General features: G+C 34.7%; 2 protein-coding genes across 2 annotated transcripts; both read right to left on the reverse strand.

Moving 5' to 3' along the window:
* Positions 1-7,391: 7,391 nt before the first annotated feature.
* On the reverse strand, positions 7,392-30,378 carry LOC148945965 (uncharacterized). The gene is made up of 3 exons (XM_089097720.1): positions 30,232-30,378; positions 11,531-11,754; positions 7,392-8,513 (listed from the first exon to the last, which is right to left on the reverse strand). The coding sequence occupies exons 1-3, from the start codon at positions 30,357-30,359 to the stop codon at positions 7,549-7,551; spliced, it is 1,317 nt and encodes a 438-aa protein (XP_088953846.1). The 5' UTR covers positions 30,360-30,378; the 3' UTR covers positions 7,392-7,548.
* A 7,194-nt stretch (positions 30,379-37,572) lies between these two features.
* Positions 37,573-52,269, reverse strand: LOC148945966 (uncharacterized). Its single transcript, XM_089097911.1, has 3 exons — positions 52,112-52,269; positions 42,696-42,949; positions 37,573-39,267 (listed from the first exon to the last, which is right to left on the reverse strand). Exons 1-3 carry the CDS (start codon positions 52,237-52,239, stop codon positions 37,688-37,690), a joined length of 1,962 nt encoding a protein of 653 aa, XP_088954037.1. The 5' UTR covers positions 52,240-52,269; the 3' UTR covers positions 37,573-37,687.
* Between the last annotated feature and the right edge of the window lie 19,820 nt (positions 52,270-72,089).

Genomic DNA, 72,089 nt, shown 5'->3' on the forward strand with positions numbered 1-72,089 from the left:
ATATATTTATCTTGATTGACTGCAAAGTCAGGGTCACATTTTCTACAGTACAATGTAACTTCACTCTTGTCATATCTCTTTGTATAGTTAATGATACTATTTGCATTCATATTATGAAATTCAAGAGTTTCAATCTGTCTATTTGAAGCAATATCATATGCAATGTTTTCAACTGGTGAATCATATTCGGGAACTGCCAAATAAAAATCACTTGGTTTATAATCATAATAGGCAGTTTAGTCACAACAATGACGTAGAAACCAGATTGTCTTGTTACCCCAACAGTTGAATCGTAGACCAGATTCCTCTTCCCAGAATAATTTAAATCCACGACGATACCAATCTCGTAGAAATAAACTAAAATCACGTTTGGGATTCTTTCCAATCATAGCGGGGTAAGTATTCTCCCACTGATCACATTTATCATAATGACAATTGGAACACAGGTGCCCTCTAGGGTGAGAGTCACACACCTCTTCAAGACATGAATTACATCCTTTAATTTGTACTGCATAGCCTCTATGTAATTTACAAGGATTACATAATTTACACTTTTCACTATACTCATCTATAATTGTACAATTCTCACATTGAGTCCAACTGCCTAAAGTGTACATGCACAATGGACATATATAGAACATTTTTGGTTTCCGATGTCAACTCACTCACAGCTAAAACGAAACTGATCGTCCTCGCTCCATAAATTCAGTGCAGGGAATGGGGAGAGGAGTAACTCTGTAACGTTACTTCTTTCGAAGGAGGAGCCATTTATATTGAATCCATTGGCAATGTTTTCAAAAGTATATCCACGTTATGATTCTGCTTTGTTCCAATTAATATATCAATAAATTGAGTATAAGCACTTGAGTCAAATTTTAAAATTTTCATACAATATTCCAATGGGAGAGAATCATTCCTCATTGTATCTTCAAGTAGTCCCTGGTGAGAAAATATCCTGCGTTGAAGAAATAACTCTAGAAAATCGTAATCAAAAATGGACTGCTTCCACATAAGCACTAGATTAGATCTAATTCTCTCTGTCTCAAATTTATTCAATTTTGGGTACATTAACTTTGACTTCTGACTCTAGACTGGTCCCGGTTTGTCAGCCCCTAATCAAACCTAACCAGAAAAGAAGGAGAACATTTTCGATTTCGAAACAATTTTATTGAATAATTACAACAACATTAATAATACAGAGCATGTACAATTAACGATACTGTTTATTGTCTTCAATATGTTTCACCAATGCACTTAAAGCATATTGAAGTCTATTCACATGTGCTATATCAACTTTTGCGGCAAAACATAATTGATCTTCCATTTTAAATTTGCTCAAGGATATCACATATTTTGCATATACTGCATCCCATTCCAGACAAAGACGTGATCCTTTCCCGATTTCCACCGCAATGTTTGATGCTCTTGTACTATTATCGTCAACTCCACTATCAACTTCTAATAGGGTAAACATTCCACTCATCGCCATCACCACAAATATATATCCAAATGAGTAAAGTCAAACTGCTCTTATTCTCACTCCTTTGAATTCTATTCACAGACTGATAAAACTATAGCAAAAAACCCTTTCCTTATATTCCCTCCACCGCTAATATATAACCAGCCCTCTGATTGGCTGAGAAGGGGGATGTAACCGACTCGCTGATTGGCTGAGAAGGAAACACGTGATCTAACTGTTTCCTGGAAACTCATAACATTCGTGTCGAGCATGTACATTCTCACTGACAAAAAACATAAAACAGACTTGAATTGCTGTTGACATCCATAACTGTGAGAAAGTTCCTGTTTTTTCATTCTCACTGACAAAAACCATAAAACAGACATAAATTGCTGTTGACATCCATAAATGTGAGAAAGTTCCTGTTTTTTCATTCTCACTGACAAAAACAATAAAACAGACATAAATTGCTGTTGACATACATAAATGTGATAAAGTTACTGTTTTTTCATTCTCACTTACAAAATCCATACAACAGACATAAACTGCTGTTGAAATCCATAAATGTGATAAAGTTCCTGTTTTTTCATTCTCAATGTCAAAAACCATAAAACAGACATGAATTGCTGTTGACATCCATGAAAAACATCTAATAAATTGACCAACACACATAACCATCCAAGAAAACAACCATAAAAGTGAGAAAATTCATGTTTTTTTAAGTGAGAAAATTCCTGTTTTTTCATTCTCACTGAGAAAACCATAAACCACGTGGTCCTCGTGGGAGTATAAGATAGCCTTCTACTGACGTTGACCGTCTTACCGCACCAACAAATTGTTGGTGCGGTAGGCTTTACCCCTAACTGAAGAATTGGTAAAACTTTATTTTTGGGACCTTGTAGGCTGTAATTAGCTATCCTAAGAAGATGAGTTAGAATTTTCTGTCAAAGGTTTCAAGTTACCTAGAAGTAATCTACTGGGTTTGAAGTTTTCTTTCAAGTTTAATGCTGTGAAATGTGCTTTGTTTGATAGTCAGAGCAGCAAAGGATAAATCCTGGAATATTCATGCTACTGGAAACACACATCTTATGAGTAAAGGCTGAAGGATTTTATGCTTAGTTTTGGCAAGGGTGGTGGTAACTGAACTAATTGGGTCAGAAACCAGTGCTAGACAATGCCCAACAAATTTAGGCTTTCTGGGCAGGGCTCCTAACCAACCTTTGAGTAGTCAAGAGTGTCAATAGCAGCACTACCAGTTCTGTAGGCTCAGTTTTAAGCCTTGTGCAACAAACCAGGATCGGATTTGGCGGTTTGACGAATCTAAATACGAGGAAGCTCTGTTATAAAAGAAGCAAATGTCTCTAATTTTCGTTTCATCATCTACTTGATGTTGTTCAGGCCCAGTATAAAGTGGTAGGGGAGTGTAAAATAAAAAGATTGGCATATGTTCAACAACCCAGGAACTGGGGGGGGGGGTCAGAAAATTATCCAGTGGGAGAGTTAAAAGACAAAGGAAGGAATTTTGTAGATCCTAGTTTTGTAAATCCTCCTTTGCAGATTCTGCCCCTTTCCCTCTGTCAAAGGCGAATCCAGGATTTTTTTCAGGGGGGGGGGCTGCAAACTAGGTTGATCCGATAAACTTGCCTTGGGAGCAACTTCAATTAACGCAAACGTACGTTACACTACTTTAGAGTCCTTTAGGGGGAGAGAGCCTCCCACGTCCCTCCCTTGGATTCACCACTGCCCTCTGTAATCAAACATGAGTGTCAACCCTTTATCCAATAGTATCCACATAAAGCTTTTCTTGTCACCCCTCCCCCCCTAAACACCTAAAAGTGTTATGAACCTTTTAGAAACCAACTCTACATTTTAAATATTGACTATGAAATCACTTAATTGATTTATAACCAAGTATGTTTGTGAGGCAGTTCCATAAAATAAGAAATAGCACCCAAATTGCAAAAAAGTGTTTGGTTGTGTGATGTTATGTAGACATTGACGAACTCCAAATCAAAGTATCCTTCAGCATATTCTCCATGCTGAAATACATAATAAAGTACACAACATACACATAATATAAAACAAAAATGAGAAGATATATATATATATATATATATATATATATATATATATATATATATATATATATATATATATATATATATATATATATATATATTCCTTCTTTTTTGATTTTATAAAGTTGAAATGGCTTTGCTTATGACCATTCATCTAACCTCCTTCTTCTTTTTTTTTATATCTTCCTTCTTTCTTTTTTTTGTTTTATTAAGTTGAAATGGCTTGCCTTGTGACTATTTCATCTAAGCTCATATTCACGTGGCTCACCTTTGTTTTTACAAGTTTCATACTCTACTTGTTAATGTCTGTCAAATTGTTCGCACGTTTGAAAACCAGTTTTTTCTGACTTTGATTAAGCTGTTCACTGTTCAGTTGTCAAATTGGCTTGCTACTAGTGGCTAAGTAGTCAAAAGCAAGCAACTGAGATAAGTGACAAAGGAGATGTGTTGCAAATTTGTGGCATAATAGTGAAAAGAATATGTTCTGGAGTTTTTCTGTTGCGTTTGTTTTTGTATTTGAGTCTTTAAAAAATATTTAAACATACATTCAGGCTAGGCAATAAAAACATAAAATAACATCATTTTGGGAATTTCTTGAGGGAAATAGGCTACAAACTAAGATAGGTTAATTGAAGAGAATTGGTTTTCGATGTATTGACATCGCCCTTACAGGAATCATCGAAAATTACTCGTGCCATGTGTAGCATAGTGGTACTGAGTAAAATAAAAAAATGACGCCTATGGTTTTTGATTAGACAGTGGTAGATGGCCTTCTATGCTCTGGCGATGAAACTAAGTTTAAACCCCAACAGTAGCAATATTCATTGGTAAAAAAAATTAAAGCCCCCCCCCCAAAAATAAAATGAGCTAGTCGAATTGTTAGCAGACTGTTTAATAAATCATTCAAGGGTTTTTCCCATTTTAACATCATTCGCTATTTGAAAAGCTGTCAAATTTAATTAAAAAAAACAATTATATTTAATTCTTGCCCTTGATTATTATGTAGTATTTTAACACAGTGTTAGCCAGAATTCTATCCCCAAGAGGATATGTCCATAAACCTTCTTCTGAGGAAATTTCTTTCCTTGTGCCTGTGTTGATCGACAAACAAGCTGGTATACAGCATTCTCTGAATATCTGAAGGAGGAAACATCTAGTAACAAATAATTGAAAGCAACTTTTTCCACCCCTACGCACCTATTTGGAACTGTCTCCCTAAAGGGATATTTCGTCAGCATCCTTTGTTGATTTCTACAAGCAAAGGCTCAACGGAAATGTAAAGCCTTATGACTAAACTCAGCACAGTTTTAGTGACAGGCCAGGCGTTCTCGAATCACCCAGTGTCACTTACTATATTATTAAGAAATGGAAAATGGAGGGGGGGGGGGTACTGTCTAAGGTACTGCATGGCTTATATTGGACTAGTCAATAATATATACAAATTTATTTCTAAAAAAAAAATTGCTCTTTTTTATGAACAGGTTAGTAATTAAAATTTTGAATAAATAGAAAAATAACTTAGATTGATTTTCATCATGTAAAGGCTTTACTATTCAGAATTTTCTAAAATTTAGCTCTAAAAGTATAGGCATTACCCTCAGGAGCATACGCAGGAATTTATTTTGGAGGAGGGGATAAAATTCTAAAAAGAAGTAAATTATGTGAAACAGATAGGATACTATGGGAAAATGCTTAAGATCTTAATATTTCGGTTGAGAGGGGGATCTTGTTCTGCGCGGTGCATTCATCATACGTGTTTGGTGACCACTGTTAATTTATTAGGAGGTGTAGATTTAAATCATATTTCAATGAATTTGAAAAGGATCTATAATACCGAAGTAGTACAAATTTGCTGTTATGCAAAAGAACTTAAACACGTGGTTCTAATTGAACTATTTTTTTTTTACTGAACTTTAAAATTCAGTAAAAAGTTAAAAGTTTTCAATAGATATGGGTTTTTGCATGGAGACTTTTACTTCCTTTTGCAAAGTTTTGACTTCAAAAACCTATCTTTTGTTTTATTTATAAAACTTTTTGAAGGCAAATTTTATTCTGAATTTAAATTTTATTTTGTTCTTTTCCAGTGCCGACATTGTTTCTGCAATCATTCTGTAAACTTTATTTGTTAATAGAATTCATGGTTAAATATTTCCTGCGTAAAAAGGCCGACAATTCCATGCAAAAAATTGTAGGTGCTGCGAAACATTTGATAGCATTCGTTAATGTAGAGTAAAAAATTGAAAACGTTGGTAAACATTAAAATTTTCTTTTTTGACTGTCTGAAATTCCTGAATTTTGCAAAAAAAAGTAAAATAATAATAGCACTAATAATAGACGCCGCTGGAAGATTTACTGTTTTATTTTGTTGTTCAGCGTAAACATGTCTATTATGCTCACATGTTCTAGTTCTTGAGCCAAAAAATGTATATGAATATGACTAATGGGTGGTTATGAAAATAACCACCCATTCGTATTTGGGGTATCTCTCAAAATGAGGAAATGCTCCCCTGGCAATAAATTCTATGGCAAATAGAAGTTCCTGGGGTACTTGTATGATATATGCCCTATCGCTCAAATTGTTCATCCATCGACGCATTAAAGAACCTTTTTTTTTTCGTTAGTTCCTTTTAGGTTAGTGCGAGACAAGACAAAGAAAAGTGACACAATAGATGGAAAATATATAATCTCGGCTATATATTTGCACATTAGGGGGGGGGGGGGGTAAAGTATTTGGAAATTGTTAAGTGATAAAAAAATTCTTACTACATAATATTCATAATGATTGTACCAAACACATTAGGCATGCAGACCCCCTATACTTTACCCCCACCTCCCCTAATATGCAAATATACAGCCCAGTTTTGTTTCTAAAGTATTATATTTTTATCTTACTTTGGTATATTTCATAAGGTTTGAGCGTCAGAGAAACATATTAGAAGAACATTAGGTAGGGTGTATATCATACAAGTACTTTTTCTGGATCTTTATGAGATGACTTTAAAGCAACAAGGACAGTGAAAACGAAAACTGATTGTTTAAATTGGTTAAGAGAAATCTTACAAAACTACATATCTTAATAAATGATGGAAAACCGGTAAAAGACCTCCATATACAGTTATGTAGGTTTTCGCAGTAGCAGGTGCCAAATTAACGTGGGTAAATAAATATCAAAATATAAGCTAAAATATATGAGACCAAACAGGTTAAGAAGGTGTAGCCATTCCTTTTAAGGTGTAGTTGTACTGGGGAGCCAACAGGTTGTTAGCGCTTGATATTTACGGACAAAGAGCGGTGTCAAATTTAAGTAACTATTTTTTCTTATTTATTCTCACCATTCAACATGACAGCATTCACGACAATAGAGTACTGCCATTAAAAACTTCAAAAAAATAAATCAAAGAAAATCGCGTGAGATTAGAACAAAGTTGGGTCCGAAGGGGGGGGGGGATATATTTTTTTTATTTTGATGCCCTTGATACTTTAAGCATCTAAAACATTTTTGTCTATCTTTGTGATGTTATACTTATGTCGGAAATCACAACGAAAACCAATCGTTATCGTAGCCATCACGTGCAAATCCTGTATATGCCATTGTAAGCAAAACTTGAGTAACAGGTCTCTAATATTTTGATTCTTGCGGGACACATCCTATGTGTGACCATTTTGAGGAACTTAGTCAAAGAGATGTCACTATATAATGTTTAAAGCTACGATTAATGAAACAGCCCTCTCCCCTCCCCCCCCCCCGTCTAAAAAATCCAGGGTTTAGTTTAAAGTGTTTTAAGCCAAAATACCAACAAACATTGCACTTTCTGTTGCATATTAACTATTAATAATAAATTGTTTTTGTTATAAACTTTTGTTTATAGTTATTTAGAAAGATTTGCCTGTTTCGGACGTATCATTCAATTTTATGGCGAGCATAAAAAGTGATTAGATCTGCAAACTTTTGTTATCAAAAAGCTGACATTTTTTGGCTTTCGAGGTGTGCACGCAACAACCGCGTCATGTTCATTTTGAAAATCTTGCTACTTTCCTACAAGTTCCTGTCTGGGCGCTTCGACGTGTATTTGGCGGACAAACTAATAATGGTATTGACCGTTCATAGTGGCGAGTGTCAATAGTATATTCGACACATTGAAGTTCAAATGCTATAGGATCTATGTCCAAGCTGTATGAAGGTTTACATATGCTTTCTGAATTAAGCTTTCCACATATTGGAGCACTGCTATTAAATCTTCTTGGTATTGATTCCTCGTATTTATTGTTAGGCGTTACCTCTTCGAACACTATCTCGTCTTGTGCTGTTTGATTCACAGGCTTTGCATTTTTTATTTTTGCTGCTTCATCTGGAAGTATGGGAAATCCAACATAACAGCTATTGCTGGCACATTCTGCTTCAAATAAATAATCATCCACTACTTCACTCCGTCTGCGTTTAGGTTTAGCTATTTCAGTTCGAATCCTGTTTACTAGTTTATCATATTGAGGGAAATTCTTGGTGCTGAAACTGTCCATATTCTCTGTCAATTCACTGGATTCTTTCATTGCTCTAGTCCATCTAGCTTTTCCGAATATTATAGGACTTGCAGCACTCCGTACATCAATCTCCTCGCTTGATTCCTCATCACTGTATTCGTCACTCTCTATTCTGACTTCAATGAAGTTTTCTTCTTCTAATTCGTAGCCATTTACTTTTGGCCAAACTTTAAGAAATTTACCGCTGCCACAAGGACCTTGTGTATATGGTTTATAGCAATTTCCATCTTCCCATAGAATGTAACCTATTCGGCAAGTGCAAACCACTTCTCCAGATTTGGTGAAAGAATAACTTTGACCTTTGCTGCATTTGATTTCTTTCTTATATTTTTCTTTTATTTTTGTTTGCTCTTCCAGTACTGCCTTTGCACATTTTCGATGTTTACTGGACCTGTAGCCTTTGCATGCTTCGGGATGTTTCTTGCACTCAACTTCTCCTAGAATGTATAGAGTTAATTAAATGGCATTGTTACTGATGAAGTAGAATACTTAAGATTTTGGGTTTATCATTACAAAATTAAAAAATCCATACTTTTAAAATACTGTCAGGGACAAATAAAGTTACAATGTGAGTGATTTGGTAATGTTTATACGAGGGTCATTCAGTCAAGATCAGTTGTTTCTGATGTAAAGGGGAGTTAAGTTTAAACTTTCCCCGCACCCCCCCCCCCTAGTGTGCAAAAATATACCCTGAATTGGTATATATAGGGGTTGGGGTAAAATTCATTTCCGACAAAAATGGTTATTATATTTGGAAAGAGCATAAAAAAAGGCATCGAGTGGTAACGAAAAATTTACCAAATTCATTTGTGGCAAAAATGATTATTATATTTAGAAAGAGCATAAAAAAGGCATCGAGTGGTATGTTCACTTTATTCTTAAGTCAATAATATGAACTGCGAAAAATTTACCGTCAAAGCACCTGAGTAAGGATGTGTGTTATCGTGGATGACGTGGCTGGTCAGCAATGATGCCTTTTGTTTTTGGCCATGCATTGAATTTATGTAACGCCTGACAGCATACCTCTGCATTTATGGTCTTACCTCGTGGTATTTTGTCAACGACCGAAATACCCTTACGATCCCATAACGCAGTAGCCATAACCTCTCTGGCTTATGTTTGGCCTTTTAGCTTGGCAAAATTTGTTTGGCTTTTTCTCGTTTTTGGGAGGAATGTGAATGGTGCCATTAGATTGAATGAAACTTTGCTTCTTGATTAATGTGTGAAATCCAAGTATTATCGCCGGTAACGGCTGAGAAAAGTCCGGCTGAATGTGGTTCACTACTAAAGAATCTACTATAAAGTTCACTACTAAGAATCTTGTGTAAGATAGTTCTTGAGATCCCAAGAAATAATGAGCTCAGCTTGTTACTTTTGAATCACGCATCCTCTTGAATTCTTATTTTGAGTTCACCAGTCACAACGGAAGGCCAGCCTGAGCGTTTCTCATCGTGTAAATTGGTCTGTTTGCTATCAAACATGCTGCATTACTCTCGAACTGATGCTTCCATGTCTCATCTCCATACACCTAAGTGATTTGGCTGTAAAATTCTACCAGTCACAGTTTTCTGGAACTCAAAATCTCGTGACGCTACGAACCTCACAGGTGGCAATATCTTCAGTTGTATTGCTGATTTTAAGGTTGCACAACTGGGCAATCGACTATAACGGATCGTGCCAAGAGCTAGAATGAAGCGTACTATCTCTCGCACAAAACGTTCTCTGGCTCCTGAATAAGGATATATGAACGATATAAAACGCTAGAAAACAAACAAAGCAACCTTGATGAACACAACAACATTTCAGTGGGGGAATAGTGAGGCTAGAGAGATTCGTCAGAGCTGTATAAGAAAAGAGACTCTGTTTGTGTTAATGACGGACATCGCAGATTGATGTTCTCTTTGTTGTTTGTAGTGCTGATAAAAAAGGAAGACAAAGAAGAATAAAAATTATCGTCGTAAATAAAGAAAGAAAACAAAACTTCAGGCAAAAAAGGAGACGAAACCTTAAAAAAAAAAAAAAAATCGAATTTTTACAAGTCAAAAATATACAATTCCATAAAGGCAGTCAAAATACACTTGTTCTTAAAACCAACTTTGTTCTCTATTTCGTAATGCCCAATCCATATTATTAGTTTTAAGATGCACCTTATACAAATAAATGCTGTATTATTTTGCCCCCCAAAATATAAAAATCTAGCTCAATTAATGTTGTTATTTCTAAAACCATGGGATGAGTAAGCTAAGGCTACAGTGGCCTATTGTGGCTCCAAACATAACACCCATCATCTGTTTATGATATATTTGATGGGAAAAATACATTGTCTACAATGTCTTAAGTCTCCTCTTCAATAGGTACCTGAAAAAAAAAAAAAAAAACTTCAAGTGAATATTGACAATTTAGTACGGAATGTAGGTGTGTTTAGAAGTGTATCATGCATCTGAACATCCATTCTCTTTTGTCTCCTTACCTCAAGAAACTTGTCCAATAAGTTTCAAGCAGATTAGAGGAAGGACATATGCCCTTGAAAACTACTAATTTGATGTCAGAATGACCCCGGGTGCTTTCACCATAAATTTAAAGTCAATCAATGACACATTAGATCTGCCTTGCTTTCCACTGAAAATTTGGTGAAAGGAGGTTGTCACGGAGGGTGAGAGAATTTTTGCCTTTATTCTTTTAGATCGAAAATGATCGCACGATTCCACCTGAAACGAGGTGTAACATGCCTAATATTCTGCTAGAATCCTGGCAATAAGAGGAAGAGGGGTGTTCGAGGGGCCATAGACCCACTTTGGGTCTTTGCTAATATTGATTAAAAATCCTTGAATGATTGCGATTGAACCGAGGAGTAACAAATATACTTATCTGCATAAACAAATTTATGTTATTTGAAAGGAAATCTGCCTCCAAGGAAGGAGTGGACAGTGGCCACATTTACCCCAAGATTGGCCACCGACTCGTATTAATTTTGATGTCATCTTTGCAGTTTTCTTCTTTTTTTCAAGCATCTAGGCAAAATTCTTTGTGAAGAATTCAGACCTCTCACGATTCAAGCTTCTAATGCGTCTCTCTATGTATTTCTTTTTTGTACCTATGATTACTTGCAGACTATTGGCTTTGAAGGTTTAGCCTTTTTCAGTTTGAAGGTTTAGCCTTTTTCATTTAGCCTTTGAAGGTTTAAATTCTTTGGTTTCACTCTTCCTCGTGCTATTTCATCTGATTCTTGGTTCAAGTACCCTCTTTGGCCCTGCTTACGCCCCTGGTAGAAAACAGTTATTATCATAATAGGAAAAGGATACTTTACAAAAAAAAGGGCAAAATGGTTAAGTTTTTAAATGATACACACATAGCTGTTTTTTGTTAATATGACATCAACCCTATTATTTTTATGATTCAGTTGGGGAATTACTTTTGTATGTAGGATACCTCACATTTTCTATTATAAATTCACCTGTTTCATTGTTGATAGTAATCCACTCTCCCGCGTTACATGGGCCTCGAGTTAATATGCCCACACATCGGTCCTTTATGAAGACATCAGTTTCATCACATATTGGAATTTCTGGTTTAATATGTACAAAAGGTTCTTTCTGTGATTTTGTCTGAATAACTTCTTCTTCAAACACGATGCCCTTGGGATGTCTTGTTATTTTCGTGTCCCTATGTTCCAATTTCCTACAAGTAGATAAAAAGTATCAACTAAAATTATAAAAATATCAATTAAAATTATACCAACTTATATTTATTTCGGTAAATTTTTTGTTGTTCATATTATTGACTTATGAATAAAGAAACATACCACTCGATGCCTTTTTTTATGTTTTTTTGCAAATATAACAATCATTTTTATCGGAAATGAATTTAACCCCACCCCTATACATACCAATTCAGGGTGTATATTTGCAAATTAAGGGGTGGGGGAAAGTTTGGTAAATTTTCCGCATTATTGACTTACGAATAAAGTAAACATACTACTCGATGCCTTTTTGTATGCTCTTTCCAAATATAATAATCATTTTTGTCGGAAATGAATTTTACCCCCACCCCTATATATACCAATTCAGGGTATATATTTGCACATTAGGGGGTGGTGGTGTAAAGTTTAACTTACCTCTCATTTACATTAGAAATAGGATTTACCTCCACCCCACCCCCTAATGTGCAATTATATACCTTGAATTAGGTAAATTTTTCGCAGTTCATATTATTGACTTACGAATAAAGTAAAAATACTACCCGATGCCTTTTTTTATGCTCTTTCTAAAAATAATAATAATTTTTGTCGGAAATGAATTTTACCCTCACCCCTATATTTCCCAATTCAGGGTATATATTTGCACATTAGGGGAGAGTAGGGGTAAAGTTTAAACTTACCTCTCATTTATATCAGAAATAAAATTTACCCCCACCCCCCTAATGTCCAAATATATACCCTGAATTGGTATAATATGTAGGGGTGGGGGTGAAATTCATTTCCGACAAAAATGATTATTATATTTGGAAAGAGCATAAAAAAGGCATCGAGTAGTATGTTTATTTTATTCGTAAGTCAATAATATGAACTACGAAAAATTTACCCCATATTAAGTAGCAAATTTTTGTTTTTGACTGTTACAGGAAAGGTAAGAGTCAAAGGTAATTCACAACCTTTCCAAGATAATGAATACATGGAAAGTCCAGGCTTAGGCTAAAATCGTTTGATTTTTTCTTCCCTGAAGAAGGGAAGCGGTTGCCCTCCCGAAAAATTAATATTGTTTTGTCCAGTATTTTCTTTGGCCCTATTAAACCCCGTTCTTAGTTTTCTTTTCTTCGATTTTCATTCTTCTTTTTATTCCTCAATTCACGGTGTCAAGTACATTTAAATATCTGTTTTAGCGCTTGTCATGTGTATCGCTCCGTCAAGAGGTAAAAGTTTGCACCAAAGACCTATTTTCAACAACATATCCGCAAATCGAGGGGAGGCTAGGTGGAATCTGAGTAAGCTGTCTTGGAGTGCCCTCCCCTGGGATAGAACAGGCTAATGTTTGGACTTTTGGCTTTAACTCTCCCTTTTTTAGGATTTCACTATCTCGTGTGTTTTGGTTTTTTTTTTTTTTTTAAGTTCTTTCCTCTTGCTATTTTTTAGATTTTAACTATATTCTAAAATTGACAAAAGCTTCTGTATAAATTTATATTATCTCCAAATTAGAAAAATAAATACTTGGTATTTACTTTTCCAAATAATTCATTTAGATTTATAGCTTTTTTGTGTGTGGTGTGTGCCAAAGTAATTGTGCCACATTTCAGACACATATTAGAGCCTCGTCAGGCGTGGCATAGGTATGCACCTATGACAAAGATATTAATTGCTTCGTATTTATTTTACAGGCTCTATAGTCAAAATGTATCTTCTCTGCAGAAGAGTTTATTTGATTTTTCCTATATTCTATAATCATGGTTCATACACTGCTGATGGCCTTGCAAAAAGTAACCATCCAGTCATGTTAAGAGGAGGGGGGATATTTAAATATTATATTTTTATTATAGTATTCCTTTACCATGATCCAGCTTATGATAAGTTGCTAAAATGTCATCATTATTGAGCCTACTACTGCTAACAACTCACAGCAGCACCAAGTCACCTGAGGCCAACACAGCTACGCACGCTCCTCCTCCATCCCAAGCTGTTCAAAGCCTCCCTTTTTACACCCTCCCAGGAAGTTCCCATGTCCTTCAAATTTATCTTTATGACATCCTCCCGCCCCAGACGAGGACGACCTGCTTTCTGTTTAGCTTTAGACAGTTGGCCGAAAAGGACAATCTTTTGCAATCTGTCATCCTTCATCCGCACAACATGCCTTAGCCACCTCGACCTTTCTTTCATTGTAGCCCTAGAAATCGGTATTGAACCACATTTTTCTTACAGCCTACTGTTAGAAATACCATCAGTCAGCCGGGTACCCAGAACAATCCGTAAGCAATTTCTCTAGAAAACGTCAAACAAATCTTCACCTGCTTTTTAAAGTGCTCCTGTTTGACAGTCATATTTGGCATATGTCATCATCGTATCTTCCAATATTATACTCCTCTTTTTCTGACTTAACTTCCAGTTCTTCCAAACTTTTTTAACTTTGAAAAAATACCCTGAACCTTGGCTATTCTACTTTTAACATTGCGCCTGGAGCTTACCAATAGATTATTTGAAAAAAACTACGTTTTCTAAAGAGTTAAAGAGGCTGAGTTACCCGGTTTAACATTAAAACGTACAGGTATTCGGAGCTAAAGGTGGGGGGGGCTACCCCCCCCCAAACCCCAGTATTTAGAAGAAGGTAAATAATAATAAAAGTTTTTTAAAGTGAAATTAAGGAGCGAAATTAAAACTTAAAACGAACAGAAATTATTCCGTATATGAAAGGGGCTGTGCCCTCCTCAACGCCTCGCTCTTTACGCTAAAGTTTGACTTTCTCACAACTCTTTTTTTTAAACAATAAAAACTTTAGCGTAAAGAGCGAGGCGTTGAGGAGGGCACAGCCTCTTTCATATACGGAATAATTTCTGTTCGTTTTAAGATTTAATGTCGCTCCTTACTTTCAGTTTAAAAAACTTTTTTTTTATTTAAAGGCTGCGAAAGCGGGGTTTGGGGCAGCAGCCCCCAACTGTGCCTCCTAATCCCTGTACGTTTTAAGGTTCGACCTTGTAACTCAGCCTCTTTAACTCTTTAGAAAACGTAGTTTTTTTCAAATAATTTCTGCACGTTTTTGTACAGTTTATTACTTATTATTGCTTGACTAACTGTTAGATGATTGTGTATTATTTTTTTCTTTCTCGACAGGGTGTTTTAAGGGTCGACCTTGTAACTCAGCCTCTTTAACTCTTTAGAAAACATAATTTTTTTCAAATAATTTAAAAAAGAGACTGAGTTTTTATAAAAAAATTTAAATTCAGTATATAAGAAATTTGATCTAACGGTGAATCGAACTCGGGTTTTCCGCCCTGACAGCCAGGATTCACACCGCTGCACTAAAGAGACATAATTGAAATTGATTTTTAGTAAGGTGATGAATCTTTTTGACGCAAGCAAAACTTGATATTTGGTTTTTGGAAAACAAAGAAGAAGTGTTCAGATTGAACTGAAATTTCGAGGATAAGCTTCCAGGCCCCAGGAAAGCTTATCCTCTAAATTTCAGCCCGATGAGACAACGTTAAAGGGGGGTTGTGGTGGGAAAAATTAACATGGGCTAATATAGGAAAACGAGGTTTTTCGTAAATGTAAATTCGGGGGATATTATTTTCGGTCTGAAAATATCAAAAGGCCCTAACAGGTCGAATTCTGCTTCGAATGAGTCTTCATTCAACCGAATCCGTTGCCAACTGTGGCCTGTAGGCGTGGATAAGAAAAAAAAAGAAATGATGAACTTTAAGTGGCTATATTTGGTTTTTTGGCAAGAGGGAAGGAGTGAACGGATTTCGCTTAAATTTCTATGATAAGCTCCAGGTTCCTAGTAAAGCTTAACCTATAAATTTCAGCCCAATCATACACCTTTAAAGGGGGGCTGTGGTGGGAGGGTCCAAACTTCCGGCCCAGTTTACCCCATGAAGATAAAGTCGGAGGAGGATGAAATTTTGCACGTTTCTTAGTTTGAGTTTGGGCTACAAAATGCGATCACCGCCGTCTCTCTGCGACCTCTAGGACCTGAAATCGCTTAACATTGTGGTGGGTCGCCTCTTTATAGAGGCACAAGTGTGCCTCCTTGACAAGTGTGCCTCCTTGACAATTCTGATAAATACAAGAGGGAGGGATCCCTTGACTGTAATATGAGGCCGTCATGAAAAGCTTCTCGTTGGAATTAGTATGTTAAAAAAACTCGCGTGACGTTTTCTTTAGCAGGCTTATTTGTGCCTGCAAAGGTAATTTTATTTAAGTAATTGCTTGTTTTTTATTTTAAAATACAACGCCATCTATGCAAAGTTTTATATAAAGTGTTTGTTTTTATATCACAAAATACTTTGCGCAAATGACGAAACGCAGTAGGTAGAGTAGCAATACGATTAGAAACCTATGGCTATGGCCCAGATCCAAGGCTCTCAACTGAGGTGAGGGGAGCTCCAACCCCTGGGGCTATAAGAAAAACTTTTAGAGCAATAGAGAAGAATCCCTGAGTTGATTTTGAAATGACTATAGGCAATTAATTATTATTGTGCATATAAAAACTAGGATTTCAGCGAAATTGTATGGTCAATTCTAAAATAGTAAAAAGTGTTGCGTGGCCATTTATGGGATTCAAAGGAGCACGCACATGTCAAAAGATTGTTAACCCTTGGCCTAGTTACATCTGTTTTGAAAATAAAATTAACATTGAATTCCCAAATTGCAAGCGCTGTATTTCGCTTTATTTGTTCGTTAGTATGATCACTAAGGTTAAGATATGTTCACTTAAGTATGATCACATGAATAGAAAAAAACTGCATAAAAACATCGTTGTAGTAAAAGTACGTATAATTTCTGAAATCGTTATAATCGGGAGTTTTAAAGCTAAAATCTTAAAAGACAAGTAGAATATAATAAATTTGGCGTCTTAACTTATAAATCATAGGCAGTGCAGTAGCGTTGTCTCAGTAGAGAGCTAATGGCCTTCCATTTATCATCATTTGTTTTCCCGATCATTTTGTACGGAATGCATGGTCGTAAAAATTTTCAGGATGACCTCATAGTGCCCTTTTCCTAGACCTAGTGGTCTTTTCAAGGAAAAAAAATGATTGTAGGGTAACCAGGACTGCTCCCGTTTTTTACCCTTGGGCACTCCTGTCACCTCTCATGACACGGAGTAAATCTTTTGAGATAGTCCTTTTTGTTCAGACTAGTCTGAAGGTGTAATAAATATGCCTCTACAGTCGACATGACCCCCACAGCCCTAAGGGCAATGGTCTTAAATTATGTATCACCTATTGTTCACAGATTGTGTTTAGCAGAAAATGTGCGCATATTGGGGCTTTTCGGTCTGAGCAGCTTGGAACTCTTTGGGATCGTTCGCTTTGCTAAGATTTCCCTGAGTTTCTCAAGAGTACATTCCCCGGCATTACGGTGGTATCTTAGTGCTTTTAAAGAAAAATTCTTTTTTGTCTTTTAATAAGCTGAAAAGTGAATCAGAAAACCTTGTTTGGATTAGATTGGGATGTCACTCAGGTCTGAAATTGTTGGTTTATGCAGCTTATATCCCACCGCAATCTAGCTCATATACTGCAGAGGATACATGGTCTATATTAGGGAAAGAGGCTACAGTTTTTCGTAGTAAATTTATGTCCCATAAAATATTGCTGGTAGGAGACTTTATTGCTTATACAGCTGATTTGGTTGAGCTGCCTGTTGTTGATATACCGGCCGCTTTGTTGTTCCTCGTATGTATAGGATTCCAAGAAAGAGCAACGATGATAAAAGAAAAGTTAATGTTTGGGGTAGTAAGCGCCTGGCACTTTGTTCGGAGGTTGGAGTTGGGATTGGAAATGGGAGGTCTGGGGTGGATATGTGAAGGGGTGATTATACTTTCATTTCGGGTCTGAGGCATAGTATTATTGATTATGTTTTGGTTGACCTTTGTTTGGATGTGGAATCACTGAATATTGAAGTTTTGAATATTCAGTTGTCTTACCACCTATCGATTAAGTTAAGCTTAGGCCTTGAGTGTAGAGTTAATGAATATAGTTCTTTGCAGTTTAGGTATACTTCATCAAGTTGACAGCTAAAGAGAGAGTGGAGTGAGAGCGAACAGAATGTATTAAGCGCTATATTTAGTAAAGAGCAGGTTTGTCGGAGACTAGAGCAGCTGAGGTTAAGTAGTGATTCTAGTGATGAAGTAGAAGCTAATTTTAATACGTTATTACTGGGCTATCAGCGCCAGTATTGAGTTCATTAAAACCAGTTAGTGAAAGTTTTTATCACCTTGATTGTTTAAGTAGTAAAAATTTGTTAGCAGAGGCCCTAAATCGGGTAAAGCAAGCTAGAAATGACGTTGAGAAAGCAACACTATTGGTTAGGTTTCGCGAGGTTAGGAGATGCCATAAGAGATTAATAAAAGTAAAGAAAAGAGATTTTAATACACGTCAAATCGAGCAAATGATCCGTTTTTATTTGGAGAGTAATATGAAGGAATTTTGGAGAAGGGTAAACCAAAGACAAGGAAAAGCGCCAGAGGGAATCCCGGATCCAAATGGCTGGCCAGAACATTTCGCAAGTAAAGAAGAAGGAGATCTTAGTAAGTGGTGTGATAAGAATTTGGGAATATTTGGGAGGAATATAATTACCCTATGAGGGAGGAAGATTATTCGTTAACAGAGGAGGTAGATATTGAGGAGGTTGCAAATGTGTGTTAAGGAAATTGGATGGAGGAACAGCTCCTGGAATTGATGGAATTCCAACTCGTTTATATAAAAGGTTTTCAAGTTTATTTATGCCAATTTTTACACTGCTGTTTAATAGTGTGCTTTCATCAGGAATTTGGGTTTCAGGATGAAAGACATCTTTAACATTACCGTTATTTAAAAAAGGGAATCCGAGGTTACATTGCAATTCTAGGCTATAGCTCTGGTACCATGTTTAAGTAAGATTCTAGAAAAATTGATTGATAATAGGCTAGCTAATTGGTTAAAGAAGAATCGAATAATTCGTGAGGAACAAGGTGGATTGAGGGAAGGATATAGCGCAGTTGACAGGGTATTTGTACTTAAGGCGTTGATAGAAAAGTATAGTAGAGGTAAGAGTAACTATTGGTAGCTTTCGTAGATTTTGAGAGAGCGTTCGATAGTGTTAATATGATTTTTTTATGCGTAAAATTGTTGAGGATAGGACTGCCCCGTATTTTTGTTCGACTAGTGTGTAATATGGGCATGCTGGAAAGAGGGTTGATTAAGGTAGCAGGGGAAGAATATTTGCATTTGTTTTACTGTGATGTATGGGTTGAACAGGGTAGCAACTTGTCCCCGAGGCTGATTTTTATATATATCAATGATATTGCTGAGTTTTTTAAGGTAAAAATGGGCGCCAACAGTGAGTTTAGGAAATTTGGCTTTGTCTCTGTTGTTATTTGCGGATGAAGCGGCGCTGATAGCTAGAAGCGCCGAAGATTTCCAAATATTGTTTAATATATTAGATGTGTATTTGGAATAACAGAAAATGAGATTAAATATCCAAAAGACTGAAATTGTAGTTTTTGGGACAAATAAAAATAATGATCAATTTTTATTTAAGGGTATTGAGTTGAAAAAAAGTACAAATTTCGAGTATTTAGAGTTTGCATTAAATAATAAAGGAAATTGGAAGGATCATGTGAAAGAAATGGTGGGTAGAGGTAAAGCGGTTTCTTCAGCAGTTTTAAGGAATTCAGCTTTAAATGAAATTAAAATATTAAAATGCATAAGTATTTATTTCAATCGAAAATTCGCCCTACTATTCATTATGGTGCGGAGCTTTGGGGATATGAGGTGACCCCGCAATTAGAAATGGTTCAACTACAATATTATAAAAGATTGGTTAGGATACATGCTACAACTCATACACAGGGTCTTAAGGAAGGTCTAGGTTTGTTTTCGCTGCATAAAGAAAGGATACTACAAGTAGTAAAATTTTCGCTGAAAATTATCCAACTACCAGATGAGATGCTTATGAAAGCCGCATATTTTGAATCATTGCAGCATGGTAGAAAAAGATCGTGGCAGTTCCATATTAAAGCCCTCCTTGATAAAGCCGGACTTTCATACGCTTGGAATGAAGATCTTGGTCCAACAGGTGATCCAGAGGAAATCTATCTGAAGCTAAAACATGTTAAGGAGGAACTAGAGATCCAACTCTGGCATGAACAGATTTGAAAATCTGAAACCTTGCGCCAGTATTCTAAAATAAAAGATTCTTTTGGACTAGAATATTATTTTAAGCTGAATTTGTCACCGGAAAACTTGCGTCTGTGGTTTTAGGTCCGAGTGAAGGGTTTGCCCTTAAAAAGTAGATTAAAAGTATTTGAAAGAAATTCTCAGGGCCCGAGATCATGTTATACTTGCTCTTTATGTGGTATGGAGGAAAAAAATTTGCTCCATTTTTTGATGGTGTGTCAGGGACTTTCAGATTTGAGATTGAAGAATTTAGGTGATTGGGAAGTGTTTTGTCCTGGGATCCTTAAATCTTCATCCTGGGAGACGATTATAGCAGTGACTGGATTTATAAAAGAGGGTTTAAAAACATGTAAATAATGGGTTTAAGGTTTTTGTTTGTTGTTAGTAGTTTTGTTGTTGTTAGTAGTACCATTTATTTAAGTGTAGTACCATTTATATACTCATTGTAATGTTTGTGTATGGCCTAGCGGCTGAATAAATTATCTATCTATTATCCCGAAACGATACACGTACCTAGGTAAATCAAAAGATGTTATTTATAACCGAAATTCGAGCTTATCTTATTTACATATTTTCTGGAAGGGCTTTTCCCCCGACATAGCAGGCTGTTCTCTGTTCTTGGAAAGTTTTTTGAAAACTTTTGGTGACCAAAATTGAGTATGTGATTCTTGGCTATATCAAATGTATTTTAAAATTATCCCACATAAAATTTCTTCTATTATGTCCCACATAAAAAAATTCTCCTATTTTAACACAAAAATAGAGCAAATCAAAAACGGTTTATTTGCATTTTTTTAAACTAGATTGGTTATAAATCACCTTTCTTATAGCTAGCAAATATACAAAATATAGGCTACATCATTATCATTTTATTTGTTTCGTAAGAATCCTGTTCAACTGAGTACAAAAAAAATAAAGTAATTGAAAACTATTGATTTCCTTGCGATGGTCAGAGTTGAACCTGGGTACCGTCAGAATAAACACCTGGTCTGATCTACTGCGCCGTCACAAGGTGAAAGGTTTCTTTTTCTTCCCTTGTATTTTATTAAACAGCTGTATTTTTACTGAAAAACTAGGCAAAGAAGCGAATAAGCTATTATTACCAAAATTTTGATTTTTCTATGTAGAATAAGCTTTTCCATGATATATCTTGAGATTCTTTATTTTTGTTTTTACAAACGATTATTTTTTTTTTTATTCTTTATTTACTGTTTATTTTAATTTTTAGTATTCTTTATTTATTTAGATTCTTTATTTTTGTCGTTCTAAAAACGCAAAAAGTTTTATTCTAGGTTTGGTTCCATTTTTGTCGTGTGTAAAACCATGATGGTTGAAACGTGAGGGTTGTGGGAGCGAATGCCCGTCTATTCACTCCAAAAGAAACAGAAAAAAGAAAATTTTTTTGAAGAAAAACAGAAAAGAAAATGAAAAAAATGGTAGAAAACTGAAAAGAAACGTAATAAAAGAAAACTTTTCTAAGAAGAAACTGAAAAAGTGGTAGAAAACTAAAAAGAAACACCAAATAAAACTGATTATAAGAAGATTTGAAAACAGAAATAAGTGAAAAACCCCCATCGTATCTTAAAGGAATACCAGACTTGGTTCATTTCTTGCCCGTCGGTTGTTTATCCTGTTCTTTATACCTTTTAACAATATTCACGGATTAAGTTGAATGTTTGAATGGGATACTTGGACTTCAAGCTTTATATTTGGGGGAGGGGATGAAACGTTCAAACCTTTTCCCTCCAAATATTGGTTCTCCCAAAAATGGGACCGAAAATAGGGCCAGTAGTTTTTTTCTGAAAAGCTAGAGACGAGTGTTCGCTATGCATAGATAAAACTTCAAAATAATTTTGTTTCGCCTGATATTGTGCCCAGAAATGTTACTTTCTGATTGGCCAAGACCGATTAATTTTCTCTATATTTGAAAATAATGGGTTTAATAGGAAGAAATTATGGATAAAACTTTATTGCATATCAGACTGATGAAACTTTTTGGTTTTATAAAACATAATAATATTAATTCCCGGAAATCTCAGCAGTTGTTGAAACTTTTCTTTTAAAAAGTTTTTTGTAGTTTTTTTTTTTTTTTTTAATTGATATGATGCAATTATACTGTCAAAATACTTGAGGTTCTACAGAAAAAAAGGAATGAATGTGTTAAGAAAAAGTAACAATCAAACAAAAATGGAAGAAGTGAACGACCACACTATCTAAATTCTCTCTCTCTCTCTCTCTTTCTCTCTCTTTATATATATATATATATATATATATATATATATATATATATATATATATATATATATATATATATATATATATATATATATAAATATGTAAGATCTATCTATAAAGGGCTGATCAGTTTTCTAATCACATTTATCTGCGCTTAATTTTCATCAATCAACCCCTTAAACATTTTAAATGACCTTACATTAGAATTAGCGTCTTTGTAAATTTTTTTTTTTTTTTTTTTTTATTGGACCTATAACTTTTGCCTTGGCTTGTGTTTTGTCAACCTTTGTTTTTTTTTTATCAGAGACTGATGCAGTATCAGGTTCTTGGTTAAAGTCCTTATAAACTCCAATGTCTTCATTTATACCTATTTCATCGCTTGGAGCTTTTATAGAATGCTGAACATCGACTTTGCTCCTGCTTGCCTTTTGTCATATATGTAGTACATATAGCCGAACATTTTTTTTTTTTTTTTTTTTTTTTTTTTTTTTTACAAAGGTATGGTAAGCATTGATGACCTTATCCATGTCAAAAACCCAATCGTCTTAACTATCATTTTCAATTTTGGCATGATTTAATTATCTCTGTCTCTTATCTGCTAACCCATTTTTCTTTCTTCTTCATCTTGGATTTTTATTACTTCATACGATTCGCCAATCCCTTCTGCTTTAGCTGTCCTAATTGGTCTAGTCTTACATGATGGTCCAGGTTGTAGATTTGTTAATTGTTCAGATCGTGAGACAGAAACTTCTTTTTCTTCCAACGAACTATCATTTATAACATTTGTAATTTTGTTTTTTGGGTCTTGTCTCATTTGATAGTCCAGGTTGAGGATTTTCACCCATTGTGAATTTAATCTGTTCGGGCTATTCTCTTGGTCTTATCATGTTTGATAGTTCAGGTGGTTCTAGAGAATCGTCATTTGTATTCTCATCAGTCTCATTTTCAGTTTTGACATATTTCGATTCTCGCCGTCACTTATCTTCTAACCCCATTTTTCTTTCTTCTTTATTTTTAATTTTCATTACTTCAGACAATTTGCCAATAACCTTTGCTTTAGCTGCCCTTATTGGCTTAGTCATACACGATGGTCCAGGTTGTAGATTCGTTAACTGTTCAAGTCGTGGAACATAAAAACCTACGTCTTCAAACAAATTATCAATATCAGCATACATCAGTTTACGTGTTTTGGGTCACCTCTCGTATGATAGTGCAATTTGTCAATTTTCATCTATTGGAAATTTATCACCAGTGGCTCTTACTTTAGCTATCCTTACTAGCTTAGTCTTACATGATGGTCCAAGTTGTTGATTTGTTAATCGTTCAGGTGGTGGGACAATTTTTTTTCTTACTACGAATTTACATTTACGGTACTTGTAAATTTTCATTTTTTGTGTCTACATCTAGATGAGTTTTTCATACTGATATGTTTTTTAATTTTGTTGTCTTTTCAAAGCTATTTGATTATTGAAGCAAGTCCGAATTATCACGCCAAATCTCTACTAAACATCAAACTTTTTGTTTTTTTTTAATGTTTTTGAATTGTTGTACCAGTTTTTTGCTCTTTAAGCAATTTAATGTAAACTTTTCCATGCATGAAAATCTTTAATTTTTCCACAAAAGTGTGACAAGTGTATAGGACAACCGCCTCTCTTCTTCAGCGCGAAACGAAATAATGTCTTCATAAAAGTGCCGAAAAAAAAAAAAAACAAAAAAAAAAAAAAAAAAACAAACGCGGAAATTAAATGTGAAAAGAAACCAAAAAAAAAACAATGAAAAAACCAAAAAATTAAAAGATTAATAAAATACAATAAAAGCCAAAAATTACAGTTGTTCGCTAGTATCCGTCGATGGCAGTTCATAGTTTTTTGGATTTTGTGCAAATCGCGGATATTGGTGAGTGACTCGCCTTTGGTTGTTAGGTATTTGGTTTAAATTCTTGTGAATTTTGGCTTTTATTGAATTTTATTCATCTTTTAATTTTTTTTTTTTTTTAATTGTTTTTTTTTTTTTGGTTTCTTTTCACATTGACTTTCCGCGTTTGTTTTGTTGTTGTTGTTTTTTTTCGGCACTTTTCTTGAATACATTATTTCGTTTCGCGCTGAACAAGAGAGGCGGTTGTCCTCTCGAAATATTCGCTTTGTTTGTTTTTTTCAGTATTCTCATCTGGCCTTAAAAACTTTATTTTTGATCGTATTTTTTTCTTATATTAGGACAGGCCAATGTGGTTTTAGAAATTATCTTTATATATATATATATATATATATATATATATATATATATATATATATATATATATATATATATATATATATATATATATATATATATATATATATATATATATATATATGTATATATGTATATATATATATATATATATTGAGAAAAATAGCTCGAATTTAGCTGCTGAGTGCTCAAAGGTAGTTGCTGAATCCCCTACTCCCCTTCCTACAACTCACCGCTTATTAGGGACGGGTGTTAGCTTGAGAATAATTTAAATACTAATCTAAACCTAAATATCAATATCAAGGCCGTATCCAGGGGGGGGGTTACCCGGTTTGACCCCCCCCCCAAAAAAAAAACCGAAAAAACTCGGTCAAAATTTTTTTTGACCGAGTCGAAAATTAGTAAAACCTTAGTAAAAATTACTAAAATTACTAAATATATATATATATATATATATATATATATATATATATATATATATATATATATATATATATATATATATATATATATATATATATATATATATATATATATATATATATATATATATATATATATATATATATATATATATATATATATATATATATATATATATATATATATATATATATATATATATATATATATATATATATATATATCTGTAAGATATATCTATAAAGGGTTCGTCAGAGAGAAATTGGCTGCTTTTACGGGTTTTGAGGCTTTGATTAAACTTGACTATCCAGTTTATAAATATATCCGAAAGACTTGACTATCCTGTTTAAAAATAGATGCAGAAGAAGGGAGATACCCTTCCCTAAAAGCAAGATTAAGAAAAATACCGGGGCTTGTTTAACTTGAGGAAAAAACTCCCCCTGCACTGTCACCATGTGTGCCGTTACTAAAAGTAATCATTGACGGAACATTAATGTTGAAGCGGTAAAATTCTAGTTTAGGGGTTTCATGCTATCTTGAGAAGTAGTTACGTTAGGTAAATGAAACTTTCAGGAATGAATCCAGTTCCAAAAATATACCCTGGGAAGGGATTGTCAAGCTATTATGCCTACCCTTTTCCTATTTCAATGGCCTATCTGAATTCTGACAAATAAATGTTTTACCTTAATTTTGAGTTTTCAGTCTCTTATTCATTGCTTTAGTTTTTGAAAATGCAGTTCCTGTCACTGCAGCAGAATGTTAAGCCTTCTTAGGTTTTTTTTTCTGTACAAGTTATAAAATTTTAAGACAATTTTTACAGATCTTTAAAACTTTATAAATTGGTATTGAGCAAAGGTATGAGGTTCAAGCACCTTTCTTGTGCCTCATTGGAGCAGAAGAGTTATTTTGCAAGGTTTCACTTTGATAATTCGAAGATTGCTAAAGGTTATCAAAGGTCAGTGCCTTTTAGAGGGAGAAACAGTGGAGGCAGATGCTAAAAAATATCTTATCAGAAGATCATTAAGGCTCTGGATTCACTCCTAAAAATTTCATTCAACGCAACTCAACTAATTTCAAGATAGCAAAAACTCCCCAAACTTGAATTTTACTGTGAATTTTTTTTTCTTTTCAATTGTCTGACAATTGACAATTGTTTTTCTGTAGAGGTTATAAAGTTTTAAGAATTTTTTTTACAGATCTTCAAACCTTATAAATTGGTATTGAGCAAAGGTATGAGGTTCAAACACTTTTCTTGTGGCTCATTTGCACAGAAGATTTATTTCGCAAGGTTTCACTTTGATAAGTCAAAGATTGCTAAAGGTCATCTAAGGTCAAGTCAAATATTGCTAAAGGTCATCAAAGGCCAGTGCCTTTTAGATGGAGAAGCAGTGGAGGCAGATGCTACAAAATATCTTATCAGAAGATCATTAAGGCTCTGGATTCACTCCTAAAAATTTCGTTCAACGTCACTCAACTAATTTCAAGATAGCAAAAACTCCCCAAACTAGAATTTTACTGTGAAGTTTTTTTTTCTTTTCAATTGTCTGACAATTGACAATTCTTTTTCTGTAGAGGTTATAAAATTTTAAGAAAACTTTTACAGAATTTCAAAACCTTATAAATTGGTATTGAGCAAAGATATGAGGTTCAAACACTTTTCTTGTGCCTCATTTGCGCAGAAGATTTATTTTGCAAGGTTTTACTTTGATAAGTCAAAGATTGCTAAAGGTCATCTAAGGTCAAGTCAAATATTGCTAAAGGTCATCGAAGGTCAGTGCCTTTTAGAGGGAGAAGCAGTGGAGGCAGATGCTTCAATATATCTTATCAGAAGATCATTAAGACTCTGGATTCACTCCTAAAAATTTCATTCACGTAACTCAACTAATTTCAAAATAGCATTAACTCCCCAAACTAGAATTTTACTGTGAAGCTTTTTTTTCTTTTCAGTTGTCAAACAATTGTCTTCGACAATTTTTTCAAATTTTTGAATTTACAGGTTTTTGCCCCCATCCCCCGCTTAGAAACCTTTAAGGTGATTCAAAGCATTTAAAAATCTTTAAATATATAATTACTAAACAAATACCGGGCAAAAACTATAAAATACCGGGTATTACATAGGTGGAGCAAAGATCTACCCTAGGAGCTTTATTTAAAAATCCTTCTCCCTCCCAGGGTAACTCCGTGCAAAATAATCAATTGTATAAAATCTGATAATTAAGCCTAGGAAGACCATCTCTAACATTGGATTCCCCTCCTTTTCAAAAATCCACTGAGACCATTCCATTACAATTTTGACTGTGTCCACACAAGGCTGGAAGTCTAGTAGGTCAGAAGGTAGGCTAAATGTATACGAAATTTGATACCTAAGATAAGGACCAGGTGAACAACTACTCAATTCTTTTTTATGCTTTTTCCAAATATAATATTCGATTCACTCGCAATGTCACCCCCCCCCCTTTATGATGGTCCCGTATGTAGCCATAGGAACATATAAAAATTAAAAGAAAGCACTAGAACAATGAAATTCCTACTTTATAATATGCAGGATGTTTTATTAATCAGATTACCTTGTTTTCTTCCAATATTAAACATTTTTTTAAATCATTTCAATTAATGTTTTGGCAAATAACGCCCCCAATCACACGCGGAGATAAATTGCAGACTGGGAAGATAACCAATTTAGCATAGGTCATTCGCCATAATGTACATATGACTAGATTAATTTAATGAAGAATAAAATAAATTGAAACAAGTTTTTTTTTTTTTTTTACTGAAAGTAACGAGCGACATTAAAACTTAAAACGCACTGAAATTATTCCATATATGAAAGTGGCTGTCCCCTCCTCAACGCCCCGCTCTTTACGCTAAAGATTGACTCTTTGTCACAACTCTGCTTTTTAAAGTAATGAAAAACTTTAGCGTAAAGAGCGGGGCGTTGAGGAGGGGACAGTATTTTTCATATGTGGAATAATTTCTGTTCCTTTTTAAGTTATATTGTCGCTCCGTACTTTCAGTTAAAAAAACTGTTTTTCTTTATATTTAATTTCTGAACGTTTTTCAACTAATGTAGGTTCGAATTTGGCTCACCGTACATGAAAAATTAAAACGGAATCCGCATGCTAATTTCGGCAAAGTTTCCCCCCGTGTGAAATTTGACCCCCCAACATGAAAATCTCACCGTATAATACCAAAATTATTTATTATGTGTACGGAGGGGGGGGGGGCTGTCCTCTCATACAATGCCGGGAAATCTGGCTCCCCCTCCATGAAAAATTCCTTCCCCTCACGGAAAATCCTTCCGTGCAAAGTTCTTCCAACATAAGATCCCCCCTACCAGGAAATTTTCCCCAGACAATTCCATTCTAGCTGAAAATTACCCCTGGAAAATTTCTTGCGAGCAATTCCGGTTGAAAATTTTTTCTTAGCCCACTTTTATTTGAAAGGAAACCTTTAATTTGTGATTTTATTTTTTAAATCATGTCGGAAATCACCCCTCCGCGGAAGATTCTTCTCACAAATACCCCCAGCCCCCTAGTAGAAAGGTGTTCCCACAGAAAGGTCCCGCTGGAGAATTTATCCTGTGGTATACTCCCCCATGGAGAATTTCTCTCGTGGAAAATCCCCCCACCTGCGGAAAGATACTCTACACAATTTAAATCCGACAAATATTTCCCCTGAAAATTCCGCTTAATATCTCAACATGTAAAATTGAGTCGGCAAAGAGAAAGTATGACAAATAAAAACAATTTTGTATTGGAATCTTGGCGGATTCCCCCAGTGTAAAACTTCGCTTGGAAAGTTCACGACCCAAGAACTTATCTCCCCGCGGAAAATTGTCCACGTAGAAAATCACCCAAACAGAACCCCCCCCCCTCCGGACCACGTCTGTACACTTCTCAATAAGAAATACTATACGTAAACAATGGCCAAATTTCCTGACTTACAAACCTTTCCTCAGGGGCTGTGGGGGGCTATGTTATGCTCAAAGACATAGTTATTGGGCTCTTCAACTATGCTGAACAAAATGGCTATCTTAAAGTTTTTATCGGTTGACTTTTAGGAAAAAATTTGGGTGGGAGGGGGGCCAGTTGCCCTCCAATACTTTTGGTAAGTTAAAAAGGGCTCTAGAACTTTTAATTTCCGTTTGAATGAGACCTTTTTCGATACTCTAGGACTATTGGTTCAATGTGGTCACCCCTGAAAAAATAAATAAATAAATAAACAGTGGCGGATCCAGGGGGCGCCCCCCCCCTTAGCGTAGTCTAAAGTTGTGTAATTTACTTAATTAACCCAAGTTTGCATTAATTAAACTTGCTCCTAACGCAAGTTTATAGGATCAACCTATTTTACCCCCCTAAAAAATCCTGGATCCCCCCTCCTTCTGAAATAAACACGCATCAGTGATCTTTCTTCTGGCAAAAAATACGAAATTCCACATTTTTTGCAGACGGAACCTTGAAACTTCTACAGATCAGGGTTCTGGGATATACTGAATTTCATGGTTTGATTCTAATTAAGATTCCTTGACTTTTAAGGGATGTTTCCCCCCTTTTTTGAAAATTAGGCAACTTTTCTCAGGCTTTTAGCTTTTGATGCGTAACACTTAACTTAATGAATTTTATATATTTGAAATCAACATAATAAGCCGATTCTTTTGATATATCTATTAATATCAAAATTTCGTCTTCCTAAGCTTCAATTCCTATTGAGCTGTACTGCTCCGTATTTACAGTTCGTTACCACGAACTGTTTGAATACATTATTCAGCTATATGTGGAACCCTCAGGAGGGACGAAGGGGTCCATTGGCGAGTGAATTGATTAGTATATTTGGAAAGAGCACAAAAAAAGAATGAAGTACCTTGTTCACCTTATCCTTAAGTCTGTTATGGAATCTCGTATATATTTACCGGCCAGACTAGTTTTTTTTTGGATTGTTTATACAAATATAGTAAAAGTTTTTGTCAGGACGTTATTTCGCTGTATTTTTCGGGAACGTAAGGAGGGATAACTGTTAACTAAATAGAGTAACCGAAGACATCTTAATTTTACCAAAAAATATATAGTTTTGTCCCTCAAATGCACATATAATTGGTCATAATATTTAATAAGTTGACTTCTGGGAGTAATACTATCCATAGGGGGTGTGATGTTTAAAAATTGGGATTTGAACATTATTCATAATTGCTGGGAAGACTGTTGAGTTTAGCTGTGCTGGGGGCATTAGTTTTTCGAATTGACAGAAAAGAGTACATATTGGTTTACTTTACCATTCAACCCTCATTTCTGGACGGAGGGGCGTATTAGTGTCCCAATCGGTGTTCTTGAAAAGTGGCCATTTAACAATGTTCCTTTGGTATAGAATTAAGTTCGCTTCTACAGTCTGTTAATATTAACGTATGCTTACCTCCTGCCATCATCACTGGACTCTGTTTGTATTTTATGTCCTGTTTTAGAATCAGCAGATCCAGATCTTTCAGCTGCTTTGGAAAAAACTAGCAGATTAGCAACTAAGATCAAAAACAGTGGATCCATAGTGTCACAGACTAAAACTAGCGGTTGCTTGTAGCAGAATAAAACTGAATTGAAAACTCTTATTCACTGCCAAAATCAGGTTTTTCTGGATTCTAGCTTCTACTGTGTCTTGAAGCTTTTCTTCTTGTTTTGCTTTTTTCTTTGCACGGAAGTTGACTCGCTGCCAAAGCACATCTCCAGCATAAACCGTGTAAGTCGTACTATTACAAAGGGATGAAATTGAGGGGTGGGGAAGGGCAGTACATTATGTTCTCCTTCGGATCCAGTCGAGACTCCGTCCATAAAAAAAATAAAAAGTCGGAATACGCAAAATACAGAAAAAACCGATGCATGGGTCTTAAAGGAAGTTTTTTTTCATGGAAGAACAATTCTCCCTCACCCGTAGCCTTGGTTTTGTCCCCATATGATATACTTCATACCCTTCATACCCGTAGCCTTGGTTTTGTCCCCATATGATATACTTCATACCCTTGGTTCACATGGCTGCTTTTTCGTACCGAAACGGACGTTTTTGTGTTTTGTAATAGATTTCCTCCGTATTTCGTCTCAGTTGCATGCGTCAATATGGATTCACTGACAGCATTTAAGCATTTTTACTGAAGCGTGTCTGTTTTGAAATCATGTTCTTGTTTTGAAATTAAGCGCACTTGTTTGAAAGCACAGTTCATATAATTATATTTATAATGTTTTTTATTATCTTTATAATTATCTTTATAGGGTTTTTATTATGGGTGAGATAGGGAAAGATCATACTGGATAATTATATAAACTGTGTTTGAAAGTTAGAAAAACTACTGTGAAAATCCTACGTAACTTGTCTCTTAGAATTAATAGAAAGTTATTATTATCTGTTATCTCTATTTTCAATGTTGGCAATAACTTTGATTTCTAGTAGCTTTTGTTTAGTTCTGTTTCATATGTTTTGTTTTTTTTTACTCATCATGGTTGTAATTCTCAGTAGAGTTGGATTTTTAACAAAGATTAACATCGACTAGTTAAGAGCGAAGTTTAGCCCATAAGAGCATAGTTTAGCCCATAATATATATATATATATATATATATATATATATATATATATATATATATATATATATATATATATATATATATATATATATATTATATATATATATATATATATATATATATATATATATATATATATATATATATATATATATATATATATATATATATATATATATATATATATATATATATATATATATGTAGCTGCATCTTAGTAAAGAGCAAACCACAACCCATCCTAACCAAAAATTAAAAAACGTGTTTTGAAACAAACTGCCTAGTGAAAAAAAATGCCATCTAACCTGACTCAGGAATAACTATCATTTCGGTTTGTCTTAAAAGTAAAAGTTTATTGGAAAAAGAAATATGATGATTTTTTTTTAAAAAAAAAGCCTAAAACCCCTCGAAAATGGCGTCATATCAAAATGAAAAGTGTACTATTAGAATCAGCATGGTCGGAAACCTTAAACAGGGAAATTACAGTCCCCCTCTTTGAAGAACAAGGAAAATCACTTTTTTGCATCGGTAGCACTGATCTTTCTCCTGTTTTTTTTTGTTTTTTTTCGTTTTTTTTTTTCCAGCAGGCCTATTGGGCTACCAGAACATCATAGGGAGATACTTAATGGCTCATTCAACAGTTATTTCGCATTTATAAATTGTCATAAGTGCCATGTGGCACTAAAATTACACTTTTTGTGCCATTTCTCAAGGGGTGGTACTAGCAGGTTAACAGAACATCGTAGACAGATTCTTGTTGCTCATATCTACGTTTGTCCTATAAGTTCCACTATCCGCAAGTTTCAAATGACACTAGAAACGGCACTTTTCGTGTCGTGTCTCTAGTGGAAAAGCTGGGGCTATTGCGCTTGCCGAACTTCTAAGAGTGATGTTTAATGGCTCATTTGAAAGCTATTGCTCGTATATGCGTGTGTTTTTTGTTGTTTTTTTTTAATTTTACCATTCGTAATTGCGATATAGCACTGAAAACAACACTTTTGGTGCCGCTTCTTAAGCGGACAAGCTCTGAAGTACAAAAAAGTACTATTGTAATGGTTATATTCCAGACCCTTAACTGGCGGTTTACAAGAACCCCTCTCGCACACACCGCCTCCCAGCTCCTGTAGTAAGTTTCATAAATTGTCTGCTCATCAGTAAGCTACTGAAACATTAGCAGACCATCGTTGATAAATTTTTAATAGCTCAATTATAAGCTATTGCTTATATTTACTAGCTTTTTACAGTTTCTACCATCTATTAGATTTCACGGATTTCAATGTTAACTACTTTCTGGGGAGAATTTGTAATGAATTCTTTGCCATGGTTGAAGCATTAGCTGCAACCTAGTAAAGAGCGAACCAGAGCCCATTGTAACTAAAAGTTAAAAAGCGCTAAAACGTTTTTCTTTCTTCTTTTTTCCAGGCCTAGCGGGTTACTAGACCTAGAACATCATAGATAGATGCTTAAGAGCAGATTCAAAAGCTATTTCTCATATGTATGTGGTTTATATAAATTCTGGCATCTGCAAGTGCCATATGGCACGAAAACAGGCACTTTTTATGCCGTTTCTCAAGGGGTGTGGCCAGCGGGCTACCAGAGCATCTTAGATAGATTTTTCGTAGCTCATATAAAAATATTGCCCATATATATGTTCTTCTTGTAAATTCCACCATCTGCAAGTTTGAAATGGCACTAAAACAGCACTTTTGGTGCCATGTCTCCACTGGACAAGCTGGGGCTAGTGGGCTACCAGAACTTTTTAGAGTGATATTTAATGGCTAATTTGAAAAGTTTGTCTCATATCTACGCGCTTTTTATCAATTCTACCATTCGTAAGTGAGATATAGCATTGAAAACAACACTTTTAGTCCCACTTCTTAAGTGGAAAATCTTGGAAGTATAAAACGGTATCATTGTAATATTTATGGTCCAAAACCCTTAACTGGAGATTTGCAAGAACACCTCCCGCATGTTACTCTTCCAGGCCCCCTTAATAAGCTACGCAATTTAAGTCCTTCAAACACCAATATATTAAATTACATTATTAGAGGTGTGGTTCCGTTAGTACAGTGCTGGACTTCAAATTAGACTATCATGCGTTCGATTCCTGCTCGGGTTTTTCTTTTTTACTCACGGCTGTCTTTTTCTTATGATTACTTTTCAGATAATCATTTTTAAAGCATGTCCCGGGAAGGTCCATTTTAAACCTATTACTCATATCTACGTGCTTTTTATCAATTTTTCCATCCATAAGTGCCATATAGCACTAAAAATGGCAATTTTGATGACACTTCTTAAGTAGAAGAGTTTGGAATTATAAAATGTTATCATTGCAATAATTATGGTCCGAAGCCCTTAACTGGAGGTTTATAAGAACCCCTCACATATATTCCCCCTCCAAACGATCTTAGTAAGTTTCGTCAATCGCCTACTCAACTTAAAAGTAAAAGACTATTGTGAAAACAAATTAACTAAAACTAAAAACTTTTCAACTAAAAATCTACCAAAAATTAAGCTTGAATGATCAACAGTTTTGAATTGAACCTTCAAACTACACTTTATGATGAAGCCTGTGTGCTAGTTCTAACGGCGATAATTGAGAGGAAGGGACGTCCTGGTCCCCTTAGTTTTTGTCCCTGTCTAGGTTTTGAAAAAAACCTTTTTTGGCCTTATCATGGGAAAAGGCACATTTTTCATTATAAAAAAAAAAAAAAAAAAAAAAAAATTGGGAAAACAACCGAAAGTGCACTTAGTAGGAATTTGCCTTCAAGTCAAATTTATAAAAAGCGATTAGGTATAATTATAAATTTTAAATGGGTCCTTAAACAGCTCTCTTTTGTTACAGTAGCCTTCTAGTTTCTGCTTTTTTAGGCGAAGTCGGCTGAGTAAAATCAGTATTTTGCTCATCGAAAAACAGACGTTCCTGAAAAACATGTATTGTTGTCTGAAGTCAGGATAATAAACTTTAGGCTATAGACTGAAAGTTTTACGTAGCTGTCAAGGCTGTTGCATTATTTTTTAGGAGTGTCTTATCTCCCCTAGATCGGTGATAATTAGAGATTGGATTAAAAATTAGTTTCCAGTTGAAATTAAGGAGTGACATTAAAATTTTAAACAAACACATATTATTCCGTATACATAAAAAAGATTATGGCAGCGTTGTTTCTACAATAAATTTTAATCGAAAACGAATAAAGATTAATTTAAAAAAATAAGTTTTTCCGTGGGAATTAAAGAGCGAAGTTGAAACTTCAAACGGACAAAAATTATTACTTCACAACCTGTCTAATATATATCAATAAAACTAGTACAAATAAACCAACTATCTATGTTTCCCTATGCTTTTAGGATTATAGAAAACTAGCGCTTTACTGAAAACACAAAATAATATAGGAGTTTTGGTACAGTAAAAGCAAACCAATTAAGGACACTTTCACATAATAAAAAAATATTAACAATCCCTTTTTGGATCAATCCGTTTTTAGATAAAGCAACAATGCATTGTAGGATTGTTGCTTTTTTTTTACGTTTAATTTGGTATCAACTCTGCATAATGGCTCAGTTTAATGGCTCAGTCTCTCGTTTGGTTCCGAAAAGGACATTTCATGATTAGTTTGTACACAAGTTCGAAGTAAAGCCATCTTGATAGTATTAGGACTATAAACTAGCTTTAGAATTTGTATCATAGCTTGAAATTCACTGGTACATAGAGAGAAATAATCAGATTTCCAGAGTTCATATTATGTTTTATTTGATCTTTATTTCAAGTAATACTAAAGCATATTCCGTAGAATTTAAGGTTGTATATTACTCACTGTTTGTATTATAGCTGGCGAGACCAAAATGCTACCTGATAAATTAATCCAATATTTCTGTATGCTGTTCAATTACTTCGCCGTTATAAAAAAAAATATTTAATTTTACGCTTATATTTTTAAGATAATTTTAATTGTATAGCCTACTGAAAGTTACTGATGTCAAAATTGGTGTAAGAATACGAAAAGCTTTGTAGATTCGTTTATTGTTGTAAGGCTACATACTCACTTTTGACTCCCAAATCAATATTCCTGTTTTTTATGCTTGACTTTTGTCTTTTCAGTAAAGCGTAAGTTTTCTATAATCTTAAAAGCATAGAAAAACAAAATTAGTTGGTTTATTTGTACTAGTTTTATTGACGTATATTATATAGGCTGTAAAGTAGTAATCTTTTTTCCGTTTTTTGTTTCAACTTCGCACTTTACTTCCCTCGGAAAATCTTAGTTTTTTTTAAATTAATAGGATTATATGATAAAACAGGGTCTCTGATTTTAAGTTGTGATTCTAGAAGAAAATGAGAATTACGCTTCCCCCTCCAAAAATATGTCCAAATTGTCCCACACAGATAGATATAATTGATAAAGATTCTCCCGAGCCACTGTTTGGGCATAGAGTGCCGAATAGGTGTTTCAGTTGCTGGGTTCCTTTTTTTACAGGGACAAGAAGTATGCCTCATGCTCCAGAGCGATAGTATACTCACAAATAGGTTTCTTTTGAAAAGTAAAGAAGTAAGTAAAGAGTTTAGTAAAGAACTAAGTGAAGTACTTAGATTCAAAACTAGAATAGAACCAATTATCTGTTTTTTATCATGTTTTTTGGAATAATTTTTGGGATTATCCTCTTGTTGTCTTTCGAGACGATGATAAGCAGAAAGCTTAAAAATTTTCCTTAAAATACCGGTTTTTCTGAAGAATTTTAAAAAGTTTTCTGTTAGTCGACCCAGTGACCCCCGGTCAACCCCCCCTAATTATTTTCTGAGTGCATCACTGATGCTAAGTGAAGCACCAATTAAAAAAAAAAAACTCACCAAAATATCAAAACGGTGTGTCTACTCTTTCAGATCGAGTGGAAGGGGGACTATTTGCCCTCCAATCACTTTCGACTATTAAAAAGGGCATTCGCCCTTTCTATTTTTAATCGACTGAGCCCTTTTCGAAGTTGTTTTCCATCGCATGGCCACGCTATAGCTCCTTGTATTTGATAGAAGTGCTCGATTTATTTTTGTGATAGATAGAAAGCCAAAAAGTATTCAGGATGCTTCTCTAGCCAGCTATCCCCGTCCTCTCCTTCCTGGCAGTCGAAAGAATATATTTAATTACTGTTCAAGTGTGGTTTCTTTGATAGATTTTATATTTGGTTACTAAATCCTCTTTTAGGATTCGTAACTAGAAGCTCTTCCCCAAAAAGGACAATTTTTTCCCATTTAACCAATAAACTCTCCCGCTTTCTCCCTAAGGGTTGGACCTGAGAGAATCTACGGTAGGCTACAGTTCTTTTAGGAAACGAATAATGTGTTTTTTGATTGGGAAGTGCGGCGGGGTGCTGGTGGGTATACGTGGGTAAAAAAGGCAAAACATTCACTAATGAAAAAAACTACGTATTCGCGAGATGAATTTGCTTTGTTTAAAAAAACTGTTTTTTTGAAAAGAGTTTTATAGCCTTTGGTAAGAGATAGGCTACAAATTTAAAGCAGTGGAAGAACTGTCAGAAGAAATCCCGTGCATTATCCTTTGATAATTAAAAAAATTCCCAAACACCAATCTTTATCATTATTTTGACCGCTTACGTCTCAGTTTTCATATGTGAAAATCCCCATGTTTGCTAATGAAAATGGGGACAATCTAGAGTAATTGTATTTAAATTTAGTTAAGTAGGGGAGGCGGCTTAAGAAAAGTTGCTGAGTTTTAAGAACATAAGTGAAATTTGCGTACAGTCAAGAGTCTAAACATATGGCGAACGATCGAAGGAGAATCTGCCTGTAGAATTGGCCAAGATGTGTTGTTCTCAGTTCCCAAAACATTCGTGTGATGTTTTACAATATGTATGTGAAGCGAGTATTCCTCATGGTAAAGTAAAAGTCAGTTGGCTTTTGATCTCCACAAGAGAATATAAACCGCAGTCTTTTCTTTTTTAGCTGGCCGTTAGACAGATTCTGCTCCATGTGAAATAACTTTGCATCCATGGGAGCTCTGCTCCCATGGATGATTAAAACTGATTTGGGATACGGAGAAGTTAATCGGATGATAAAGGAAAGGGGACTAAGCCTCAAATTCTGTTTCAAGGTTATAATTCTTTTTTCCTTTCAACAGCAACTACTGCTGCAAAATCGACAGACATACAAGCTTGTTATGGAATTTAAGTCTCCTTCATATTGCTTTGTTATCTTTTATTACCAAAGAAAGAAAGAAAATTGGATAACTAATGCACAATTGATTATAATTGATATAATTTCAAATTCTGCTTGGAAGGCAAAAATAATTGAAGATTCAGCCTAAGAACCTCCGCACTTTAATACAACTCCCCATAGGACTTCTCCTGTATCCTTCTGGGCATTGAAGCAACCCGACTGAATCAAAGATGGCTCTCTCTGATAAATCTGCTGCTAAGCATGATGGAGTCAGATTTATAGGGTCTATCTCAAGTACATAGCCCTGCTTGCAAAATCTTGTACTTCCAATACTATCACAAACTAAGCTATTTGTATCTGGTTCCTGTTCATCGAAAAATACCATGCTGTCTACCTGTACGTTAGAATGTTTACTTTTCCCTAACATTTCTAGATCAATCAAGAGGAAGCCATCCCTACATTTGTTTGACAAACATAGTCCCCGAAGAGCATGATATGTACCTTTATTTCTGTAACCGTTATTCATAGTTATACTAGGAATGTCGTCAGCAGTGGCGTTCTGTGTATTATTGGATAATGACTGCTTATAGGTACCTATGTAGCTTAAATATGTATTATCTATTTCATCCATATTCCTTAAGGAAGGTCTCATTGTAGGGATTAGAACTGTTTTTGTTTCATTTGACACATTTTCCATATTGATTTCATCTTGAGTTGTTCCCCTGTATCCTCCTTCAGTTATTGTCTCTTTATTATCTATTTTGATTTGATTTGTTTTTCTATCCATCTGCTTATTTTGTAGTCCCCTGACGGGAAATTTTCTGGTTCCAATAAAGCTGAAGTATAGATTGTCAATTTCATCCATATTTCTGGCTCTAATTGGTATTTTTGGCAGCCCTTGATTTTGGTTTTGGAGCTCAGTTTTCTTTTTAACTCTTTCATTTGACGATTCTACTGTTTCGATGTTTTTTATGAATGTCTCAACGTGGTCAACTTCTTTTGCTGCTCCTTTTCTGAATTTGTTGTTTTTTATCTGTTTTTTTATAGTTTCTCCTTCCTTACTTTTCGCCTTATTTCCTGGATTTGTCGGTTGTGCTGAAAAATCATCACTTGCCCTACCTTGTTCTGTGACCTTGAGTTTTCTGCTTCCCAAATAACTGAAATATGAGTTGTCTATTTCATCCATATTCCTCTGTCTTAATGGGGTGTGTTCTGATTGAGTTGTTTTGTTTCTGGACTTCTCTTGTTCGTTATTCTTAAGAGTTGCATTTGAAACTTGATGCTCCATTGAAACTTTTCGACTGTCAATATTACTAATATATGTATTATCTATTTCATCCATGTTTCTTGTTTTATTTATAGTTAGAGGTTGATTTTGCGATATTTTAGCCGAATTTTGATCGTTTCGTTCTGTCGTATTTAGTGTTTCACGTGTTTCTTCATACTCTCCACCGTCTTTTACACCGAAGAAGTGGTCCTCGTCGCATGGTTCTCTCTGATAGGCTATGTAGCAAGAATCAGTTTTTTCCCAATAGAGAAATCCAGTTTTACATACACAAATAACTGCCCCAGTTTCAAGAAACGCATACGTTTTCCCATCCTTTTCTTCGCATGGATGAGTTGTATTTTGCAGAAGATACAATGCTTTAGCGCATTTTTCTGGCTTTTTGGATGTCTCGGCGTTGCATTCTGATGGATATGGCTTACAACTACCGGTATCTAAAAAAAAAAAAAAAAAAAATATAAAACAATAAAAAAGTGAACTATAAAAAAATATACTAATTTCAGTATGGTATGATTTGGAATTCGTTTGTTCAGTTTCTACTACAATAATAAGGGAAAATGACTTAGACGAAGTAAAACCCCAGTAGGGATCCGTTTTTAAAGGCAAATATGTAACAAACAACATTAATAGATCACTTTGACTTTAACAGGTTTAAAAGATTAAAGAGTGTGAAAGGGAAAGAAAAGAATGGCTAGAAACATAAATCGAGAAGAAACTAGAGTTCAAAGATAAAGGCCGAGGAGATTATGTTAATCGACATGAAGAAAAAAAAACTAAAATAATGGAATAGATAAACGACAATTAGAATAGCATCATGTAATTCTAAAAGATAATTTGAAAATACTAACCTATGCAATTTTCTTGAGCAAAAAAGACGGGCCAGGGAATTTCAAAGCCAAAAATTATGAACACTAGAGGAAAAACTGACCCAAGAAGAAACGAAAGTGGTTAAGAAACTCTTATAGATGGTTTAATTAAATTAAATTAAGCAGAGGATGGGAGTCTTAATGTAAGCTGGAGATCCTAAATTGTTATTGATATTTCATTTTACTTTCTTTGGAAATATGAGCTTCTTTTTTCTTCTGATATAGCGATTTCGTATGAAAAATGCAATTTCTGCTGCTAATAAGGGGTATGCAGGAAGAAGATGCAGGCACTTCGTCCGCAAAAATTTGTTTAAACCCTATTGTAAGCAGATCTATTCAGCTTAATTGATTACACAAATGACTGGTACTTTTTTCAATTAGCTGATACCCACGCGATATATTGTATAGGGGAGGTGCTAAAGGAAACTAGTCAAACGGGTATCTTTCAATAGAGAATTGGATTGCAAACCGTAGTTTGTCATTCCGTTTACAATATTTAAACTATTGTTTTTTTGGGATTAGGGGGAAAACAAAGGAGCCTACAACGGAAATAAAAGCATAAAGTTAAGGGTTTTTTGTTTCAATCAAATGAGTTAAAAATAGATTCTTTTTTTGGCTCCTCTCCACACGAAACTTCTATTTATGGTTTTCAGAATATTTTTAAGATTATGCTAAGTAGTTTTATTTACCAACTTGAAAACCCCTAAAATAAAGGTGATTTGTAAAATTCTGAAGTATGCTTTCAGCCTTGAGAAGATGTTAGCACAAAACGATGATGCTTTAGTCAAAGCAAATATTTTTATTCTTCCTTTAAAGGTTTAAGCTTACTTTGCCGGACGAAAGCAATTTGTAATTTGGCTGATTATAAAAGGAACTGATATGTTAAATATTAACGACTTGAGTTCGAAAGCTCGTATCTCTGAATTTATTTTGGGGTCGGGCCCAGTTTCATGCTCAACCCCTCAAAGAATACGTTTCTTTTACTGAGATATACGAAAAAAGTGTCCTTTTTCAACTAAAAACGCAGATAAATACATATTTTTGCTTCCCCCCCTCCGTCCACAAGAAACTGCCATCTATTGTTTCCAAGATCTTTCTAATATTGTAGAAAGTAATGGTTGTTTACATTCTTAGAAAGCCAAAAATAAGTAAAAGCAAATATTTGAAAAAGTAATGTCCGGAATAAACTTACCGAGAAAATGGTAAAAGGCTTCGTTTATTTACGGATTGTTGTTGCAAAAAGAGACATAAGTTATTTGTGTTGACTCTTTTACTATTTTAATAGATGCTAAGCACATTTGCAACTATACTGAACAAATTACTTGCAGAAATGGGGGGTTTTCTGGGGGTCACTGGGGGGTCTAATAATAATAATAAAAAATTAATTTTGATTAAATGCAAGTTTTGATAATTCGAGGTCGTTTTATGCTTTCATAAAAATTTTCATAAACGAACCTTCATCAAAATTAAAAAAATGTGTAGCCTACCAAAAGAAATGAAGCTCCACTGTTTTTGGAAAAAATAGCACTAACAGACAACTTGCTCAGCATTCTTTTTCGGGACGAGGACGAAACTTTTGACTTAGAAACAAAAATTGTCAAATTTTCGACAAAAATTTTTGACAATTTTTTTATGGGAATGTAAGAAACTCTTGGTAAATTGATTGTTTGAGGTACAAGACTTGTAATTATGTCGCTTAGAATTTATATATATTTTGGAAATTAGTTTGAGTGCAAATTCAAGTTGCCACTCTCTTGACAGTTTTGATATCCTCGGGCTTGTTCGAGTTGTGGTGACCATTGTGTGGGCAAGGCATACAATTTCTTGTGGGAACTGTTCTATTTGAGGATTAAACCACGGAAAAGCAGAGACGTTAGTTTCCTAATTTTGTATAATTTTGTTTTGTATGAAATATAGAGTCTGGTAAAAACACCTCGTACATTTAGAGATGGGCTATGTGAGTTGATGCCGCAGTAAAGTAATTCGGCCCGTTTTTTTGCACTGAGATCTTACATCTAAGATCTCACATCTTTCTGCAAAGATATCCGTTCTTTTAACTCATCTTTGTTCTAAGATCTTAGAGCTCACTGATGATAGCAAAAAGTGTGAAAGACGCCATCTTTTTACCATATAGAACAGTGATGAGAGAAGTTTGATGATATACTCATCGTTGTTCTCAGACCACTGATCAGAGCAGAATGATGAAAGACGTTTGCATAAGAACGCGCTAAGATGTAAGATCTTAGTGCTAAGATTTCACTTTTAAGCGTTCTTTGTCAAAAGATGTAATATCTTAGCACAAAGATGAGTAAAAGAACGGCACTATTGATCTATAACAGTATACATGACGTTTTCAGGATGCCAATATGGCGCGCCTCAAAGTGTTTATAATACCCAAGTCGCACAAGATTTATGAATGCTTGATTTAAAATTTACACCTACACTAAAGAAGGGAAAAATTGAAATGGCAAGAAATGGATTGTAAGACTTGTAAGGCCTATAGCTATTCTAATTTGTTATCAAGTATTCCTCCAATAATACTATGTCTTTTTATGTTTTACCATATTCATCTTACAAATAGAAAAAGTGTTGTGCAAAGCTTCGATCTTTTCCAGTTTGAACAAAAAAAAAACAAAAAACAACTAAATCTTTATTCTGATTAATCATAAGTAGACTCTTGGCAGTTGAACATTGCTCAACTCAAAAAGTTGCGAACGGGGCACACTATCGGCGCTATAGTCTTGAGTAGTTTTAATTTTATCACACATGTGGCTATAATTAAACTCGAGTATAACCAATACATTTTTGGTGTTTTAGCATGAACTTTTTTTCCTTCATCTTATGATTTTCAATTTAATACACATTGTTTTTATTATTACGTTCAATGTGCCTTTTGGTCTTAGTAGAGTTTTTTTTTCTTACAAAGCATGCTGAATTCTAATCTCTACGTAGTTTAAGAGTGTCGGAAGCCCTCTTTGTCAAGTAAATTTACTTACTAGTTGTTTCGTTCAAAACTACCCATTTCCCATTAAGACAAGGTCCCTGGGTGAAATAGTCAAAGCATTTGGGCAAACCGGGGAAGTACGTTGCACTTGATGAACAGTTTGGTCTTTTATTTACGATTCGGTTTGTAGTTGTCGTTTCTTTTGTATGTGCTCTTGAAGCCTTAGTAGTCAAATGTTCATTTGTCGGAGTTAATCTTCTTCTTTTCTTTGTTGCTCTGTTTCTTTCGGTTGGCCTTTCTATCCGCCTGTAAGATATTAACAGCTATAGCAAGAACAATCATACCTGCAGACAAGGCGAGAAGTGTTAGCACTCCACGAAAAAAAATGAATTTTTTGACAAGTAAATATTGCTGATATTTTCTTTTTTCAGAGGGGGGGGGAAGGCTAAGAAAATTTTTCCGCGTTTCGATTTTTGCTGGGCATTACTTCTGACTAATCTTGAAAGGCGAATTCTCCGTTTCTCTTTGTGTGTAGGGATGGTAATAGTCATTTTAACCCTGCTACCAGTGTCACTAAAAGATTACATATATATATATATATATATATATATATATATATATATATATATATATATATATATATATATATATATATATATATATATATATATATAAATATATATATATATATATATATATATATATATATATATATATATATATATATATATATATATATATATATATATATATATATATATATATATATATATTGTTAGCTTGGAGACTCTTAGTCAAACTCCAAAGAATAAAGTCACTGCCATCTCTCTTTTAATAACTTGCCCTCTCCTCAACACCTCGCTCTTTACGCTAAAGTTTTTAGTACTTTTAAAAAAGCGCCTTCGGCCCTTGTCTTTCAGGAGTCATTATTAAATAATTGGGACAAAATTCAGACAATAGCGTATAGAGCGAGATGGTGAAATTTGTATAAGAATTCTTGTAAATTCTCCTAGTGTATAATTTCCCCTGGCATGTTCTCTCCCTGGAATCTTCCCTGACCATGGAAAATCCCTCCTATGAAAAAAACCCAAGCAGAAAATTCGCCCCCCCCCACCCACAAATATATGCCTACATCTAAATAAAAAATACCATTCGTAAACAATGAACACTTTGTTCGACTTAAAGACCTGGCCTTGGGGGCTGTGGGGGGGGGGGGTCATTTTATATCCATCTGCGTGGTATTTTTATTCTTCAACTACGTTAAACAAAATACCAGCCTCATCATTTTGATCGAGCGATTTTGGGAGAAAAGGGGAGGAAGAGGGGGCCTATCTGTCCATTAATCTTTTTGGTCACTTACTAAGGGCACTAGAACTTTTAATTTCCGCTCGAATGAGCCCTCTCTTGATATTAAAGGACCACTGGGTCGATACGACCACCCTTGAAAAAAAAAAAAAAAAAAAAAAAAAAAAAAAAAAAAAAAAAACGCATCCGTGATCTTTCTTCTGGCAAAAAAAATACAGAATTCCACATTTTTTCAGGGAGCTTGAAACCTATCCAGTAGGATTGTCTGATACGCAGAATCTGATGGTGTGATTTTCATTGACATCATTTGACTTTTAGGGGCTGTTTTCCCTTTTTTTCAAAAATCAGGAAAATTTTCTCAGGATCGTAAGCTTTGATAGGTAGGACTAAACCCAGTGAAATTTATATATTTGTAGTCAGCACAAAAAGCCGATTCTTTTTATTTATATATATATTGGTATAAAAATTTCGTTTTTTAGAGTTTCGGTTACTATTGAGCCGGGTCACTCCTTACTTGCAGTTCGTTACCCCGAACTGTTTGACTATAAATTACCATAAGTCATTCCAACTGGTAGTTACTATAGAACAATACTACTCTGTGCAGTTTCCCAAAAGACCCATCATTGGAGCGCCTCTATGGCCTGTACCGTCCAATCTAAATTTTCAGATTCCTGCTCTTTTTTCCTTAAAAAGAGCATTAAAAGGGGTAGCTTTCCCGTATTCTACAGTAAAGGATTCTGCAAATTACAGTTGATAAACTGTGAATGTTTTATCAGTTATATGATAGAAAAAAGCTTAGTCCTATGCACTATTTCATCTTGCATAAATCGTTGTTTTACGTCGAATACCCCCCCCCCCCTCCTGCCCCCTTAGTATGGCCTTACCAAGCGAAGGGGTTCGTTTCGATCTATCAAGCGTTAATATTCCAGTAGATAGGGGCATAGGGGAGGGGGTCTGTCTCCCTTATTTAGTCAAATTGGCCCTCCCCCTGGAAATGTAGTTGCCTGAATTTGGAAAAATAGTTGCATAAAAAAGCAGCGTATAGCCGAACACAAGTTTAATGTGATTTGAGTTTCTTTGGCAAGGCTTTATGGTAAACCCGATCGAGCCGTAAAGAGCTGTATTTTCCGCCATTTTTGGAAATTAGGGGAGGGTCATAGCTTCCTATCTCAACCGATTTGAAAGAATTGTTATTAAAAAGATCTTTTATTGGCACTTGTATGATATAGCAACCACACTTTGTAACCTTAGCGACCGCACTCAAGAAAAGAAGTTAGGTTAATCATGTTGAAATATAACAAAATATGATTTAAATTAAATACTTTAGTAACGAAATTAGGGAAAACAGGCCGCCCAGAATGCATTACATTAAATACCTAACCACTAACCTAACTAACTCTATATATTAAATATTTAATTAAAACAAATCTGCATAGTAATTTGTCTCACTCAAGCTAAGCTAATTATCTCCGAGTACATACGGAAAACCAGTTATATTACAGATCAAGAACAAAGTGTGGTCTATCATAAAAGTATCTTTTTTTTTATTGCTTTCATAGTAAGAAAGGAGAAAGATCCTGGTTATGTTGATTATATAGTTGCAAAAGTTTTAGTTACTATGAGATAAATGTCTTGCTTATGTGCCAAAATATAATGTCTTGGTTCGATTGCATCTACTAGATGGATTTGACATCTTGGATCCGTGCTGTTTGAAAAATGGTGATTGGAGACGTGCTTGTAAGCTACCTCGCCAAAGAACCCGTAATTTCCTAAATGTGATTTAAATTTTACGTGATTCTACACACGAGCCCTTAGAAATTCTACTTCTTCTTATGTTTGTTCATGGAAAAAGAAAATTTGGTAGTAAAAAATTCACCTTTGGCCAAAAAACTGCATTTTCAGAGTTACCACAACCCCATATGGGCCGGATTCGCATTTAGCGAGTCAGAAAAAATAACAGAAAACAAAAACTGGTCAATTATCTGAGAAGACAAAAAATATCAAAACACAAAATGGTAAATTTTGGTTATTTATAGTTATAAACAAAATTTATAATAAATGATGAAATGAAACACAAAAATAACATATTTTATGGCAAGTAACGAAACCCATCTTAAAATAACGAAAAGTATTCAATTTTTCATTTTAGTTTATATCCGGGTGGCTGCGGTAACTAGCAACCTAGTAAGAGACGATCATGCCCCATCGTAAAAACTAAAGTAACCCACACACACACACATATATATATATATATATATGTATATATATATATATATATATATATATATATATATATATATATATATATATATATATATATATATATATATATATATATATATATATATATATATATATATATATATATATATCATATATATATATATATATATTGAATTTATTGAATTTTAAAACCAGCTGTGAAATCCTATTAATTCAGTGCCTCGAACTTTAATATATTCAGTGACCTTAAATGATTACAGAAGTTTCACAATACTCTGCTACGGATTAAAATCTAAAGTGACCTACCTTATTGTTATGGACTAATTATGGATAGCTTTGTTTGGATTTAATATTACGTGAAAATATCAGAATGGATTATTGACTCTATTGTGAGGTAAAGACATTATTCCTAGCCTTTGTTTATTACAAGTGATTAGTAAACACTTAAAGTGTATTTTAAAATAATATTTAACCGTGAATTATATACTTTTTTCCCATAAACAGACTTTTAGACCTCAATTCGCAAAGGATTTTAATCATCATTGCAAAGCTGTCAATAACTGACTGCGAACGCAGTGTTGCCTTTACAACATCGTCGGTGGTGTATTTTGCGGTGTATCCAAATTTAAGACGAAAAAGCCGAAAACAAAAAAGGGTCATTTTCCTACTAAGCGGGCAGAAGAGGGACGGTTGCCCGTCGCAAGAGCCGGTTTACCCGCCGGGAGGGACCTCCTTTAAATTGATGGGGTTAGGTGAATAAGAAATCACCTTTTTCCGGGTAGATAAGTACATGGAGGCCCCTCGAATGTGTTTCAAATGCCAGATTTTCGATCAACTTATTGAAAACTGCAAAACCAGTCCAAGATGCGCAAGATGTTCCGGACCACACTCTAGTAACAAAGATACACCCTTTAGCGGAGATCTCAAATGCACTTCTTGTAATGGACCTCATGTCTGCTTCAGCCTAAGGTGCCCAAAATTGAGAGAGATTCTGAGAAACAAAAAAAGTCAATGAGCAGATCTCTAAATGGTTTTAGTCTGGATATCAATGGTTTTTAGAACAAAGAAGAAGATATGGACGATCTCCATGCAATTTATAAAGTACTATTTATCCAGGAGTATATACTTCCCGGGATGAGCATAAACTTCCTGGACAAATTCCAGTCGCACGAAGTCTTCGTAGAGCCGGCGAAATCTATGGCAGGGCTCCGCTAGGAGGGTAGGTAATATACGGTAGGTAGGCACGTTTGGCTAAGCCGACTATTAGAAACAGTAGTCTTTTTTGTGTCTCTGTGGAAGGACTTGAGTTCATAAGTATATATATGGCTACTAATTACAAAAATACTGTCTCTCTGAAAAAGTTCTCAACAGCAGTAGGTGCCCTAAGACACCATTTGAAGCCTTTTGATCTCTATGGGTGCAAAAAGCAAATTCCCAGGAACCTCAACTCTCACATATATAAGTGCCATATTATATCCGGTATCTTTCTGAATTGCCTCTCAACTACTTTTAAGATGTAGCCAAAGTCCCTGGATTTTATATAAAGCGATACTAGTGGTCATATCTCCAATGCTCACCTGATACCTTCATGTGCATTTATTTTTAGTCTTCTAGTTAAAGTTTTCACTGACAATCCGACTAGTGACCATTCCGGACTTTTATTTGAGGGACAACCAGAACACAGCACTATTTACTCTTGTTCCAAAAATTGGGTCAAAAAGCGAAATTGGGATAAATGACATATTACCCTTTGCATCGCAACTATTGTTTCGGTCCTGAGTTCCATCAAAGTTCCTTTTCATCTACTCTGCTCTGGCCCTTCCAATGTCACAGTCAAGGTTGATTTTAACAGTTATTCTAATCAAGTAGCCCATAATCTGAAATTGGTCGAAGCGGAAGTAGTTATTGCAGGATGAGCAGCAATCGGGACAGAAAAACTAGTGTGGTTCGCATCCGCCGAACTCCAGCAAGTACAACAATAAGAAAACTCATGATCATATTCATAGATTACCTATGGTAGACCGCTACGCGGGACTGTATTAGAGCCAAAAAGGGGCACAAAACGAAGATATAAAACTGAACTGAAAGGTGGGAAATTATCAGGCGACCATTCACAGAAAATAAAAAATCGTGGCTAAGCCTAATCAGACAAGACGATCGTCGATCTAATACTTCCTTGACATTTCGTGATTGGCACCCTGACTATGATATGATGCATGGAGATAAGAATCTTACTATGACAACACAATATGAACTGAAAGCTTCCAGCTGGCTCGCACGTTTCTCAGGCCAGCATTGTATTGTTCCCATTTACCTTGAGAAGATCAAGTTAGCTGCCAGAAAATTACTTTCAGAAGTAAAGAATGGGATGGACAGCTACGATTTTTTAATAAGACGCCTCAGGTGCATAGCTGAATGCCTCTATTTCCATCTTCGGCTTATTTTCCAAGTGTATGCCACCAGGGGTTTTGTTCCCAGTTTTTTCCTAAATGGAGTCATCTCATTTGTTACCAAGACAGCAAAATATCAAAACAAGTATCAACCTTACAGACCCATAACTGTCTTGCGTACCTCGAGCAAAGTGTGTAAAAATATGATCTTCTCTTGGCTTCATGTCGGACACTTTGGGGAAAAACACCTTGAATTTCAGAAAGGTCTTTGGTACGCAGAGGCTCACTGCCTTTTGGCTAATTTACTTATAGCATTAGGAAAACATAATTCGCTCTGAATATGCGCACTATTGATATATCGAAATCGCTAGAAAGCGTCAATCACATGCAAACAGTGCATACTCTGCTGCAGAATGGAGTAAGTTCATGTATAGTGAGTACTTTGAAACTTTGGCACGACAATTCAAGTGTGCTGGCCAAGTGGAAAGGTAAAATTTCAGATCTTGTAAAAATCAGAAGAGGTATAAGGCAAGGCAGCGTTCTAAGTCCTCTAATTTTCAAACATGCCATCTCCAAGATTCTGCACCGCATCTCACCTTCTCTCCTATTGCATGACACTTACTTATATTACTTAACATACAGTGATGATTTCCTTCTGCTCAATTTATCAAAAGAAGAATTAGAATATAACCTGAATCGACTCCTAAATGACTTTCTATTTACTGGGCTTTCTATCAACATTGATAAATGCGAATTTTTGTCCTTTAATACACTTCAAAGTGATTGTGTCACTCTCGGAAATCATGTTGTCTCTACGGTTTCGGATCTGAGATATCTTGGTATAACAATTGTGGAAACAATTATTAAAACTAGACAAGCAATTAATAAGCAAACAACTAAAGCCACTCAATGTGTTTATGCGTCTGTAGCGCCGAATCGTGGACGCGACTCCAGGAAATCTTTTGCCTGGATTCATTGTTCTTTCTGGACACCACACATAATCTAACTCGCTGAGGTATCCCACATGCTGTCAGTGAAAGAAACTGAAAACGTCAATAAGTGCTGCTATAATTTTGCAAAATTTTTACTGTACGTACCCAAGCGTTACATGAATTCCAGCCTTGAAAAATATGGTCTTAAAGAACCAGCCAAACAACGGTCTAGGATTCAAAATAATTCAGTGCTAAAAGTTGATTTAGATAGACGACGTTTCTCACCTGCATTTATTTGTGTGTCGTGAACTACACTGAGTGTTGTATCTTTATCTTTTTGAAACTGGTTTCTCTTTCTTTTCTTTTTGTAGTGCTCCACTATAATTTATTTTTGTAGATGGCGGATGAATAAATGTTATTATATATATATATATATATATATATATATATATATATATATATATATATATATATATATATATATATATATATATATATATATATATATATATATATGTATGTATATATAATAATAATATTATTATTATTATTATTATTATTATTATTATTATTATTATTATTATTATTATTATTATTATTATTATTATTATTATTATTATTATTATTATTATTATTATTATTATTATTATTATTATTATTATTATTATTATTATTATTATTATTATTATTATTATTATTATTATTATTATTATTATTATTATTATTATTATTATTATTATTATATATATATTAATTATTATTATTATTATTATTATTATTATTATTATTATTATATATATATTATTATTATTATTATTATATATATATATATATATTATTATTATTATTATTATTATTATTATTATTATTATTATTATTATTATTATTATTATTATATATTATTATTATTATTATTATTATTATTATATATTATTATTATTATTATTATTATTATTATTATTATTATTATTATTATTATTATTATTATTATTATTATTATTATTATTATTATTATTATTATTATTATTATTATTATTATTATTATTATTATTATTATTATTATTATTATTATTATTATTATTATTATTATTATTATTATTATTATTATTATTATTATTATTATTATTATTATTATTATTATTATTATTATTATTATTATTATTATTATTATTATTATTATTATTATCTATCTATTATTATTATTATTATTATTATTATTATTACTATATCTATTATTATTATTATTATTATTATTATTATTATTATTATTATTATTATTATTATTATTATTATTATTATTATTATTATTATTATTATTATTATTATTATTATTATTACTATCTATCTATCTATCTATCTATCTATCTATCTATCTATCTATCTATCTATCTATCTATCTATCTACTACTACTATATATATATATATATATATATATATATATCTCTCTCTCTCTCTCTCTCTCTCTCTCTCTCTCTCTCTCTCTCTCTCTCTCTCTCTCTCTCTCTCTCTCTCTCTCTCTCTCTCTCTCTCTCTCTCTCTCTCTCTCTCTCTCTCTCTCTCTCTCTCTCTCTCTCTCTCTCTCTCTCTCTCTCTCTCTCTCTCTCTCTCTCTCTCTCTCTCTCTCTCTCTCTCTCTCTCTCTATATATATATATATATATATATATATATATATATATATGTGTGTGTGTGTGTGTGTCTGTGTGTGTGTGTGTTCGTTTTTGTGCAGTCAGAATGTTTACCATTTGGTAGGTATGTTTGGTTCGTTTGCATAGTATTTAGAAATCTCACTGTTTCTTCTAATCTATTCGTAGGTATACTTTTAACCTGCCTACCATTTGGTATATATATGGTGGTACTGGAATTCCAATTTTTAACAAAAATGTGCAACTGTCTCCCACTGATAAACTGAAGCTACGTATACAATGAATAATATGAGCCTACTTGCCTAAGTTTGGGATCTCTGCCCTCAGTGGCTGTAAGTGGGTTAATTACTCTCCTCTCCTTCCTGGACGATGCCCATTTTTTAACTTTTTGACCAATATGAGTGACTATTCTGGTGGAGGGCCGGGTTGAGGGATTACAGGTGCTTCGGGACCGAAAAAAGGGCATATGAGGTGGAGGGCAATGGTTGCCTTCCATTCATTTTTGATCCCTAGAAAGGGCTATATAATTTTCAATTTTCCATAGGTGGGATTTTTTAATCGGACTGAATTAAAATCTATAGACTAATTGATTATAATTTCTTGTATTCTATCTAATAGACACTGAACGAAATTCAGTCATATAATACTTATGCTTACACAAACTATAGTATATCTTATCTCTTCAGGTTTAAAAAAAACAAAAAAAACAAAAAAAAACATGAAACTTCAAGTTCAAAATTTTGACTTCGGGAGGTGGCAAAAAAGCTCAAATTGATTGTCTAAACTTCAAAAGTTGAAGCACTGGCCACAAGGCAACCTGATTGATTTCTTATGTTCGGGACATAGCTCCTTAACAAAATAGAGCAATCACATCAAATACATTCTTGGAACATTTCGTTGGGCATATTTAGGCACCACATACTGGGACTTAAATTTTTCTATTAAAAAATATTATACCCTATATGTCACTTACCTGCTAAGTTTTGGATGCTTTTGTTCATCCGAATCGATCATTTCGTTACTATCTCCATTGAAAACAATTTGACTAAAACAATTGATGATAAATAATAAAAAAAATATTACAAAAAACTTCATTGTCATAGCTTCTAAACAGATTGTAAACTATTCTGTTCTCTGGAAATCTTGAATTTGGGTTTGTTGATAAGTGGGAATTCCCTTTTCTGGAAATATTGAAACATGAACACAACTTGCCAAAATGCTGTTGCATTATTTATGAAAACAAGAACAGGTTTATTTTTTACACTAGAAAGAAAATTGTTTGTTCCACATGGTATAGCGTTTTCAAATTAATAAAGTAGACCTTCGGTGCCAAGGCCCCGTCGAGTGTTGCAAGAAATGTGACCCATGGGCCACAGTTCCGGAGCTACACTTGCAACTATATTTCACGGGTAATAAATGGGTATGCTCCCGTGCAAGGTCATATCCGGGATTTTTGATCGGGGCGGGGGTATTTTTTTCGGAGGGGAGAGGGTCTTATAAAAAAAAAAAAAAAAAAAATGCATCACAATTTGCTTATATGCATTTTGTTACGTTTCTTGCCAGTCGGACAAACATTTTTAAGGGGAGGGGACAAACCCCCTAACCTTTCCTCTGGATATGGCCTTGCTCATGTGTCTCGTTTGCAGACGCGTAATGATTATTATAAGTTATTATTTGTAAGGCCAACAGGTAATTAGAAACTTCTGTATTGGGGAAAAGGGGGGTTGGTTGCCTTCCAATCACTTTTGATTCTTAAATAGGGCACTAGAACTTTCAATTTCCAATCAAATGAGCTCCTCCCGAAGCTTCTACTACAAATCTTAGTGCTTCTGCGAAAAAAAAAACATGAAGCCCACCTTGCTCTTTAATTAGCCAGCGCTGTTGCACTGACTATGATAAAAGAATTCGGTGTGACAGTTGGAATTTTCTGCCATTTTATGCCGTAAAACACCAATTTTGGCCCAAACGGTCAAAATTCCAGGGAATGCCAATATTAAGAAAGCCAATCGATTTGTCATGGAAAAGCCATCAACTGAAGATCTTGTGTCAAAGTTACTGATGGCAATATTCCCCTCGGAGTTATGTTAAAAGTTGCACATATCTTGTTGGAAAGTTTAAGGAAGTTAAGACTTCAAACCTACATTTTAAGTATTACCTTAATTAATAAAAAAAAAAGCTTTTCAGAGGGAAGCAAAGAGCGAAGTTGAAACTTAAAACGGACAAAAATTATTACTTCACAGTCTATCCATCATACACAAATAAAACTGGCAAAGATGAGCCAACTAATTATATGTCCCTGTGTTTCTAGGATTGTAAAAACAAGTTCTTTACTGAAAACACAAAAATCAAGTTTAAACACAGGAATATTGATTTGGGAGTCAAAAGTGAATATGTAGCCTGACAGCAATAAACGAATCTATAAAGCTTTTCATAGTCTTACACAAGTTGTGACATCAGTAACTTTCAGTATACAATTAAAATTATCTTAAGGATATAAGCGTAAAATTAAATATTTTTTTTAATAACGGCGAAGTAATTGAACAGCGTACAGAAATATTGGATTGATTTATCAGGTAGCATTTTGGTCTCGCCAGCTATAATACTAATAGTGAGTAATATACAGTCTTAAATTGTAAGAAATAGGCTTTAGTATTACTTGAAATGAAAACCAAATAAGAAATAATATGGACTCTGGAAATCCGATTATTTCTCTCTATACAACTGTGAATTTCAAGCTATGATACAAATTCTAAAGCTAGTCTATAGTCCTAATACTATCAAGTTGGCTTTACTTGGCTTTACTTCAAACTTGTGTACAAACTAATCATGACATGTCCCTGTCAAAATCAAAACGATAGCCAATCACTGAACTGAGCAATTATGCAAAAGTGATACCAAATTAAACATAAAAAAATAAAGCAACAATCCTAGAACGGATTATAGATTTTTATTAAACTGGATTGATAATATTTTTATTCTGTAAAAAGTGTGCTTGATGGGTTTGCTTTTACTGTACCAAAACTCTTATATTATTTTTTGTTCTCAGTAAAGCGCTACTTTTTCGTAATCCTAAAAGCCAAGGGAAATATAATCAGTTGGTTTATTTGTACTAGTTTTATGGATATACGTTTCCCATTTTTTTTTTTACATGTCCCCATTTTTTTGGTTAGCGAAAAAAGTGCCTTTTCGAATGAAATGACCAAAAAAAAGTGTTTTTCAAAACCTAGGCAGAAGCAAAAAATTAAGGGGACAAGAACGTCCTTTCCCCTCAATTACCGCCGTTAGAACTAGCACACAGGCTTCATATCAGAGTGAAGTTTGAAGGTTCAATTCAAAACTATTGAAGCTTAATTTTTGGTAGATTTTCAGTTGAAAAGTTTTTAGTTTTAGTCAAATTTTTTCGCAGTATTTTTTTCCTACGATGAGTAGGCACTTTATGAAACTTACTAAGAGGGTCTGGAGTGAAAGTATATATGAGGGGTTTTATAAACCTCCAGTTAAGGGCTTATACCATAATTAATACCAGTTATATACCAGTATATAATTATACCAGTTAACGGCTTAAGACCATAATTATTGCAATGGTACCGTTTTATGCTTCCAAACTCTTCCACTTAGGCCTAAGAAGTGGTACCAAAGGTTTCATTGCAACTGAACCACCGTGTAACTGAACCCTAAGCACCTGAACCATCGTGCAACTGAACCACCTTGCAGCTGAACCACCATGCAACTGAACCCCCGTGCAACCGAGTCCCCGTGTAACTGAATCCTCGTATTGAACCCCATCTAACTGAGTCTTCATGCAACTCAACCCCGTGCAATTCAACCCCATTTAACTAATTCCCCATGTAATTGAACCCCCGTGCAACTGACCCTCCGTGGAACTGAACCACCGTGCAACTGGACCGCCGTGCAACTAAACCACCATGCAAGTGAACCAACGTGCAACTGAACCGTCGTATAACTGAACTCTCTTGCAACTCAACCACCGTACTCATATTAGGTGAAACACAAGTTAGAATCTTTACATCTTCAACCTTGTTGGAATTGTTTACTTTTTAAAGTCATAATATAAATGACTGTCAAGATGATTAATTAAAAAAGCTCTTGTTTTTTTTTTTTTTTGTCACAAAAACTAAGGAAATCGGACGTCATAATCTGTTAAAGCCATATTTATTTCTTCTTTTAACTACGGGTCTAGGCATTTACCCTCCCCCCCCCCTCTACCAAGGAAAAACCCTCCCCTGGAAAATATTTCCTCGCTGAAAATATGGTTTTCCAAATTGGAATATTTTATTTGGGTTCTTAAATTTTTTAGTTTAGCTGAGAAGTGCTAAAGAAAGTAGAAAAGAGGAATTTATGTGGAAGTCTCGTATCCCCCCCCCCTCCGTTCAAAATTTTCTTCTCATGGAAAATCCTCCAGAAACTCTCCCCCCCACCCTCCCTTCAGAAAACTTCCATGCGAAAAATGTCCGTACGTTTCTCAATAACAAACACTATCTGTAAGCAATGGACAAATTACAAAACTTGAAAAGGTACTTAAACTTCTGTAATGGAGTTCTCTGATTGTTTTGTAGCTAGGGAGAGAGGGAGATACCTCAAAGGTTACATTGTAATGCCAAAACATCTCAGCTCTCATTGAGCTTTCAGGTAAATACAGAATTAGTTCTAGGCCACACAGACGACAGGAGGATGGAGGTAGAAATTAGTTATAATCCCCAGGCAGTTCTAGTCTTTTTCTATAAGTCGAAAGTGATTGGATACCAACCAACCACAAGGGGTATTTTTCACGGGGAGGTATTTTCCGTGAGGTGGAATTTCCAGGAGGTATTTTCCACAGGAGGTGTTTTTTCGGGGGGGGGGGGAGTTCTGCTTGTCCTCCAATAACTTTTTACTATTAAAAAGGGTACTAAAGCTTTCAATTTTCAATCGAACAATAAAACTTGATTAATAAACTTGATTAACAAAAACCCCCAGAATCCTCGAGACAGGGGCTATAGATTATTACAAGTTACCCGTTGTTGAAATTTACGGATTTTATATAAAGGATGGTCGTCCAAACTTTGGAGAAGGCTCAATCGATTGGAAATTAAAATTTCAAGTTCAATTTTGAAAAATCAAAGGTAATCAGAGGACAATCAATCTCTCCCTCTTAACAGTCATTTTCCCCCCAAATACATCCGATCAAAATTTAAAAGAAAACTGTTTTTTTTTTCAAAATAGTCTAGAGGTGAAATAACCATGCCTGCATAACCAGCAGCTCCTGGAGCAAAGCTGTTAGTTAAGCTAGTTACTCAATGTTAATAAAAAATGTTTTAATGGATAAGATTTATGTATGAACTTGGGGGGGGGGGGGTGCTCGTTCGATTGCAAATCAAAAGTTACAGTGCACTCTTTAAGAGTTAAAGTGATCGAAGCGCTTCCATCCCACCCTTTTTCCCCCAAATACATCCGATTGATTATTTTGAGATGACCATTTCATTTAAAACAGATCAAAAGTTAAATAATTATGCCTCCAGGATTCACAGCCCCTAGCCCCTGGTGCAAGGGCTGTAAGTTATGCAAGTTGCCTATTGTTAATATACAAGGTGTTTTGAAAAAAAAAATCAGCTTTAATTGTTTGCGACATCGGACTTTCTTCTTTTTTTGCAAAAATAAAACAATGCTTTCTTATGAATGATCTTGACAGGCGTTTATATCATGACTTTTAGGAACAAACAATTCCAACAAGGTTGAACATGTAAAAATTCTAACTTGTGTTCTACCCAATTATATTGCCTCATGTTTTTAGAATACTGAAAAACTGAGTTCAGTGGTTCAGTTGCATGATGGTTCAGTTACACGAGAGTTCAGTTGCACGCTGGTTCAGTTGCACGCTGGTTCAGTTGCTCGGTGGTTCAGTTGCACAGTGGTTCAGTTGCAAGATGGTTCAGTTGCCCGGTGGTTCAGTTGCACGGCGGTTCAGTTGCATGGGTTCAGTTAAATGGGGTTGAGTTACACGGAGGTTTAGTTGCACAAGGGTTTAGTTAAATGAGGTTCAGTTGCCTGGTGCTTCAGTTACACGAGGGTTCAGTTGCCCGCTGGTTCAGTTGCACGGTGGTTCAGTTGTATGATGGTTCAGTTGCGCGGTGGTTCAGTTGCACGGAGGTTCAGTTACACGGAGGGATCAGTTAAATGAGGCTGAGTTGCACGAGGGTTTAGTTAAATGAGATTCAGTTGCCTGGTAGTTCAGTTACACGAGGGTTCAGTTGCACAGGGGTTCAGTTGCGCGGTGGTTCAGTTACAGGGGTCAGCTGCTTTTGGTTCAGTTATACGGTGGTTCAGTCACATGCACCGGTATCAAAAGTGCCGTTTTTAGTGCTATATAGCATTTTTGGATGGTAAAATTGATAAAAAGCACAAAGATATGAGTATTGGTTTACAATAAGCCTTCCCGGGATGTGCTTTAAAAAGTGAGGACATCACATTTGCAAAAATAGTGGATTATCTGAAAATTAATCATAAGAAGAGATGTACCGTGTATAATATATACTTAAAATATGAAAAAATTTATTTCGTTCTAAATACGCTTCCGATGTAAATCAAACTCCCCTATTTGAGTTTGAAATTCCGTTTCAAACTCTCATTTATTTATCAGCCAAATATCCCTTTAAGAAGCTCAAAGCAAGATGATTAATTCAAGAATACTCCATGGGACTTTGTAAAACTTTTGTTAGACAGAACAAAATGGTATTGAACAGTCTAAAGGCTTTTGACAGATATCAAAAGCAAAAAAGTACAGTTTCTTTTGCAAGTACCAAAGTCGGGAACTGGGTTGGAATTCTACTGAAGTATCTTGAGAACCATAGTGGGACATTTTTTTAAACTTAGTTTAGAAGTGCTCACAGGAATGTATAAGTTTAAGGATCAAAATATCGCGGAAAAAACTATTGGGTAGGCAGCCAACATAATGAACCTAGTTTGTCAGCATAATGATAAAATAGCGGGCCCTCCGAGAGGAGCTGGGCCAATTGTGAAATAATGATTATTTGCTCAGAATCAGAACCCATGTTATAAGGTAGTGAAAAAGGATTTTCGTGGCATTCGCATTAAGGCTTTATGAGATTGATTATTAAGAAGTATTGAGACCATGAATTGAAGCACGTTGCTGTACAACTAAATATGTAAGTCTAATAAATCTGTTACTTTTCTATTTGTGTTGTTTTATTTTATATGTCTGTATCTAGTACCCCAGAGTACTAGTTCAATTGTTCTAGTTCAACTACTAGTTCAATTGTTCTCCATTGGAAACGCTCCTAAGGAATCTGATAATTTTACGAGCAATAATTGTACTCCTGGATTGATGACTCCTCCAACCTAGTTGATCACCTCACAAGGAAATCCGAGCTCATTAATTCATCCATTATATCCCCCCCCCATTACAATTGGCGCGGCCGTAAACACGGAGGAAAAACATACGAACTAGTTAGGCTACAAACTATTTAATTTAAATTTACACCATTCGACAGATACAGACTTATAAAAAAGAATGTCTAAGCCTATGACCGCTAAGCTATAATAGGGAAACCCTTTTAAAATATCTCATAGGATATAATAGCATTCCCCAAATAGGTTAAGTGAAAAAAATTTATTTAAGTGTGTAATTCCGCAAAGAAGACACAAATATTTAAAACGCAGAAATGGCAGAAGAATTAAGTGCATTATTACTTGCGAAAAAGCTTGTCGCTAAAAATGTAGAGATAACAAAATCCATTCCACAATATGAAGGGCAAACAGATGTTTACGAATATAATATACAATTAGCACAATTTGTAGAATTAACAAAAACAGACCTAAATACGTTAGTAAGTATGCTTCTTCTAAGATTAAGAGGGCAGGCTTGGTGATTTGACACTTTCTGGGCATTTTTCTCGCTTAGATCAGGTAATGTTTCGATAACTTCTTTTGCCGGCCCGTCGGCCATGGCTAGTCTAGCACAAGTGCGTTTACCGTCTATTGTCCAACATTTCTTATGTACGTAATTATCCTCTTCCTCTTTCTTATAATTATTTTTCCTTTCTTCTTGTTTGATTCCTTGTACTCTTATCATTTGTATTTCGGTATGTCTTACCGGGATTCTTGCCCTAACGCTTATACGGAATATGCCAATCGGTTGGGTGTGCGTGAACGTGGGCCCTGTTGACCAAGTTCATTTCGTAAATGTCGTGGGTTTTAGATAAGTCAACATGGTCAAATTTCTAGGTGATTCTTTACTAAGTGCGATCATTTTTGGGACTGTGTTCGTCGTAGTTTCCGACATTGAAGATTGTATTTCTTTTGCTGGGGTCTCATATGTGGGTGTGATTGTCTTGATGTCTTTTTCTTTTCTTTCTGTGGGATTTCTATATTCGTTATCTTGTTGGGTATCTGAGAATTCGTTCCTTGATTCGTCTAATTTCTTTAGGTTAGTATCTTGTCTGTTGTCATTTTCCTTTCTTAGTTTGGGTGATATCCGTTTTGTGACGTTCTTCTCAGCATGAATTTGCCACAATTCTTCGAGAAAAGTCCATAGGCTTGGCAGTTCATTTAGCATTGCGTAATTTCCATCATAAAGGTTTCCTTTTCTCGTAGCCAATAATTTAGGGCTTTCCATAGATTTCATCGTAATAAAGTCTCTTGACAAGTATTCAATATTATTTGCTGATCTTTTCCTTCTCTTTTCTTTGGTACTGGTTCCTAGTGCCATGTCAATTTCTGCCATTTTCTTTTCAAAGTCATCTATTACAAATTTCAATTTTAGTTTTGGGATAACTGGAATTTGGAACTCTTTGTTGTCCTTACTATGCATCATCTTACTGGTCTGCAATCCTTTATCCGACCTTAGAAATTGAAATATCGATTCCTTGAGTTAATTTGTATTTTTCTCTAGTCGTGTTACTTGTTGAAATAAAGTTTCAAAGGGTTTGGGATCCAATTTCATAAAAATTTTCCATGCATTATGGCTGGCTAGGAGTGACTTTCATGTTTAAATATTACTCCATGTTTTACAATATCTTGGGCTGTTGCATGAACAACGAGGATCATGATGATATTCTTAAGCCTCATCTTTTTGCTTGTTTCTAAAATTAATCTATTATTAATTTTACCTATTTTTGCACAATTCGTTTATTTGCTCTTTTTTTTCAAAAGTGTTTAGGCATTTTAACTTTTAACTTGAGCTATCTTATTATAATATTTTATATTAATTTAATTTTTAAACTCTTTTATATCATTGGCCAAACAAGACTGATCTATAAGCGTAGTACATACTTTCTGTTTATGAACAATATTTCAGGATTAGAATGGTTGTGGAAATTCTAGTTTTACTCTGGTTATGACATGTCATTATGACTGATTGAGATATACTTTAAAGGCTTAGTTAATGATTGCTAAACAATATATATTTTTTTTGTATTATATTTAGTAAGCAACACATAAATAAGTAGCAAGTAACATATATATAATTACACTGGCAGCCTAATTTTATTATCAATCTTTTAATAACATCATTGGCGTTATTACAACCAGAATTATTAGATTCTGCACTAATGTAAAATGATCTTTAACATGAGAGCATTGAGGTAAGTGTATGGTTTAACTTTGCGTAGAGTATACGCTAGTTCATTGATTCACTCGATTCACTATATATACTATTATATATATATTATTTTTGGAGGGAAAACTTTCGAAAACAGGGGGGTTTATGGTGCTTTTATTTTAAGGCATTACGTTAATTTTATTTGTAAACACGATTCCTTCCATGTTCATCTATATTTAATTTTAAGATTGCCGTATCTTTCGGTAGTACATTACGTGTTTCTGATAGTGCTGGCATGGTATTAAGGCGATGAACTTCCCATGATGACACATTTGTGCTTAGGAACTTCATTTCGAATACAGTGTTATTTTCATTACTTTTATCTGTGTCTATGTGCATTAGATAGACCAACAGATCATTCGGGAGCTCTAGGTTTTTCAACGTATTCGATATATCTTTCTTTTGTATATTTTTACGAATTACTTTTCGACATCTTTCAGCTAAGGAAAGTGGATTATTTATAACTTTTACCACTCTGAAAATTAATTGTATATGTGACGCATTACAACATTTTTGTTCACGTACAATGATATCAAAATTGGGAAATACTTTGGATCAAAAAATTTTCATCTTCTTCAAAAAGGTTAGTGCGATTTTCTTTATGTCATTATAATCTCGCGCGGTAACTTCCAATGTATTGGATTTTATCTCGGGGTTTATGCCGTCAAAGTTCCAACAATTTTTGTACAAACTTGTATGGAAATTCCCTCCATTTAGTAAGTTATATCCTCGATCTATTAGTAGCGTGAGGAATGTAAGGGGTCATATTGTTGTGATACTATTTTTATCTTTCATTTGCAATAGATTTTCTGCGATAAATTCAGCAATTAAGGGATATTTGGACATCGGGATTTTATGTAAGAGAGTTCTGAATGTCATGGTAGCCGCTAATCTGGTCCTTTCTACTGTTGTTAGCATTACCCGTGTAATGAAGTTATAATACACTAAACTTGCTATTATTCTTAAGATTACTCTATCTTCGAGGGGACTTCTAGGTGATTTTAGGAGGAAATGTAACGTGACGAAATTTAGCTCTTCTAGTACTTTCACTAATGCATATTCGCTCAATGATTTATTTACGTTGTTCATACTATGACATTTTTATGCGCAAGGAAACACTGTGGAGACATATAACGTAATGTTTCTGATGTTAAATCCGGTATATTTAACTTGGAAAACTAGAAAATTTCTTCATGTTGTTTTTTTTTGTTAATAAATTAATTGTCTACCTAGTGGGGGTAACAACATTCCATGCGGGTTATCCCTTTCTGATTTTGTGCCGGTTTTTTCGTTAGTTCCGGTTTATGTTGGTCCGGTAAAGACTGTACGTGTGAGCGATCGTCAGAGGTCAGCGTATATCTAGAAATTTGTGATTTTAATTTTAATGAATGATACATTTTGGGTGAAGCTACGATAACTTGTTGCCATTGAGGTTTCTATGAGGATTATACTTATTGGGGTTTTGTTTTTGTTTTATTTTGTTAGATTTGAAGTTTAGAATTTTCTTTTTATTTTCTTGTTATTATCTCTATAGGCATCTCTTTTTCTTTGGTGTATTTTTATACGTTTCAGAAATAATTTATTACCTAGGGGTTTGTATTCCTCAGATTCCGGGTCGAATAAAAATTGTTTATAATATTGGACTTCTAATAGAGGGTGATGTATGCCTTCATATTTGATACATCGAGGATTTTTATCCATATTATAGCAAATTTTGGGGGCTCTGCATTTATCAAGGACTAAAAGGTCTGTTTGATTGGGTCCTTTAGAGTATAAATATATGATATTGAGATTCTTTTGTAAACGTCTTATTAATAACTGCAAACAACCAAGTTGTTTTGCACTTCTTCTATATTTTGTTTTAACTTCCCCTCTAGCCGGACGATATTTGGGGGTATTCGCGAGTGCTAATCCATACTTAGATGTGTGGGATGCATACCCTTTAACATTGTAGGTTAAAACCCATTCTTTCGCATATATCTGATTTCCTTGTTCGTCCACGACTAATAGCTGCCGAATATATAATGTTTTCCTTTGCGTTCATTATGGTAATGAACTCAGTATCAATTATCGCCTTTCGGATAGGCCTTGATTCCGTTGTCATGATCTGAAAATGATCAGTTCATAATTAGACGCTTCTGTACTGGTAATTTCTTGTTTTGGATAATATCAATCTTTGTTAGGACATGGGTCGATTTTTTTCATAGAAAATCCGAGGTCGAGCTCGCCCGCAACAAACGAAACGCTGCCTGAGGGCGAGCTCCCCCCCAGACTTCCCACAAAACGTGGTCCATCTATTTAGGTTCGATGACAGAACTTGGCACTGAGTTGGGGATGGTTTCCGTGGATCATTTTGCAGAAATATAAGTTGATTTTCACGGAGGAGTATAGGAACAGTCTCTCCCACGAACTGAATAAAACACCGTTCGTAGGGGAGACGGAACACCAACTCCTCATCATATAAAATCCGTCATTGATCTCAACAACTGGGTATATTTTGGGTGTTCAACTGATTAATTCACATTCGTAGGGGTATAGTTGATTTTCGTAAGGTAGCTACCCAGTAGGCAGAATGTGCCAAATAGGACCTTAAAACACTACTTGTCACCTTCGGCCAACCACAAGCTTCCTACTTTGGGCCTTTTCATTGATCACCAATGTTTTGACATCACTTGTATTGTTATATATTCATTAATCTTGACTTGGTTAATTTTAGTCGCACACTTTTAAATTTATTATAATGGATCACAAGTTGATTTTCATAAGGAATTTGAAATCCGCCCCCTTCGACTAATAATAATAAAAAGGAATTACTAGTCAATGGTTGTGGATACAACCTCCCCACGACAAGAATATTTGATTTTACAATAATTAGGGATATTTCCATCTGTCAGGTTTTTTAACCGTTCTGCCTGACTGTGTCGTTACTTTTTCTTCTGTTTCTTGTAATTTTTTCTTTTTAGGTTTTGCTAACGATATGAGATCAAATTTTTTGTATTGTTTTTATAAATTCTTGCCCTTTTAATTTTGTTTCTTTCGCGTGCGCGGCCGTTGAAGTTGGTTTTGATTTCCCTGTTTCTTTAACTACCATATGGTCTGATTCGCCGTCAGACTCTTCGGAACTGGATTCCGATGATTACGCATTAGAACTTTTAGAGGTGGCGCTTCGTGTTCTTGAGGTATCACCTGCCCTTCCTTCGAAGTCCTCGCTTTGAGTTTTCAACTCGGGAGATTTGAAAGACTCTTGAGAACTCTGAGAGGAATCAAAAGTTTTTGCGGGGTTTCTCCACTGTTTAAATGCCATGTCTTCGGGGGGATGGGGCATTTTTTGCACTAGTGTTTCCCTCCATGCAGTTCATTGTTTAGGCTTAACCTTGGACGCAGTTATATCATGATACTGTCCTTCCTGGGCGTCCTTGGGGGTTTGAGTCCAAGGCAGCGTACTTTGCCTCGTTTTATGGGAAAATTTATTAAATCCATCGCTTCTCGCAGATTTGTTCTAATTGAATCCTTGGGAGGAGTTTTCTTTACAACAATACTCGGAGTTTCTACCGCTCTGTTCAATTCCTCCTGCAATGACAGGGGTCTCTCAATTGGTGTTTCGGGGGAAACCATATCGTCTGGAAATCTTTTGGGGGGACAAGGGGTCGAAATTCTATCTGGGAAACATTGTTTTTGTGGGGATATCGTATAATCTAGTTCTCCTGCGCTTTCCGACGATGAACTTTTTGGGCTTTTGGGCGTTTTTATTCTCACTGGCATTAGGGATTTTTTTTTGGGGATAACTAGGTTTTTCATAGCTAAGAATTCTTCAAAGTTTTCCTCATCACTCTCATTTTCAAAATAATCTTGCTTGAAATTAAAGGGTTTTAGTTCTGCTAACCTTGATTTAGGAGGCTCATCTTCTGCATCTGATGACGCAGTAGATGAGGGACGCGATACCCATCTTCCCGGGTCTGTACGATCCGGAATATTTATTAGAAAGTTTCTTGCCTTCCGTCTTTGCCTCATTCTTTAGGTAGACACAGTCTCCTGTCTTAAAATCTATGTTTCCCTTGACTTTGGGTTGGTTTCTTAGCTCTTGACTTGTTTTACATTTTTCCAACTCATGTCTTACTATTTCATAAGTTTTTGTCATTCTATTTATGAACTCTTGTTTATAATTCTCTGAGTTATTGTAATATTGCCGGGACTCGATAATCTCATCATACGGGATTCTAAAATCGCGACTAAAAAGTAAATAAAAAGGGTTGTCTTTGGTTGTTTCTGAATAGGCAGTGTTGATTATGTTAGTTAAATAAGGTAAGAATTGATCCCAATCGTTCCTGTTGTCTTTCGTATAAATACTTAATACATTCGAAAATATTTTATGCCTATTTTCTATTTTGCCATTAGCTTGTGGGTGATAAGGAGATGTCACCAATTTCTCTATATTAAGAAAAATCATTAGGTCTTTTATTACCTTAGAAACGAAATTGCTTCCGTTGTCACTTATAACCTTATTTGGAATGCCAAATTTTAAAAATAATTTCGCCAACGCCTTACTCGTGGCGTAAGCGCCTTGATTTTTTGATGCTTTTGCAAAAGTGAACCCAGGAAAGTGATCTAACCGAAAGAATACAAGTGTGGCCTCTGTTGGAAACAGGTAGGCCTCCACTGGTTCCATATAAATCAAACGAGACAATATCGAAAGGGAATATCGCAACCGGAACTCTTCCCATTGGAGGATTAGGATAAGCTTGGGTTTTTTTTTCTTAAGTTGCACGCTTTGCATGTACTTACGAATTCCTTGAGTTTTGTTACTGCCGGCGGCACGTAAAAATATTGTTTTAATTTATGAAAAGTTTTTGTTATTCCCAAGTGTCCACCTGTATCTGAATGAAAATATTCAAAGGCAGATATTATTAAGTTTTGGGGTAATACAGGTATTACTGAAGTTTGGTTTCTATTTGCCTCAGTAGTCACGATTCTACATAATATTTCTTCATCAAGATCGTAGTAAAAATTGTCTATTTCTTTTCTAAGAGTTTGGATTTATCTGGTAACATATCATCATTCACAAAAAAATTGATAAGTGCTAAACACATTTCGTCCTTTTTTTGATTTCTTTGTATATTTTCCAAAGATAAGGGACAATAGTTAACCTTATTTTCTTTTACTGTGTCTTTGACTTTGTTTTTCTTACATTTACTCTTGGTCTTAATAGCATTAATTTCATTCTGTTCGGCTTCCGACGGCATATTTTCCGGAAACCTACTCAAAAAATCACAAGCTGCATTTTGTTTGCCTTTTAAATATTCAAAATCCTAATCTAGATCTTGGATTTTCATTATCCATCTAGCTAGGATTCCCGTGGGGTTTTTAAATGTGCGCAAGTATTGCAAGCTTTTATGGTCTGAACGTAGTATGAATTTTCTACCAATCAAATAGTGTCTGAATAGATAATAATTCCAAATTTTTGGCAGAATAATTACTTTCACCTTTTGATAAGGTTCTGCTTGAATAACATATGACTTTTTCTATCACTTTTTGTTTAGTTGTATCCTCCAGAGGATTAGGGTTTTCTACCGGAATTATTTGCGAAAGTATAGCGCCGATGCCCTTTGAACTGGCATCAGTTGTAACTAAAACTGTCCGTTCTCGATGTCAGGCAATGATAATATGGGTTCCGAAGTGAGTGCCTTTTTGAGAGTGCCTTTTGGGCTTCCTGGGACCAGGTAACATTTTGGGAGTTCCCTTTAGTTAATTTCGAGAGGGGTTTTGCAATTTTGGCGTAATTTCGCACAAACTTTCTAAAGTAGCCAGTAAGGCCTAAAATTCCTCTTAATTCTTTCATAGTTCTAGGGGGTTTGAGGTTTTCAACACATTTTATTTTGTCTGTGTCAGGGGATATCTCTCCTTGTGTCACTACTACTCCTAAAAATAAAATGTTTGGTTGAAATAAATTAACTTTTTCAGGCCTGCATTTTAAATTGCCCTGTCTGAATTTCTCGAACATTTTAGCTAGTGTTGCTAAGTGTTGTTCAGCGTTTTCCCCTACACATATTACATCATCGACAAAATGAATAATATTCTTTAATCCTCTCAATAAATGCAATAAAGGTCTACATAGCGTGCTTGAACTTGTCTTAAGTCCAAAAGGTACTCTTAAGTATTCGTAGGAACTACACTCGGCTGTAGAAAACGCAGTTTTATAGACATGCTTTTCTTCTATTTTCATTTGGTGGTAGCCTTGAGTAAGATCCAAAGAAGTAAAATTTTTTTTTTTGCTTGAAATAGAGTCGAGGATTTCGTCTTTTCTTGGCAAGGGATATTTATCACTCACTTCTTGCTTGTTAAGAGCTCTATAATCTACTACAAGCCTCAGGTCACCATTCTTTTTTGGGACTAAGATCACTGGTGCGGAATACGGACTAGGGCGTATAATCTCATTTTTTCTAATTCATGAATTTTATTTTTTAACCATTCTTTGTACTTATACGGTATACGATTTGGTTGTTTCGCGACGGGGTTGCCGGTCGTTAAAATTGAATGTTCATAAAAAGGTATCAGTCCTATGTCATTTTCTGATGCGGAAAATACATGTTTAAAATTCCATAGTAATTCGCATAATTTTTTCTTGAGTTCCAGGTCAGTAATATGATCCATATTTGTTTGAAAATTGCGACTTGGTTAGGGGGTATTTGTTAATTGAGGTCTTAATGCCGTTGACTAGATTTCTTTTGGAATTTTCCCACCTATCTAATTCGTTCTCTGATATAACATGGATTTGAACTAAACATGTTCCTTTTTTTATTGTAATTGTATCATTTTTGTGGTTATTAGTCACCCAAATGAAACCTTCTCCCTTGTAAGATATAATCTGTTCTTCACATAACAGATTTTCAGGAATTTCATTTGACGGGATCGCAAGCCATACTTCGGATTTGCTATCCACTGGTTCAATCATCTGTGATATTTGAAATCTTTGCATTGTCTTGGGAGCGATTTTTGTTTTCCGTATTGCGAATCCATAATATTTTTCTTTATTTTCATTGTCTATTAAATTTAGACTGGCGCTTTCCGACAATAATATTGGTTGCGCCCGAATCGCATTGGGGTTCCCTACTTTTTCCCATAATTCCACTATTTCCTTGATTTCATTCGACCTATATCGTCGCATATCTCCTATTTTTATTTTTGCAGCTTCAATCCATTTATTATCTAAATTCACTTCATTTCGCCGATATCGCTCGGAATAAGAAATTGGATTTCTTGTTATGCCACGTCCTTTTTGGAGTGAGACATGAAGTTCAAATGATTTTGACTGTATCCCTACGGACCTGTTATTTTGCATTACATTCTCTTTGTAACCTCTAGTATGAGTCATGTGAGTGGTGGAATGGGTTTTAGAGGGGTAAACAATCCTTTCTTTTGCCATGTCTAATAATATTTTATTTGACATTAAAAAATTTGCGAAGAGAATGTCTTCATACGGAAAATTGTTTCATATTATAAATTTTGTCGGAAATATTCTATGATCCCATATCTCATCAAGTAATATATAAACTTTTGTGTCCAATGTATGACCTGTTACACTAGTGAAGATTGGATTATTTAGATTTTTTCAGTCGCCTAATATGCAGAGGTAACATATTAAATACGCATGAGTCTATGATATTAACAGTGGCACAACTGTCAATTAAAGCCTTAAAGTGAATATTTGCCACACGAAAATCATTAAGTATAGGTAACTTATTATTACTATCAGTAAAGGGCGGTACTACTATTGATTTGGACCTATAAAATATTCTGGGCCCCTTCTGGGTCCAATTTATTCTTCTGAGGGGCCTGACACGTTTCCCTGGGGATTTATTTCATACGTCGTTGTCGGCAATAGAGTTTCAGACACGTGAGATCCCATAGGGATATCTAATTGATTTACATTTGTCTGTCTTCGCTATGTATTATTACAAGAGTTTTGATGTCGTACGTCTATGACACCTGCGTGTGCTGGCTGCAAATGCCATTGGCTTGGAAAGTGTGCAGGGAATATCGGCCACTGAAATATGCGCCGTCTGCTTGACAAATTTATAGGTACCGGTGACTACGAGTTATGTTGTCCCCGTTTAGGGGTATGCAAGGTAGGTCGGTACACTGTGTGAGGTGCTAGTGGGCAGAGTTGAGGGTATTGTGGGACTATTGCGTCCAGGGTATACCCTTGTGCACCACTAGCGCTAAGATTTGTTCTCCGGAACAAATGGCTGCCATAATATCGTGTATTACCGACGGCATCTTTTGGTGCCGTTACGTTTCTATTTTTAAAGCGACAATCCTTCCCGATGTGTCCTACACGATTACAGATATAGCATCTTATTGTTATAGGGTTATTTTCATAACTAATTGGTTTTACAGGCTGAAAACGTACTGTTTTCTGCCTATCGGGTTCTTGAATTCTACTTCTTTGCGGCACTGGGGAATTATCCCTTGAAAAGAAATTTGGAGGTGTTTGATCTCCCTTGACAGTTAGGTTTGTGTTTGATTTGCCTAGGCTATTTATTTTTGATTTACTGTGATTTGCTACGATCGTGTAAATTCGCTACGAGCGTGCCCGCCTTTTTGGTCTAACAACGGAGGAAGACTTAAATATCCTGAGGGAAAAGGTAAAAAAATTGAATAATGCCATGAACGTAACGTTACACGCCCAGAAAATACAAGCATGCATAGCTAACTACCAAAGAGATAAAGTCGAAATGATATCCAAGAAAATCTCAAAAACCATAAATGTAATGAATTACTTAAGGAACGAAATGGATCGCGTGGTGACAGACGCGAGCCTTACCATGGTATTACTCGATATAATTACCATGTCGCTACTAAATCTGGCAACGGACGTTAGTAAGTTTGAATTCGCATTATTTGCCCTATCGGGAGGAACCTTGTTATACGACCTGGTAGACCCTTCTAACTTAAAAGGCATTTTAGATGAAATAAAAACACATCTAACGTTTGGTTTACATTTACCAATAGAACCAGAAGAATCAAATTTATTTCTTTATTATACAAAATTAAAAGTCCAAATCACAGAAATAAATGAACAATTATTTGCAGTAGTAACGATTCCTTTAATAAACCAACAATCAATATACGACTTGTACAAGATTTCGACCTTCCCTGCCAATATAAAGAAAACAAATTCATTTATGACTATCACACCTGAAGCAGAGTATTTACTTATTGACCAAGATAGACGAAAATATGCCCTAGCCAATCCACAAGACTTAAAAGAGTGCGTGTCATTCAAAAACCTAGTTTGCCAGCTTACGTTACCTATTTACATCGTCAAGTCCGGATCTTGTATGTTAGATATATTTTAAAAGACACAAAGTAGAATAAAATCCCTAATTCTTGCGATGCTTTGATTGGAAGTACTAAACAAAAAATATTCATTCACCTTAGAAAGTAACTTTGGTCATTTTCTGTTCCAAAAGAAACTGTTGGAACTTTGTCTTGTTACAGTAATACAGAAGGAATCGATCCAAGTTACAGAACAAAGTTGCTATTATAAGATGTGGGTATGATAACCATAGAACAAGGATATTGACTTATAAGTAAGTAATCAACAATTCAAATGTCATTAATTACATCGAACACAAACACAATAAATCCTAAGATAATCAATTTTAAAGCAATCAACCTGTCGTACACTATTCCCAATATAGAAAGTAAGGAAATGAAAACCTCAATATGGTCCAAAATAGAGCAGAATAAAGGAACGTTACCGCATACAAAAATAAGAGAAGCATTAGACTCCCAGATCCCCCTATTAACTAATGAAGACCAAAGATTAACGTATGCAAATAATAGATACGGATTATTCTCAACCAATTTTTGGTGGAACATACTACTGACTGTATTATTCGTATTCGTGATTTCTTTGACTTTAAGAGCCTTACTGACTTTTAATTATGGAAGAATTTTGAGGATAAGAAGGCAAATCCCAAAAGAAGAGCACGGGGAAGCGGCTGAAATGCAGAAGTTTAACCAGGAACCCCATGAAAACGTCTAAGCTAAGAAAAAGGGAAGACATTAGAAAACGAGTGGGTATAGAGGTCTCCACTCGTCCTTGCTATGTCTAGTTTCCTCCATGTAAGTGTCGTTTACGTAAAACCGTGCGGTTACGACGCTGCAACATGCGTTTTTTAAACAGCACGGACGTGCGTGAACAATGCAGGCATGAAATATGTTGTAAAATTAGACCTCAAATTTAATGATGTAGCGTAAACTATGTTTAAACGATTATTTTAAATCTAATGTAAAATTAGTTAAGTGTTGAAAGAAATTAAAATAAAGTGTATGTAGTAGTATATATTAGAAAGCATAATAAGAGACCACAGTTAAAGTTAAAAGAATTAATCTCTTATATCGTCGTTATGCTATAACAACTTAGAAGAAATTTCTATGTTTTAGATTCCCCAATCGAAACTTTATATATATATTTCAACCGACACGATAATAATTTCGTTTTGTGTAGTAATATTAGTGTATTTATTTAACACTGTCTTATAGCGTTAAATTCATGTACCCAATCGATACATGACTTATTTGTGCTATGAGTATTTGTTTCAAAGAACGTGTGATTCTGCCGAATTTTTTTATTCCAGAAATTGGAACGGCTTATCAGAAACAAATCAGGACAATGCAGAGACCAGTGCAGACATAGCCCAGTAGCACCTATTTTCATCATGACTCAACCAACGAAGAGTACTCGCCATAAATTTCAAGCAACTCTCAACCCAACTTCGCTTATGAAGATTACGGGTACCTTTTGATCGAGGAAACGATGATCGATCGACGAAGAATTTCCCTGTGATTAACCAAGGAGTCCCCACAGAAGCTAAAAGACACAAGCCATGCACAAACAATTTAATAAGAAGAGTTAACCTCTGAGTGCATGAATGAACTATGTTGAACGAGATATACATTCTCTATGTGATATAAATATCCCAACCGTGACATGCTGAGAAAAAAAAATCAACCCATCCGTTATCAACGCAATCCCAGTGCTCAACCCCTTAACGATAAAGCACCCTATGAACTATACAAAAACAGCAGGTGAAAATAAACACTGATGGCAAAATACCACACACCTCTAACCAAAGGTATCATTTCCTGTTTGATAATCAGAGAAAACACTTTGTCCAAGATGAACATAACCATACTTGAACTAATCTGTGAGGAAGCTACACATAAGCGTTTTAATAATTTTGTTTGCACAAGACGATACTAGTGAAGAACAATAATTTGCAACAGAAGGAGAGGAGTACGTAAGAGACACGTATAGTGGTAAAATAGG

Source organism: Artemia sp. Qi Xiang Cuo, chromosome 12 (genome assembly GCF_049724085.1).
Source record: "Artemia sp. Qi Xiang Cuo chromosome 12, ASM4972408v1, whole genome shotgun sequence".
Classification (NCBI taxonomy): domain Eukaryota; kingdom Metazoa; phylum Arthropoda; class Branchiopoda; order Anostraca; family Artemiidae; genus Artemia; species Artemia sp. Qi Xiang Cuo.

Excerpts from the sequence above, each read along its gene's own strand:
- LOC148945965 (XM_089097720.1), bottom strand. The coding sequence starts at position 30,359 with ATGGATCCACTGTTTTTGATCTTAGTTGCTAATCTGCTAGTTTTTTCC. Across the intron at positions 11,755-30,231 it reads TCCAGTGATGATGGCAGGAG|GAAATTGGAACATAGGGACA; the intron begins GTAAGCATACGT and ends ATCTACTTGTAG. Across the intron at positions 8,514-11,530 it reads TACTATCAACAATGAAACAG|GAGAAGTTGAGTGCAAGAAA; the intron begins GTGAATTTATAA and ends TATACATTCTAG.
- LOC148945966 (XM_089097911.1), bottom strand. The coding sequence starts at position 52,239 with ATGACAATGAAGTTTTTTGTAATATTTTTTTTATTATTTATCATCAAT. Across the intron at positions 42,950-52,111 it reads AAGCATCCAAAACTTAGCAG|GCGGATAGAAAGGCCAACCG; the intron begins GTAAGTGACATA and ends AATATCTTACAG. Across the intron at positions 39,268-42,695 it reads AGTTTTGAACGAAACAACTA|ATACCGGTAGTTGTAAGCCA; the intron begins GTAAGTAAATTT and ends TTTTTTTTTTAG.